At 38.5% G+C, this 72,089-nt stretch overlaps 2 protein-coding genes across 3 annotated transcripts; both read left to right on the forward strand.

Annotated features, from left to right (window-relative positions):
* Positions 1–570: 570 nt before the first annotated feature.
* On the forward strand, positions 571–31,088 carry mroh1 (maestro heat-like repeat family member 1). Of its 2 annotated transcripts, XM_056762271.1 has the most exons (43): positions 571–804; positions 1,262–1,356; positions 2,201–2,346; positions 3,351–3,482; positions 3,681–3,843; positions 4,200–4,298; positions 4,402–4,553; positions 5,690–5,830; positions 6,045–6,137; positions 6,707–6,785; positions 8,954–9,067; positions 9,226–9,299; positions 10,081–10,203; positions 10,751–10,858; positions 12,520–12,664; positions 13,155–13,198; positions 14,687–14,828; positions 15,375–15,427; positions 15,592–15,699; positions 16,291–16,410; positions 16,695–16,817; positions 17,518–17,664; positions 18,586–18,612; positions 19,310–19,432; positions 20,104–20,183; positions 20,326–20,464; positions 20,720–20,815; positions 20,898–21,002; positions 22,097–22,232; positions 22,860–22,972; positions 23,102–23,254; positions 23,860–24,014; positions 24,100–24,265; positions 24,774–24,979; positions 26,336–26,473; positions 26,911–27,025; positions 27,841–27,987; positions 28,380–28,568; positions 28,711–28,860; positions 29,177–29,311; positions 29,494–29,596; positions 30,488–30,553; positions 30,803–31,088. In XM_056762271.1, exons 2-43 carry the CDS (start codon positions 1,326–1,328, stop codon positions 30,877–30,879), a joined length of 4,956 nt encoding a protein of 1,651 aa, XP_056618249.1. In that variant the 5' UTR covers positions 571–804; positions 1,262–1,325; the 3' UTR covers positions 30,880–31,088. The 2 variants fall into 2 exon arrangements, with proteins under 2 accessions (XP_056618249.1, XP_056618250.1); XM_056762272.1 differs by lacking the exon at positions 18,586–18,612.
* Positions 31,089–60,273: 29,185 nt separating this feature from the next.
* On the forward strand, positions 60,274–63,723 carry scrt1b (scratch family zinc finger 1b). Its single transcript, XM_056762686.1, has 2 exons — positions 60,274–60,765; positions 61,525–63,723. Exons 1-2 carry the CDS (start codon positions 60,651–60,653, stop codon positions 62,247–62,249), a joined length of 840 nt encoding a protein of 279 aa, XP_056618664.1. The 5' UTR covers positions 60,274–60,650; the 3' UTR covers positions 62,250–63,723.
* The last annotated feature ends 8,366 nt before the right edge of the window (positions 63,724–72,089 follow it).

The following is a 72,089-nucleotide window of genomic DNA, read 5'->3' on the forward strand; positions in this document are numbered from 1 at the left end:
ACAGCAGTGCCTGAACAGCAGGTCCCACAAATCATGTACAGTCATTTCAAAATGGTATTTGAATATTAGCACCAGAAAAAAACAGTATTAAACAAACAATAATTAGCTAATTGTTTTAACACGAGGAGAATAGCAATACAAAATTCAGCAATAACAGCCATAAGCAATGGATTGAAGTATTTTAGGTTTGCATTGACATTTGAGGTTTCCAGTGCATGACGCACAGAGTTCATCAGCTCCATCTAGTGCATTTTGTGCTGCAGTATTTCATTATTGGGAATTCTTTAGCAAACCCACTTATGCAGTAAGATCTTGCTCAGTTAGCAATATCTCTTCCGTTGTATGTATGTCAGTAACGTGTATAAAATGTATTCTCTTGTTTTAAAAAGAAAAAAATATTTAAGTGTATTTTTACTAGTTAAACAGTTAAAAAAAATAAAGAAAATTATTAACGAAACAATCAAATTTCCTCTGACAAATTAATAATTAAAAATAGGTCGATTTACTGATTGTCTTCTTCGTTGGCGTTTGGACTGCGCGCGGCCCCGCCCACTCCGCTGAGTCGCTCCTCAGCAGCACGTGATGAGGCGTGTTTACCTACGATACAATGTAGCGCCCATGAAAGTGAGATCATCAACCCGTGTTAACCAACCTCAGATAAATAAAACAACACACCGTCGCGTACAGGGTTACAACCACTAACTGGACACCGGGGTCTTCGTATACTACTAATAACTGCTCTATGCGTCTGGGAAAAGGGGATGTGAGTGTGTAGCCTTCGGGTGAAAGAGCAACGCGGTAAAGGTAATACACGACTGTCATAACGTAATCAATACTGACATGTTTACGTTGTCTAAACATGATAAACGTTTGTATTCGGGTTGCACTTCTAGCTTACGGTTCAAACCTGTAGTTAATGAAAAGAATGTGATGCAAAAGCTGTCACAGTACTTTATTATTATGTCGTTGGGCTTTGAGGAAGTTGACATCGACAGTGAAAACCCGACTTTGGAAGTGGCCCACAATGTTGAACAAACGTGTTCATACGCTCACAAAGCGTCCCGTTTCACACAGGTCTGTGTTTTCAAGACGTCTTATCCAAACCGCGGTTTGGCGGTGTCTTCAAATGAGACGATTATTTCGCACTGGACAGAATGTTTGGGAACCCCGAGATGCAGAATATGACGTTGAAACTGCTGTCTAGCTAGGCAAGCTCGCTAGATGTCGACACACCATTGATGTTGTTGGTTTGTGTCTGCAGAGTGAGCTCATTCGAGGGACAGTGGACACCCAGATGCATTCCTAAATCTGCTGCTGGCCTCGGTATGGGCTTTATAGAGGAGACCGATGTAGAGCGTGAGTAACAGTCTAGTTCATTCTCCTCTCCATCTGCTCCATATCATGGGGTCTAATGTTTGTCCGCACATGCACTACACACCTGTACACATTATCATGTGACATGAAAATCAAGAGTATATGATACGCTATTTGACATTTAGATTTTTATCTCCGATTTTTTTATTTAATAAAGAAACACTCTTTCAGCTTTGTTGTAGGGCTTTTCGGCTGCAATCCAGAACAGGCCCGCCACACAGTGATATGGGTCGATTGATAGAAGTACACATAGTGTAGCTTTATTAATGTATGTTGTTGACCCCAGAGGGCACATTTTAAAACAGGAGCACCTAGCATTTGCTTTTCATTTTGAACCACTCTTGAAAGAGTCATTGGCTTCTATGCTTTTAGTGTCTTGTGTTAACTCTTTAGGTAGGATTTGGGTCAATGAGAATGTATAGGTTGGTTGATGAGAATAATCCAATCAGATAAGCCTATAAAATGACCAGATCATCTGACGTCTGTTTTCGGATTTTCTGCATTGCAGCTCTTTTCATGCCTTGTGGTCTCTATGTATTGTAAAACGGAGCAGGAATGAGTCATGTCTCAGTCTGCTGGTCATGATGTTGCAGTGTTAATCTCAGATCAAGTTAATTACAGTAATTCCAATGATTGATTGATCAGATGCTCATTTGAAGGGGTGACGGAATATGTGTTTGGTGTCTGAAATGCCCCCATTGTAAGAAAATATGGAGTCACTAAAAGCATTGGGTCAGGTTTTTCAGTAAAACATGTGTTGTGTAGGAGAATTTCCTTATATAAAAAATTATCATCAAATTATATGTGTATGTTTTTGTCCAATCAGAGGTGACCCTGGCTCTTTTGGATGCTGCAAATGACAAGGATCCGGTGGTGCAGGAGCAGGTCAGGAAGTCGATCTTGACGCTAGGGAACCAACAGCCTGATAAGGTCCTGTCCATGTGCCAGGACTACCTGATCAAACATCCCAAGGTCAGCCAAAAATCAGATTAGAACATCTGAACTAGTTTTGAGGACATTTTCCATGAAATTATCGGTTTGACACAAATAATTGATGTATGACATAGAATCTCTACTTATTTAATGGAGTTCATGTCAAGGCTAATTGCTTGTTACTGAGCCTCGTCTCTGTGGGTTTGTTTCAGTTGTTTGTTGTTTCCTATGAGAAGTTTGTAATGCTGTTTTCATAGACTATACATATCGTTGTCACTTTACTGTGGAAATAGATCATTTCGGACTACCGCATGCTTTATAACAAAAGGGAAAAGGTAGTTTACCAATACTACATGGTAGCATAGTATTTAGTGCCTTTTTACAAAACAGTTTCTGAAATACTGTGTAATGCGATATAATATCAAGGACATAAAGTATTATATTATATATAATGTCTGATGTAGGTCAGTCAACATACAATTTTGTTGATCTAAAGTTGGTTGACATGTTTAACAGGGTTCCTGTTAGGTAATTTGGTATATTGCAAATAGCACTGGTTGTGCAAAGTTACAAGTTCTGTGTGACACTAGCATATTTAAGGCATGTCAATGGATTGTGAGTTTATGCTCAAGACAAGTTGCATTTTATTCACCACGATTATGGTGTTACCATATGGTTACATAATTCATAGACACATAACAATGTGAGTATATACTGTACGTTACAAACCCTAGGGGAACGATGAATATTATAATGTATGCCTTTTTGGGCTCTGATTTGGCTTGTCTTTTTTAAATCTGATTTGTTTGTAAGATTGTAAAAACTATATGTTGTGAGTGCCGGGGGCCAGTGTAAGAGTTTCACATTAGATAACGGAACTGTCACTTGCATTATTAAGTGGTTGTTAGACCAATCACTGTGTCCTATTTTGATGATCTTGTATCTGTTTTTATGCTTTGCAAACGTAAGCATTTGATGTGCTCGACATGAACAAGATTTCTTTAAAATTGTGAGAATAACATCTATGTGTTCGTCCCATGTAGCTGGTGGTGGGGCATAGAGTGGTGGTCTTGCAAACCATTGAGTTGGTGGTGAAGAGCAGGATTGATGACATCACTTACCCGAAAATCAAGAATGTCATACAGCTGGCATCAGATGAGATGACAAAATCAAAGGTGATCTTCACTGAGACAGCTTATTCTATTGTCAAAATGTGTCTTTTATCAAAATGCCTTACGGTAAATATATTAGTAATGTGGCTGGTTACTTTTAAACTGGCAAACTATTTATGTCAGAAAGATTTGTATTATCCTATTAATATTTATTATGTAAGATAACTTTTTTTATACGTATAAATATTTTCATCTGCACAGGACGTTGTCCCAGAATGGCAGCAAGCAGCCAGTAATATTTTGGTTGCCGTGGGCAACAAATATATCAATGACATTATGGAGGAGATTCTCAGCAAGTTCCAGCCAGGAGTTTTGCCGCACTTCTTTGTGGTCAAAACACTAGCCAATCTGTCAGACTCGAACGGTGCGTGTCTAACTTTATTTTCCTCATTCAAATCTCCTGATTCTGTTTACAAAGTCTCACAACCCTACACTAAAAACACACAGTTTAAATGAGATGTTTGAAGCTTTAACATCAGATGTCATCAGGTGATGCTCGGTCATGCTTTGTGCATTTGTCATTTGATCATTGTTGTTTCACTTCCTCATTTAAAAGAACCTTGTGTACTTTGTGTATTTTTCTTGTGTATCTTACAGTAAAAACCCTTTTGGTATTGGTAAATAAACAAATAAATTTCATTTTTTTGAAAACACACAGATTAAACTCTGTACCTTTTGTTTACGGTTTCCGACTGTTTGACAGCCTGTTTCTGTTCACAGTGTATGGCATGGTTCCTTTTCTCAATGCTATTATGGGGACCATGTTGCCCATGCTGGGTATGGCCAAACAGGACAACATGAAATGGGTTTTTTCTTCTGGTAAAGTGACTTTATTAGTTTTCTTGTTGTTTTATTGGAATGATATGTTGCGGTCCAAATGAGGTTGACATATAATGGTATCAACAATAATGTTCTTTCTTAGCGCTCTGCCGCTTCAGCGAGAGCATTCTAGAGTATCTGGCAAATTTGGACAAGGCTCCTGACCCTACGGTACGCAAAGACACCTTCTCCAGTGAGATCTACTCAGCCTATGACATCCTGTTCACCAGCTGGATTCAGAGCCGAGAGCCCAAGGTACACTCAATGAGACGGAGCACACATCCAATTACAGCTAACTCACTTTGAGTCTAAAGAGAGTCTGTTATCAGACCAGAAGACATAAACATGTTCCTGCTGAGTTCATTTTAGTTTTCTTGCTGTTTGGAACATTATAAAAAGATTGTGCATTATTTTTCAACCCAAAATAAAAGAAAAACACAGCACATAACGGGGACGAAAATAATGCTTAATGCAAATTAAACAATGCAACAACTATATGTGACAACAAAACCAGTGTTATGGGTCAATTTTTCAAAATTTTGATTTATACAACAAGAATAAAGCCAAATTAATAATATTTCCATTGATAAATGATTTGTTAGGATCGGACTATATTTGGCCGAGATACAATCATTTAAAACTCTTGATTCAGAGATGCAAAAAAACCAAATACTCAAAATATTGCCTGTATAGTTGTCCAAATTAAGTCCTTAGCATAGCATATTACTCACAAAAATAAAGTTTTGATATATTTATGGTAGGAAATTTACCAAAAATCTTCATTGAACATGATATATACTTGGTATCCCAAAATAAGTTGGCATATAAGAAAAATTGATAATTTGGGCCAATTTGGATATCCTGGGTTTAATTATGGCTGGTTTTGTAGTCCAGGTTCACATATAGTCATGCATTTTTAAAGGGATAGTCACCTTAAAAAAAACCTGTTTATGACTCTTTTGTCTGTGGAACAAAAAAGAAAATATTTTGAGAAATGTCTTTATGGTTTTGTGTCCGTACAATGGAAGTCAGTTAGGGCCAATGTGGTTTGCTTGCCAACGTTTTTTCAAGATATATTTTTCAGTGTTAAGAAGATGGAAAGACATACTGGTTTAGGGTGGGTTAATGTTGAAAGAATTTTCATTCTTTGAAACTTGTCATTTTAAGAAAGCAAAATAAATAGGTCAATTAAGATAACAAAAAAAACCAGACAACATGTAAACATGCATTTTATATAGTTAGTTGCATTGAGTTGTCATGCACCTCTGTTGTGTTTTGGTGAAAATTGAATTTAAGTCTTGGAGCCTCTGTGTTAGATTGTTAGTTCCTGTGTTAGGAAGGGATTTGCATATGTTTGTGGTGTGACTGTGCTCATGTGTGCTGTATTGCAGCTGCGTCTCACTGTGGCAGAGGCCGTTGGGTCAATGAGTCACCTGATGGCTCATGATAAACTGGAAGAACAGCTTCCCAAACTTCTTCCTGCTATACTTGGTCTCTACAAAAAGAATCCAGAACACTACATCATTAGCAAGGTAGAATGGTCCTCACTTTTCCATCTAAACTTAAAGTTATAGTCATCATTTACTCACCCTTTTGTCATTTCAAATCTGCGAACTATCACTTTAAAACTGCTCAAAATCTATTCAATACAAATTATATTATAGGTATAACAATTGAAAAGTTTACTTCTGGATTTAAATAAGCAAAAAGAAAAAAATCATTATTGTCTTGTGTTTGTTTGTTTAGAGTCTATGTCAGATTCTGGAGGCCTCTGTGAATATGGGGAGCAGAGTGTTGGAGACTCAGATTGATGGTCTTTTACTCGCTCTGCACCAGCAGGTCTGTCTGTCTGTCTTTCACACATTCTCTCTTTTTTATCTTTCTACTCGTGAGTCATGACAGGTTGTTTTGATGGACTTCCACGTCTCTTTCACAACTTCTTTTTTTACCCTGTTTTCATTACAGTAGAACAGGTCTGAAGTTGTCTAACCACAAACTCACTCAGCGATCAGCCCAGAGCCATTTAATGGTCTTAACAGGAAATCCCGACATGTCTGTTTTCACAGAAGTTGTTTTGGAATTTGTTTCAATTTAATTAGGTCAATATTTTAAATTGGGTTAGAACAGATGTTTTTTTAATTGACTTCAAGCTGTACAGCTTCTGTTTTTTTAATACTCTGTAAAGCCGCGTTTAACCCAGTTATTAAATTCCAATTTGTTGTTCCTTATGCTTGTTATAGCCCATGTTGTTTTGGACAACCGCCAGTCGCTAAAAGAAATGCAGCACTTTTGAAAGCTGTGATTTATTTGAACACCAAGTTGTTGTTTTTTATTGGTAAAATATTTTCCTCAACGTCTCACTGTTTTTGACGATTTACATTTCATTAAATCCTGTTTTTTTCCTGAAGATATGTTCACCTGTGGACTTCAGCAACCCTCCAACTGTGAAAAATCACAATGAGGTCTTACGATGCTTCAGTATCCTTGGTGGGTCTCCTTTACGCTGCATTTTATTGCATTTGAGTTTAAACATTGTATTATTATAGTGGATTTACACAGTTGAACAGAAACATTGTTTTTCTAGCTATATGGACGTTTAAATTTTTGAGCTATTGACAGCTGCACCACATCTTGGCCGTAAACCGGTCAGAAGGCCACATTTCTAGTCAGCTGAGCGCTTTAGCAATATATCCTGATCATGTGCTGATGGCGTCTCAGCTGACATTAGGTTAAAGTGTCACACCAGCAGTCTCCAACAATCAGTGAGATGAAATGGGACATTCATGTGTTTGGTGCTGATTTGAGGTGACGTAGACCAGCTGGATCTTTCTCCACTTATTTCAATGTGTTTCAAGGGGATATAAGGAATGTTGTCAGGACATTTTAAACAATGTGTTGTTCAACTGTGAAAATGTGTTTTGTTTGCTTTTATTCACTGGGGTTTTCAACTGATTTAGTAACGGTTACAGCTATGTGTCTTGGCCAGGGGTCTACGATAGGGGTCTCCTGGGGGTCCATGTCAGTATTGAGGGTTTGCCAATTATAAATTGTTCTCAACTATTTTTGAGTTAAACAAAAATACAAAATAAAAGACAGTTTAACTAAAGTTAAGTTCAGCTATTTAAATCCGTTAAGTAAAATGTTTATAAATTATAAAAAAAGTAAACTAAAGAGTAACACTTAAAATAAATAATAATAAACAATAAAGTTATTTTTGTTACGGTAACATTAAATCAATGTTTACCAATACATATGTAAAATGAAACTTTTCATAAACTTTAACATAAACTTTAGTTAATGCACAATGAACTAACACGAGTGAACATTTATATTTACATTTAGTCATTTAGCAGACGCTTTGATCCAAAGCGACTTTCAGGTGGGGCAAGCAATGGAAGCAAATGGGACAGCATAAGGACAACAAAAAGCATAATTGCAGTCAAAAAAGAAGACTGGTCTCATATAACCTAATACAGTATACAGAGCTAAGTTTTTTTTTTTTGCAAGTAGAGAAGAAATAGAAATCAGAACTGATCAGTCAGGTGTTGACAGACGTTTTTAAAGATGGCTACAGAATCTGCAGATCTTTGTATTAAGTTGCATCAACTAAAATCTGTAAAAATATATTGTTAGTTTATATTAACTAATGTAAAACTGTATAAAGATGTCCGACATATTGTTGCAATGATGTTATTTGGAGCCAAAGTCTGCGCAGTAGTGAGCCTGAGGTGCTCTTTTTTTTTTGTCATACAAAGATATTTTTTTAGGTTGTCATAATTTTTGATCAACCTCTTTATTCTACTTGGTAAATTATTTTAACACAAGTGTAAATTTCAAGGTGTTAAGCCATATTTTTTTGTTTTTGTAAATATCTCCTACCTAGATACTCTCATTGAATCCAGCAACCCAAAATACCTTAAAACTGTGACGTTGTGCTATTACATGATGTTTTGCAAATTTTGTAACTTTACATATTTATATTTCTGTGCCTGTAAACCCCTGGCATTGTGTCCCGCCCATATTCCCAGATGACTCAATCGTAAGCAAAGAAATCATGTTACCACGCCCCTATTTATAACATCTTATAACTAACTAAAACCAATTAGAAAATGACATGGACAATCTTTGGAAAAAATATATATTTTTGACGTGTAATAGAATTTTTTTAGTTAGCCGCGATTGTTTACATGGAGAGGCCAGGGTTTATGACCTATGCTCCAGCCAGCCACCTACCCAATAATGTAATATATTAATAAATGTCAATAATGGTTATTTTAACTTCCAAAACAAACGTGTAGATGCATTATTCTTGTACTGCATTTGTTATTTTGGGATATAAAGAGGACAGTGTAATGCTTTTCTACATCGTTTCTATCCACCAAGGGGTTCTTGGCTTGAAAAAGGTTGAAGACCCCTGGTTTAGCTAATGGACATTTACCAGTGCATCAGCCAAAGAAGAGTTTAAATGGGTTATTACTATATTGGATCATTTACCAGACATTAAAACCAGACACCATTGCCTAACGTATACACATACGTTTCGGTGGTTTGTAAGCTGGCACAGAACATCGTCAAAGTCTGTGACAGTAATGGAAGGTGAACGTGATGAATTGCACTAATTTTCTCTTTTATGTTTTGGCTAATTTCGCCCAAAGCAAACACGTTCCCAGACCGTCTGATGGTGTATGTTCTCCAGAGGCTGGAGAACAGTAATGAGAGGAACAGAATGGGCTCTCTGGCTGTGCTCAGGCACCTCATCAACTCATCCAGTGAGTTTTAGACCTTTAATCAAGTGCTTTATTGCTTCCTCGGTGAACAGGACACTCTTATCCAGATTGTCAGGCTTATTTATGCACAGCTTTCAATGTTTTGCTGACTTGGTCATGTGAAGACCTGAAGGTTTATGGCTGTGCTCCGTCTCTTTAAGCCTCCAGTATGGAAACCAAGAAGCTTCTGATTCTTGCCAGCCTTAGACAACCTCTGGCGGACCACAGCAATAAGGTACAGTTATATGTTTTCCTGTACTGAGTCCAAACATTCAAATACTTTGTATTCTTTCTAGAAATTGTTTATTGCATATTATATCACAGTTTTTTAATTTGTGTGAAAACTTCAATGTCTCACTATTACTTCAATGGCGAGATGCACTCGAGCTGACGTGGACTGACATGAAGTCAGTGCAAAACCCAATGAGCCATGTTATCCAGTACCATCTAAGAAAATTCCAGATGTCTTCTAGTGTGGTTCAATGGAACAAAATACATTTTGTACAAAGTTAACGTCACTTTTTTTCCCTTTCTAAATCATTGTCTATAGTCTTTAAAAGAATCCTCATTTTATTGTGGGCTCAGACTCTTAAAGGGAAAGTTCACCCAAAAATGAAAATTCTGCCATTCTTTCTCACCCTCTTGTCATTTCAAATGTGTATGACTTACTTTATTGTGCAGAACACAAAAGAAGATATTTTGAAGAATGTCGGTAACCGAACAACTGTGGTACCTGTTCACTTTTCAAATAGGTGCAGCCGTTGTTCTGTTACCAACATTCTTTAAAAGATCTTCTCTGTGTTTTGCAGAAGAAAGTAACTCATGCAGGTTTGACATGACAAGAGGGTAAATATATGATGACAGGATATTCATTTTTGGGTGAACTATCACTTTAATATGATTGGCATATAAATCTGTCTTCTACTTTTATGTATGAAACTCATTTGGTGGAGGATAAATTTGCAGGTGTTCTAGTGTTTAGAGAAGAAAGGTAATGCTTGTTCTTACCTGTGCAGGTGAAGAAGAGAGTGGTTCAGGTGATCAGTGCCATGGCTCATCATGGATATCTGGAGCTGGATGGAGGAGACATCCTTGTTCGGTTCATCGTCCAGCACTGTGCTCTACCAGACACTAACAATGTATGAACATCTGCAACCAAAGAACACATTTCATTTTCATACTGCAAACTAAAAAAATAATCACATTAATTATTTTAGCGTGGCTGTCAAATCCAGAATAAGGGTTTGTGTTTACATAATATTCGTCTGTGTTCTGTGGATATTCATTTTGTATTTATAAAAACGTACACATACATGCATATATTTTAGAATAAATAATATCAGTAAATATAAGAATTACAATTTTTCTAAATATGCATATGTGTGTGTGTTTAAAAATACAAAATTAATATGCACAGGAAACAGACATTTATTATGTAAACACAAACTTTTATTATGGATGCGATTAATCGCTTGACAGCCTTATATGCAATTCAATAAAAAAACTCATAAAACCTTTAATGCACTGTAATATTGAATTATTCCTATTATACTTTACATTAGTATCCACATAAATTCGTTATAATTTAGTTCATAGTATGTATAAACATTTATATCTCAGATCAGACCTCAGTTTTTAGATATAGTTAAACTCACATAGTGATAAATTGTGTTGATGTTTATATAGCGTGGTCCGAGACCCCCAGATCCAGAGGATGTGACCAATGAGGATCTGCGGAGCATGTGCGACAATACACTGCATCTTTTCACTACTACAGTGGGCCGCCTGACTGACGTGAGTACACAGAGCAAGTACACACAAGCATACGCCCTCTTCAAACAAGCCAAGGAAAGTTTCCTTCACATTTGAAGTCAGACATTTGTACTGTTTTTTTTTTTTCCCGATCTAATGTTATTCAAGAGCAACGGAATTCTTATGGCAGATTTAGGACAACGTTATGATTGACTGATATTGTATGTCATTTGTCTGTTTCATATTTCAAAAAGTGAACTTGATAAATGTCCAGCTGTCACATAATATCTCAGCTGTCATTTTTGATGCAGTACAGAGAGCTTCTACTACATTAAGAAAGGCGATGTTTCATCTCGCACTCGAAAGCAACACCTATTTATTTCATCATTTTTTGTTGCACATAGCTTCGTGGAGTCGGCAGAAACATTTTAACGTACAATATAAACCTATTTGGAAAGAAAGTCTTTCTAAATATAGACGTTTATGAAGCAACTTTTTCAAATGGAGACGTGAAAAAAAAAAACTCTGTTCGGCTTGATGGTTGTGAAGATCCATACAAAGCAACAAATAACATTCAGAAGATGTGACTGCATCCGGATGATTTGAAGGGACAATCCACCCCCTAAAAAGTTATTTCATCATTTATTCACCGTCTTGCCATTTTAAACGTACTTTCTTCTGCAGAACACAACGAATATTTTAAAGAACGTTGGTAAGCACACAATATTGAACTCTTTTGACTTACATTGTTAGACATTTCTCAAAATATCTTCTTTCGTGTTACACAGAAGAAAGAGTCAAAGGTTTCTAACATATGTTTATGGTGAATAAATGATGATAGAATATTTTTTTGTAGGTGAACTGTCCCTTTACGGACTTAATAACCACACTTTGTCTATACATACTTTAACACAAAAGCACCTGCCAAATCCATGATGAAATTTAACACACAACCATAGAAATTCAGTTTTTGATCCTATCACAATTCTTGATGCTGGACATGTCACTCAGGCTTGTCACAGCTTTGCCACAACTACAAGGTATCTTAACTTTAGAGCATGGGCTTTAGAGTCATATAACACAATACACCATCTTCACAGCCGAAGTCAGCAGTCCCATATATGCCCCACAGCTTGTAAGAGAGAGTATCAGGAGAGACATTAGATCTTTCTTTCCTCTGGGCTTCCCAACATCAACAGCAGGGAGTTGACATGAATCTTTCCTCAGACAGACAGAGGAAGACAGTTTATGTGCCGATGAGACGGTCTCCGTTCTCCTCCACATAACAACCAGGAAAGTGTCAAAAGAGGGTTACATCTAGACCAGCTTATTTTTAGATTTTTTGTGTGGTCTTGTTTTTTAATGTTTTGGTGATGTTGATTAATTTGAGTAGACTGTGGGTCACATTTACATTTTTGCATGATGTTGTACATTTTCATAGTAAATGGCCTGTTGTTCATCTTTTGGTTTACATTTACAGTAGATGAAATTCAAAAATTGTGCACATTTCAAAGATTATAAAGCTGACACATCTGACCCCACTCTCCCTCATACGTCATACTCGTATAATCTCCAAAGAAAGCGCTATGTGATACACTATATACAACATTTTCTCAATGCTTTCTGATCTCTCGCATCTCTTTGATTTGCCGTTAGTACTGTTGTGCTTTCACAAAGCATTGAGTTTGTTTTTCTTTGTGTAGGTTCTGTGGCCGATGCTGCTTTACTACCTCGCCCCAAACCTATATGCCAACGCCACAACCCCCCTTTGCAAGAGTTTAATCCTGCTGGCCAGTAAAAAACGAGCAGCACAGGAACCCAGCTTCATCATTGACTTCAGCGCACAAGGTGTGGACACACACACACACACACACACACACAGAGGGTTGATCATGATGTCATGGATGAGTCCAGTCATAGACTCTCCGTCATTGTAGACGAGCGTTTCCACCGTCTGACCCCGAGACCCTGGAATCACGTCGTGTTGTCTTCTCGGCACTGCGGCAAAGCGAGTAGCCATTAAACGCTTTTTCCAGCTTCGGCTCTAAACTCAATTTCACTCACAGACGTTTTGTTTTCAGTGAGGGTTGTTTGCTCAGCCAGTATCTGGTTCTAATTAGTCAAATGAAAAGTTGTATTTATCAACTGAATTAAGTTTGCGGGGCAGAGGGTAATTGTTTCTTACGCTGACAATGATTAAATTGAACTCCAGTAGGACAAATAAGTCCCGGGCTCCGTGATTATTTATTCCTTAATTGTAATGCTTTTGGATCATGTGCTGTACTAATGGGTTACCCTGCTCTGCCCTCTCTTTGTGTCTCTCTCTCTCTCTCTGCAGGGTCCAGCCTTCCCTCACAGTATATTCTGATGATTAGACTCATGGTAAGAGTTGAATTTAAAGTGATTTGAACTGAATAAATCCGTAAACATGTTTTTTTATATTAGTTAACAGTAGTAACACTTGAAATGGCTTAACGTAGAATTGATTCCCAGCTAACAAAGTTCATTTGTTTGCTTATAGACACTGTATGCAAGTAACCATATAATAGTTTGGCCTTATTTTTATTTACAAAATATACTACAGGAAGTAGCCACCATTGATTTCAGCAATGGTGTTTTAGAAATGGTTTAATGGCCTTCTGTATAATTATTTCTTTGACTCTTTTAGGTAAGCACCGTTACCATTTTTGAATGACCAAATACGAGTACCGATATTTTTTTCTGGTACTCGCAGATACCGATATCTGAACCGATGCCTGTACCTTTTCACAACACAGTGAGAACAATAAAAATAGATTAACTTCTTAATTACAAACAACTCGACCTTAAACACATTATGAAAAATTCACGATTTCATGTGCTTTTCACAAACTTTCAAAGCAAATTTCACAACACATTTCTGTCAGTTATGTCACATGAGGTTTCGGTCTTTGGTATCGGTGCATTTTTACAAGTAAATGAGCTAAGTATAGGGGATCGTTATCGGTGCATCCCTGTCTCTTTATTAGATTATAACCAGAATACAGCAAAACTGTAAAAAAACAGCTTTCATAGGATAAACTGGCATAATAAACTTCTGACTGTGTGTTCAGACCGCCGCTGTCTAGAGTGTCAAAAATCCACTGTGCCAACAACCTTAGATTCGTGAACGCTCTTGACGTAGACCAAAGTTTACTGGGCTGCGTTCTCTGGAATCCTCTCAAACGGTGGACTTCCGGTTCCGATTGGTTGCCGCTGAACCGCGTCATAGCTCATTACCATAAAGTTGACCTGATTTCAACTCTCCTTGACGCCAACAACGGCCAAGACGCGCCACTGCTCACTGCTGGCTCACATTGAAAATGAATGACGCCTTTGACGGCAGCGGTCTGAACGCACAGTGATTCTAATCGAATGACTTTAGTAAAGTCTTGCTATAAAAGAGTTCAAGATGTCCTTAGTGCTAAGATCAAAATAAATTTTGACTCAATAAGTAATTTTTTTCTGATAAATAAATGTTTATTTTGAAGACGATAAACTATGTAGGATTTCTATTAAACAAAATGCACAATCCTGAAGCAATAATACACAATGAATGGAGAAGGGATGCCCCTTTATAGAACATAAAATAGTTATTTTCTATTCAATTTCATGTGTTCATTTATGAGGAATATGTAGCGTTATGGATGTGAAAATCCTGAAAATGGCACTTACCTGACTATGAATAAACATGCACTAAAAATAAAACAAAAGATTTAAAGATTTGAAGAGAGATCTCACATGGGTATTTGAACCACCAAATGTTAAAATCTGTGCTGTTACCGTAGTAATGTGGTATGGTTGACATTGAAACATTTACATGTTTTCTAACCGTTGTGCCGTGTTTCTCAGGTTAACGCCGCATTTCCGTTTCGATGTCGTGGGCACGGCGCTCCCTCCCTGAGTCTGCTTAATGCAATCAGTCCTAACATTCACCCCAAAACGGAAGCGTTTTGGGAAGACCAGATTCCAAAGCTGCTCAATTACCTTGAAGGTCTGTTACAATGTTCCCAACAGTGTATAGTTTCCTTTATATTCATTTTGAAAAAAAGTTGTTTTAAAACAATCCATTCGGTCATATGTTCAAGTTCAGATTTATCATTCATCATTTTTCATTCATAAAGAGCCCAACAAGGATGTTGTCTGAACTGAGTCCTATTGTAATAAACTATAATGGCTTAAAGTTTTTCCTGTGAGCGTCTCTTTAGCAGTTCTTGTTTCTAGATAAGAAGTTTAAAAGTTCTTCATTTATCTGCCAGGTTGAGGTTTCAGATAAGCTCAAGTTTCCTCTGAAACCGCGACCACCTTTCTTTGGAGATTTCTCAAGTCTACCAGATGTTTCCAAATTGCAAGCCAAAATCATATTTTAGTTTATGAAATCTTGTTTTGTATTCTAAACTTTTCCAATTTAGTTACACGGTGTAGATTTAAACAGTTATATTGGATATCTCATTACCTTTGCTCGCTGTTTTCAAGTGTGTGGTGAATAAAATTGTCTCTGAATAAGTCTTGTGTACTTTTCCTCTTTTCCTCTTACCAGAGTCAACGAAAGAATCATTGGACCAAAAGAATTGGGAGGAGAGTTTACTTCAGGTCAGTATGCATGTGTGTGTGAAGAGATCACGATTTGGTCAAGGAGTCATTAAGAATAAAGTGAATGTGAACATTTTCACAATTAGAAATTAGGACGAGGCAAGATGTGTTATCAAAGTTGTTAACGGTGATTAACCAGCCGCTGCTTTGTGATTGTGATGAAGCTCCTGTCTAAAACTGTGGCAGTCATTGATGACAGCAGGTGGACCAATCAGCTCGCAGTGGAGACCACACGATACCTCCCGACTTATAACAACTCACTGGAGGAGAAGGTCTGATTGTGCCCCTTCATGTTATGTTTTTCTCTCCTTATGTTATTAGTATTCTCTTTACAATATTATTTAGTTGATATTGTTTATAGAAGTGTTTCCATCCATCCATCCATTTTCTACCGCTTATAGAAGTGTTTTATTACTACATTTTTAAAGGTCCAGTGTGTCATTTTTTTGGAGAATCTATAAATGCAATATAATGTTCATAACTATGTCTTCAGAGGTGTATAAAGACCTTACACAACAAAGCGTTGTTTTTATGACCTTAGAATGAGCTATTTCTATCTACATACACTAACAAATTATTCCCATTGCATGGAATTCGCCATTTTGTTTCTACAGTAGCCCTACATGGACAACTTGCTCTATAGAGCGCATGTCGTAAATACCTAATATCCTTCGACAAAGAAGCAAAACGTGACATCTTAGTCCTGTGTCAGGCACTGTAGTGCTTCGAGGGGCGTTGTGATCCTTTGGTTGCCATTCACGAGCTCACCGCTAGATGGCGCTAAATTTAATCACTGGACCTTTACATCTTTGGAGTCGACAGAATGGAGAATCAGATTCATCCTGTGAACTTTTTGTGTTTAGAGTTTTTTGTATAGGTGTGTTGGCGTGATTCTTCAGCAGTGCTGTAATAAAGAATTGGTCAGGAAACAGCTACAAGAAATCCTGATCAGCGCTCGGCACAATGATGCGGTTGAAAGAACGGTTCGTTTGTCTTTTTGTCTAAAACACATAGTTGATATATTGGTAGCTGTCTTAACAACTGCTTGACTATAAATAAGGTCTCTATAGTAAGAATACACCCCTAAAAACTTTCTAACTGATAATTGAAAAGTAAACAAAGATTTAAAAAACATGTATTACATGGATGCTAGATTTAATGGTAGACTGGAATTTAGCATAGTGTTTGGAAATGAGAAGCGTCAGTAGTCATTTAAAGGCCTCTAATTGACAATGATGGCAGTAACAGACAGTAATTGGTTTTACAGGGTGTTGCCATGGCAATCGGTCTGTGCGCCAGCAACCATCTTGAAGGCACTCTTGAAAAACTGCAGGAGTTTGGGAGATCCGATGCTTTCAGGAAAGCTTCAGGGATATTTGGTCTTCTCAAAGTAGGTCGAGTTTGGTCGTGCTCGCACAGAGCAGATCCAAAATGTCTATTTTTGCTTTCCTGTAGCTCAACTCATACAGTAACAATCCTTTTGCAGATCCTTTTGTCAGGGAGCAACTTAAAGTGTATTAAAGGGATAGTTGACCCAAAAAGAAACATTTTGTCACCATTTACCCACTGTAGAGTTGTTACAAATCTATATAAAGTTCTTTGTTCTGATGAACACAGAGAAAGATTTTTGGAAGAATGCTTTTAACCAAACCGTTCTTGGCCACTATTGACTGTCATAGTAGGAAAAATGCTAGTGGTAGTCAAAAGTGCCCTAGAACTGTTTGCTGTCCTACATCACAACAGAACAAAGACATTTATAAAGCAAATTTCCTACAATGGTAGTCAATGGTGGCCAAGAACTGTTTGGTTACAAAAGCATTCTTCCAAATATCTTTCTGTGTGGGGTTCATCAGAACACAGAAATTCATACAGATTTGGAACAACTCAATGGTGAACAAATGAAGACTGTGAACTGTTCCTTTAAACATATTTGTTTGTTCGTTTTCGAGTCAATTACATTATTTAAAATAATGAAGGTTGCTTTAACAATCAATTTAAGCAAAATAAGTTGTTGTGACTCCAGTTACCAATTTTATATCGCGTTTTATATTAAATTTGTTTGTATGTGCCGTTTTCTGCTTGTTTTCCAGGATAAAAATGATGTTGATGTGGAGAAAATGAAAAGCACACTGATTTTATGTTATGGATATGTAGCGTTACACGCACCAGAAGATAAGCTCCTCACTCGCGTTGATTGTGACATTCTCCATAACATCTCCAAGCACTTCAACACAAAGGTAAACCCTTGATGTTGTATTCAGATATAACTTTCTTGACATTGATCAGAAAAGTTAGAAGCTATTCAAATGTTTGCCAGTGTTATGCCAGGCAGGGAGATTTGATCAGAGAGGTGCTTCTTTTTGTGGTTGTAAAACTACAGCCATAAAACTTTTCTGGTTATAGCTGGGTTTGGAAGAAATCAAATGGGGTTGTTTTTAAATAAATTACATTTATGTAATAGGGAAACATGTTTTGATCTGTCACTACGCAAAGCAATAATAGCATTGTTTAATTGGTAATGATGGGGGTGTTGACATTTTTATGCCTTTGCAATTCTGTCGTGTTAGGTGTTCTGTTAACCGATTATTGTTAATTGATAATTTCAGATACATTAATCATTTCTTTGGTTTGTGATGAATTCGAAACGTGGCTGGAATGTGTACCTTGCTAAATAAGTCCTCTGAATGTCCTGGTACATTGTGGATCAGAAGTCAGAGTTTTTTTGACAAGGATCATTAACTTTCTGCATATGCTGATTCACATTTTGTATTCAAATCAAAATACAATTTTGCTGTTTCAAAGTTATTTCATTCTGGGTCAAAATGTTGTGCTAGGCCTACAGCAGACGTCTTACATCAGTGTGTTCTGACCATGTACATGTTCCAGTAATCCAACTCTCTACTCAAACATTATATTTTATCACATAAAATACACCTAGCATCTGGTAATTTACCGGTAATGTTACAACTTCTCATATCAGAAAATTGCCAGTACCGTTTTATGAGCGTTTTTGAAAAGGTTGTGTTCCCATGTGATGTAATTTACCAGTACAGACTGTATGTGTGAAAAAAGGCTAATGTTTGTGATTATTGTTTATTATAATGATAACCTTTTATGTTTGTGAATTAAACTGGACCATTACTTTTATTGTTGTACAGGTTCTGGGAATAAAAGTAGAGACCAAGGTACCGTGAAGGGAAGCCATCATAAGGACCTTCTCTGACCTTTAAACTTTACCTCACTTCTTTCTCTTGCAATCCGAACCTTTATTGTTTACTCCTTTGATCTTCTCAGAATCCCATATAATACTCTTAGACCAATCTATCTTTGTGATAATAAGATTTTATCATAAGTAAGTTTATGTACTGTGTTCAACTGAGTATATGTGGAGAGCAATTTAATATTATACAGGTATGTAGGACAATGAACTTATTTGGTTCACTTTTAAAGACCGGCTCCTGAGAAGATCAAAGATTGTCACTAACCTGATCAGTTTTGTCTTACTAAAGCAGCACAGTCTTATTCTCATATTCTTGGTTTCCTGGCTTTTCTGGATTTTAGGTGGCTTGATTCATCAATTCTGATTTACCTCCGCAGGTTCCTTCAACCTGCTTTTCACTGATTCACATTGACATGGTTGTGATTTTATAGTCTCTTAAAGCACAATGTTAAAGGTACTGTGTTAATGTTAAGATGTTTAACACACGATTTTGTAATAAGCATGTTGGGTAGGAAAGCACATGCCGGTCAGATTGTAATGCTGACAGAGGTAGGCTTGCTTATACTGGGGTTGCTGTGTTTGATTTGATGTGCTTGTGGTGTATGTCATTAGCATCATGGTTTAGTTGTGTGTCAATTGTTTGTTCTGTTTTCACTTCATAGGATCTGACTATGAAGCTCAGTCTCATTCACAGCGTTGGACTCATTGCCAAAGCCATAAGCTCTTCTGTCCGAAAACAGGGCTTCCAGTTCTCCCGGAAACAGGAGCTGATGGGTGTTATGATGGTAGGAAGTTTGATTAGAATGTCGCTGATGTTTTACATGTTATACTTTATACTGCTCTTTTCTTGTAGTTTAGTAGAAAGTAGTTTTAAGTAGGTGAAATGTCTGTCTTTTCCAAATAAATAAATAATACTTGAGTCAAATAAAATGAATGTGAGCTGAATTGCATGTCTTTCTTTTGTGATGCAAATGTAAATGTATTTTTAACGTGGTTAAAATCTATGATGGCAAATCTGGGATTAAAGATGTGATGCAAAGTTTAGGATATAAAAACATGAAGGCAAATAAATGTGATGTAATGTGAAGAAGAAATCAATTCTGGGTCGCTGATGAATTAAACTAATGTGTGACGTTGATCATGTTAACTCATTTGTACTAAAGGTCAGATTTCTTTGCTTCATTGAAGCACTTTAGATGTTCTGTAAACCTTTTCACGTCGTGCTGGGATTACATGGATCATCAGGTTTTGGAGAAGCCTGAATAAATTTGAGTCCAAGGAAAAGGACAACATAGATATTCATTTTTTATTACAATGAACATTATGCAAAACAGTTTTCGCTGCTGATCTCAGACTTGTGGACCACACTGTTCCATTAAGACTTGTGAATACGTAGAAATGCATTGAATCACACAGTAAATAAACTTCTATATTTCTGTCTCTTGTTTTACTGCAGGATTTCATCAAAGCCGAACCGGCAGATGTCATACGGACTCCTGTTCGCCATCTAGTTTTGACCACATGTGCCAACCTCATGTATCCTATCTGTTATTTTATCTCATTACTCATTAATGGAAATACATTTCACAAAAACACGAATGAAAATATATCAGGTTTGTTATTTAGTGAAGTGATTCAACAGAAAAGTCTTTTGAATACACTTAACCTAAACCATCAGAAATTTAGACCCTCCTTTAACAGAAAATGAAAACTTTGACTTGTTGAAAACGTGTTTGAACGGTGTTTATGGGCTTCCTACTGCAGACACACCAGATAAAGCTAAAGATGAAGAAGCCCTTGATCCACAACAGAAAGTGGTCAGTAAAAACGTGTTCACATCCATGCAGGTGTCTTTGTTATACAGTAGTTGCTTTTAAGATGGAGTGTCATTTCATTTCTGTGCCACACTAGTAACTTTGTTGGATTTTTTTTCAGTTAACCTGCTATAGGAGAACATTTTCAAATTTAACACTTCAGCTTATGTGATGTTTAAGTGATGACTTTTTTTATAGAGACTCATCCATATCTAAGATCTCAAACATTTACGTTGTGAGATATTCTGTTTCTCTCAGGTCTTGTATACAGACACCTTTAACGCTCTTCATGAATTGCTGAGAAATGTATTACGTAGAGATATGAGTCCCGATGGTCTTCAGTCCTTGTTCAAGGTAAAGAAGAAACTTCGATGTTACTGGTCTTAAAAGTCTCTTTATCTGAAATCTATTCATCGAGTGCTTTTACATCTTCAAGCATTTAGAGAGCTGGTTGAGCTCAGGGCAGGACCACGAGAGGGAGAGGGCAGTAAAGACCACCTCAGAGTTACTCAAGTTTTACTTGGACAATCTCAATGTGAAGGTAAAGAACCTTGTCTTTTCACTTTAGTCATTGACTTAGTAATTCATTAATAAGAATCAAATTTTATCTGTAATGTTAAGTTTCAGACACAAAAATACTGTAAGAACTGGCATAACATCAGTTTTGGCAATCATAGGAAATGTGTTTTCAACATAGTAAATGTATAGTAAAACAAGATAAATGGTTTATGTCTTATTGTGCATTCCAATTCATTTCAATCAAACTGCAGTTGGTTTTGTTTTGATTAAAGCAATGATAACAAAACAAATACAGCTGACTAACACAATAAAACACAATAAAAACATGATAACATAATAAAAAACATGATTTTTGAATTTAGTTATCTCATTTTCGAACCAAACTTTAAAGTTAACCCGATACTTTTTTTTCAGTTTAATGCATTCAGAATATTTAACGCTATTAACGCAGCATCCGTTTATTTGTCATCCTGTCATATAGCGTTACATTATATAATCACGCTCTTATTAAGGCAAGAGTTGTAGTCAAAGAACCAAAAAAAAGGAAATCAATGTGTTTTGTAGCTTTAATTCTGTATGTAGTTAAGAATTTAGGATTAAAGACTGCAAAGTTTTTAAGTACTTCATTCAATTTCTGTATATTTCCTACCCACACATAAAAACATTTATGTTATGTGTGTTGAATAACACAGATAAAATATGTGATTACTCAGATAATTTTTTAATAGATTGACCGCACTAATACATTTGATAAAATCGCGTAAAAACACATGGGCTTCTAAAATGCCGTCTGAAGTAATATAGTCCCAGTAATAGTCTTTGAATGGCTCTGTTAAGGACCTTGACAAATCTCTCGCTTCCTTAAATGTCCTCTGGGTGTTTGATAACTGTGGATACAAACATTTACTTTAAACACCTATTAGTTTGATTCCGCCCAAGCTGAAACTTTAAGTGGGACCATTTGTTTTCTTTTTCCTGAAAACCTCTTTGGTTTCCTTCAGGCATTGAGTAATGAGACGTGTGCTTGAAAAAGTATGTGGGTAAAATCTTATTAGACCTCCTTCTCACTGTTGATTTTCTATCTCTCTCACACTCACTCTTCCTCTGTGTCAATAGAACTTAGTCACGTTCCATAATTTGGGCGCTCTTTTGGGACGTTTGGCCCCAAGGTGCACAGACCCAAATCCTGAAGTGCGGCGGGCAGCCATAGACTGTGTCTATAGTCTACTCTACATTCAACTGCGTTATGAAGGTACTGTCCTGTAAAAGCACAACCTGTCCCAGGTGGGCTTAAAGTTTATACATTCCAGATTGAAAAGTGCAAAGAGTGCACATTATTACTGTACTGTGAGGCTATACTACAGAAAGTTGCATATTTACAGTGTTGTTATGCATAGATGTAGAGATACTAAACCAAGAGATTATTTCCAAAATGAGATGTCTCTGTTTTAAAAAGAAATTGTTTTTTTTGTAGAATTCAAATTTATATCAATCAAACTGCAGTTGGTTTGTTAAATAAATAATACATATTAATAAATAAATAGTTAATAAATAAAGCTAACAAACACAATAAAATAACTAAAACAAGATAACATAATAAAAAACATGATTTTTTAAAGATTTTAAAACTGAGGTTTTTTTCTCCATCGATATCAATAGCCGATATCTGCCGATACTGAAGATTAAATGATTATTTTCGTAACATTCTGAATGTTTTTAATTTATATATTGACTTATCATATTGAAAGTCAAACTAGTGATGCTAACCATTTTCTGAAATTGCTTTATTCGACCGATACCGATTATTGGCTAATATATCGGTGCATTTCTACATGAACGCAATAATAAGATGCGGTTTCTTTTTCTCTGCTTCCAACAGGCTTCTCATTGGATTACAAGGACGATTCAGTCGAGAACTTGTTAGATATCCGCGAGAAACTAAACAATCCTGACCATTCAGTCTTGTACAAAACATGCTCTGAGCTGACCAAGGTAAAATATACTGTAATGTTCTCCTAAGGCCTGAATGCACCTTACGCTTTGAAGAAACTAAAACATTATAAAACATTAAATAGCTGATTGTACCGATCTTACATGTCTCTCGTGTATCTCATGTGTTAGATCATCGGTAAGCGTCTTCCCCAGCCGCAGTTGAGCACCCTGCTGTTCATGTTGTTCGATGGTTTGGTGGATTCTCAGTCCAACTGCTCAAGAGCTTCCAGCGTGATCCTCAACACCCTACTGAAGAACAGAGGTGCTGGACTGCAGGATCTGGTACTTTAGACCTTATCATGTTATGGGGAATAAAAATTAATTGCAACATCAGCAGATGTTGATAGACGAAGAGACCTACATGCACCAATAACATGGTGATGATGTTTAAAGGATACTTCACACAAAAATACAATTCTGTCTTTATTTATTCACCATCAAGTTCAAATCTGTATAAATGTCTGAACACAGGAAAGATATTTGGAAAAATGCTTATAAAACAGATCTCAACCCCCATTGACTACCATAGTAGGAAAAAATACAATGGTAGACAAAAGTGTCCCAGAACTGTTTGCTGTCCTACATTCTTCAAATGTTTCTTTTGTGTTCAAAACAACAAAAAATAACTGAGTAATTTTTTCTACTAAGGGAGTCAACGGGGGTCGAGATTGGTTTGGTTATAAGCATTCTTCCAAAAATCTTTCTCTGTGTTCATCAGAACAAATAAATGTTTACATATTTGGAACAACTCGAAGGTGAGTAAAAGATGACAGGTTTTGGGTGAACTATCCCTTTAATAGATTCTATGGTCTTTTTTAGATTGAATAAAAGCATCTGCAAAATACATAATTTTCAATTTTTTCTAAAATCTGCGCTTTTTTTGTCAGGTGCCAGAGATGTTAGAAGTGTTACACAACCGGCTTCAGGTGATCACTGAGGAGCAGGTGAAGGTGGCCGTCGGTCAGTCTATCCTCATCCTCGCCACACAGCATCTGCAAACTCTTGTAAACACGCTTGTCGCCTACCCACTGCCTTACGACAGGTGATTATGTGCCCGCCGCTCATGGATTCTCTTGCACTTCATTTCGGCATGTTTTTTATTTATATTCATGTGTGTGTCTGTCCAGTTGGTGTTGTGAGATGTGGGTGGCTCTTGGAGCAGACAGCACTTTGGCCCTGCAAATCATGGAGATAATTGTTGAGAAGCTGAACATTATGGTACCCTATGTGGACAAGAAGGAGTCCATGCTAAGGCCCGGCTTGACCAAAGTTGCCACAAGTCACCCGCTGGCTGTGAGTCTGAATACGTTTGTATTAGCTGTGGTTCAATAAAATGCTTTCTATCTTGTTTTAATACATTTAGAGAATAGCATCATTGTGCTGTAAAAACCAAAAAAGGAATTAGGACACAACTGATGTTTATGTTAAACAGCGACGTGTTTATTATTCAGGACCAATGAGATTTCACTAAAGGCAAGACTCCCTGTCACGATGCACCAAAAATAGAAAGCATGTGTTTGCCACGATATCTTGACACTGTTGAGAGTCACAGCTGGTAAGAACAAAAGCTCATTAGCATGTTGGAGATGTGATTTATCACCGCGGATGCTTCATTGTGTCATGCAAAAGCAAACCACCGTGCCAAAGTCCACCAGGATCCAATGACAAATAAAAATGCCAGTTAAAAAAGAATGAGTTACCACACCGTTTTTAGAAATCGGGACATTCAATCACACTGTAAGAATTTTTGTATTGTAGTTAGCGATTCTGTATTTTTTATGCGTGTGTATTCTGATAACAGATGACATGTGCTCTCCGTGAGATGATGCTGAATGGTCAGTCGGCAGACGCAGTGGCCGCTTTCTTTCCGAAGCTCTTCAGCGCTCTGCTTGTTCGTCTGGCATCCAGCGTGGGCGTTCAGCTGCCCAAAGACCTCAACAGCAACAGCATCATCTCCGACCGCAAAACCACCAGCAAAAACCAAATGGCTAACTTTGATGTTTGCGGGTGAGTGCCAACGTGATGTCATCACACTGATTCAAATTGCAATTTTGTAACATTATCTTTGCTAAGGTTCCACTGCATTCCATCATTTTAGGACTTAAAACTCATCTTTACACATTAAAATAGCACATGTAAGAAAAATTGTGTGATCATTATTTCTTTATGCCTTAAAGTTGCTTGAATGTAACTCTAAATCCCCTTGCTTCATTTAGTATACACAGATTCATGAATATGCAAATTAGTCCCGCCTCCATTCAATCTCGTGAGCTCGGACCATTGATCATAGGTACATAGATGCCTCATTCGACGTGTGAGCAGCGTGTGCTCGTGTTGCAGAAGCAGAGCTGGAACAGCAGCGATCTTTTCAGTGCCGAGTCTTTGCGCTATCCCCTGAAATATCTATGGTTTAAATCTGTTCACGTGATTGGTTACAGAGCTTTTTGCTCACCGGGAGATTTGATATTATTTATTAGAATGATCTTGCTTGGTCTATGAACACCATGCACTGTGCTGTGTTTTACCTTTCTGTGTTTTTCTGTTTTTCTTATTTGCTCCTGTGAAGCTGATTTTGACCAATGCACATTGTGAAAAAAGCGCTATATAAATAAATTTGAATAGCAAATTTTATTTAATTATGACAAGGCACATTTTCTACTTGATTTTCAATACAGGGGACTTCAAAAGAGTAATCTTGTATAAATTATTTGTGAAGCGAAGACAAAAGATTGGAAGCTGAAATCAGACGAACACATTGACAAATAGCATTTTCAAGCATCATTTTTTTTATATAACCTCTGAGTCAATATTTACCAACTGGAAATCATTTTCAGGGCATTTTTTCTTAATGAGAGCACATTTTTTCTAAACATTTAACAAAACAGTGTTGTCTGTTCATGTTGAATACGGTAGTAGCTGTAAATAATGCATGAGGTCTGCTAGAATACATTTGAAATAATTGGCCAGACACTTTTTAGATTACAGTTTTCTGCTGTCTGTGCGTTGCAAGGTCACACGAGTGGAGTCTATGTTGTATTTTCAGTCATTTTAAAACAAATTCAAAGTCATCCTAAAGTCGTCCTTGTTGAGAAACACCGATAGATGATTGATAACAATACTGAAATATTCACTGTGGTGAATTCTTAGGTTTTTACGTTTTTGACACTTTCGATGACATTTCGCCATTAATCGTTCTCTTGGCACTCTGATAACAGATCTGCTGCCCACAAAGAGTGTTTCAAATCCATCTATTTTGGTGAGGATGCTGAATTAGTAGAGAACTGCACATGTAGACAGGCAGACAGCTCTGGTTTTGGAACGGAGCTAATAAGACATCTGTGTTTTCTTCTCCGTGGCGTTCAGAGTGGCGGTAGAGGCCCTGCGGATCCTGTTGGCTCGTGCTCAGCTGGACGCTGTCATGAAACCATTAGATCAGGAGGGAGCCTGGGTCAAAATGAAGGACCCACAGCAGCACACGACAGGTGTCACGCTGCTCGCCAGGTACACCACCCGTCCTAACATAACTCCACTCAGACAAACCAAACATCTTTCATTATGTTAGTATTCACTGCTATGATGGGAGACGGAGAAAAGTGTTCCTTGTGACAGGAGATGGGTTTGACAGTAGAATTGTCCTTGAAGAGACATGAAGTGTGTAATTACAATATGTTGAAAGGAGAGGTGATACTTAACTAAGGGGGTTCTCCATTTATTCCACCAATAGTTTTGAAAATGTATGAAAACTTTCCACTCGGTGTGAAGCAATGAAACATATGCAGGAATGAATGACCTTATGAAAAATATTTTAAACAATACAATGAAATAAACCAACATCAAGCTATAAAAGAAATGGAAAATTAAACCACAATTAAAATCGCTCCTTCTCAATGCTACATAAAGTGCGTGTTTTGATGGTTCTTGTTTGTTCTTTGTATCAGAGCAATGGCAAAGCATGCTGGTCCACGACTTCCTGCCATTGTGGAGAGTCTCTGTCCTTCTCTCAATAATATCTATGAGTGCCAGAGGATAACAGTCACAGCTTTCTTCTCTGAGGTACGACACAAGTCTTACACAAGCGTTGTCACAGCCGGTAGTCCTCTTTCTTCGTTTCTTTCGATTTTCTTTTTTTGCTTTATTTTTAACATGGACTTTAGGTGTTCATGTTAGCTAGTGTAGTGGATGGCAGAAGATGTGAAAAGTTATGGTCTGAAACATTCACATTTGTGTAACTGGGTGTGGATTGTTGAGCTGACAACGAAATTCATGCCTTTGGACGGATGATCCATTTTTTTACATGTTCTCATTTCCCAGTTTTATTTTGTCAAAATGTTTTTTTATGCAAAAAGGAGCGAGCAACAATTACAAACAATTTTTGTAAGATGGCAACATTTAATGCAATATACAGAAAAGCAATATGTGACCCTGGACAGCAAAACCAGTCTTATGGGTCAATTTTTCGAATTTAATATTTTTACTGAATAAATAAGATTTCTATTGATGTATGAGTTGTTAGAATAGGACAATATCTGGCTAAGATACGACCGTTAAAAACTCAGGAATTTGAGAGTTCAAAAAATCAAAATATTGAGAAAATTGCCTTTGAAGTTGTTAACCGGGGGCACTGTGGCAGGCCATCCACTCACAAAAATAAAGTTTTTATATATTTAAGGTTGAAAATTGACAAAATATCTCCATGGAACATCATTTTTACTAAATATCCTAAAAGAAAAACACAAAAAAAAACGATAATTTTGACCCATAAAATGTATTTTTGTCTTTGACTAAAGACAAAATGTTCCCGTGCTACTTAAGACTGGTTTTGTGATCCAGGGTCACATATGAGTTCTCTTAATGTTGATTTCTCTCAGCTGTTGAATCACCACGTTGCAACGGAACTGATGATTTTGGACATGTTAATGAACAACATGATGGAGAGAATAACCGACCCGTGCAGTACTGTCCGTATGCTGGCGGTCCGAGGCCTGGGGAACATCGCCGTGGGTTCACCCGAGAAGGTACAGACATTCTCGCTTGACTTTATCAAAATCAAACATTTCTCTATAAAGAAAAAAATGTTTATTCTTTGCTTCTTAGTTTTCTGGTTTATTTATTACGTCCCATGTGCAACAAGTTTTCTGATGCACTGAATCATTCCCCCCTGACATCCATTCTCAGATGTTACCCAGCAACTGCTGCTTAAAAGTTAGCCAATGTTGTTTGCCTAAAGGAGGAACTCAAAGACTTTCTAATTTGCTTATTCTGCTCGGTTATTATTCTGTTCTCCATATTTCGATGCCTCCTCTCTACAAGCGAATGAAGATGTACGTCATTACTTACAAAAGCAGTCCTTTATGTAATTACACGTTGTTATGCAGTGATCTCTCTGCTTTTGTTTATTCTCGGTCAGGTGAATAAATATGCCAAGGAGCTTTTAGCAGCCATGAGTTCAGGTATGGAGGAGAATGACGATCCAGGAAAACAAATCACACTGGAGGCCATGTCGGGCATGTCCAAGATACTGCTTTACCTGGACCCGAAAAATGTCCACTTGCTTGTGGTTTACATCTTCATGAAAATCAAACCGTTTTTGGAGAATGTGAGTGTGGAGACGCTGAATTACGAAGATGTTGTAGTTACGCTATTGTGATCTCAGTTTGGTTACTGATGACACTTTTTTTCTAATATTGTCGTTGCGGTTTTGTCATGTGACTTATGTGTGCTTATCTGTGTACTGTCAGGAGAACGATGAGATCCGATGTGCTTCCATTGTGCTCCTGGGGAACCTGTCGAAATTCGGCATGGGTGAGCCTGTCTTTAAGGACCAGATCCACAATGTTCTGGTCAGCCTGCTGTTGCATCTCAGTGATCCGAACCCTCATGTGGTGAAGGTTAGTGTTTATTCCACACGCTCCTACAGAGATTGCTTGTGTGTTACTTACTCCCATATTCATTTGAACCCTGGCTGTAAAGATAAAAAGACAATGAACCGCTGCTAAAGATAGTTGCAAAAGTGATGCAAAAAGCATATCATTGTTACAGATCTCTTGTTTTGTTTGTTTTTAATAATCTTCTCATTTTCTTATTGTGTTCCCATTACATTCCTATCTAATCTTGTGCAATATGAGAATATTTACTGCTGAAATAAGAAAAAATAAAGTGTGCTTGTATTTGCATGTGCGTTTGTGCGTCCCTCTGTTCCCTTAGGCCTGTAAGTATGCCATGCGCGTGTGCGCTCCGGTCGTGGGTTCAGAACAGATCTCCACCATGTTCCTGAATCATCTCCATGAGGACAAGGGTCTGCATTACGGAGAGTTCATCAATGACCTTACCAAATACCTGGTACGCAAGAGTCAAAGCTTTATTATAATAACTGCACAGTGCCTTATCATTCAGGACAACTCTGCATGCTTATGAGTTATTTATATACCATTATTATTAGAGATTTTATTTTATACATATACTGTTTTCTTTTTACTGCCTTTAGATGGAATTAAAAAAGTATACTATTTGTTTTCCTAAAGATCCAGGATTTTCCGAGCATGCTGAACTTCTACCACATCACAGTGATTCAGTTTTTCAAGAGTAACTGGTCAGAGATCAGAGCAAGTGCTGCCATGTTCATCGGTAACCATGTTTTCTTAGTTTGATGTTATTGTAATTTTTTGTTTTTATATTAATAATCGGACTCGATTAAACACAAATAATCGATCACAAAATAAATGTTTGCATATTTCTATGAATATATATAAATATACATAAATATGTGTATATATAACAAAGATTTTCATGAATATATATCAAATAAAATGACTTGTGTAAATATAAATTACAAATATTTCTTAAATATGTGACACTGGACAACAAAACCAGTCCTAAGAGGCAATTTTTCGAAATTGAGGTTTTACATCATCTGAAATTGGAATCGAAAAGCTTTCCATTGATGTATTTTTGTTAGGATTTAGGCGAGAAATACATATTTTGAAAATCTGGAATCCGAGGGTGCAAAAAAATCTAAATATTAAAAAAATCGCCTTTTAAGTTTTCCAAATGAAGTCCTAACCATAGCCTAATACTCACAAAGATAAAGTTTTTCTATATTTACGGTTGGAAATTTACATCACATTATGGAACAGGATTTTTACTTAATATCTTAATGATTTTGGGCATAAAAGAACAAAAAAGCAGGAGCAACCCATCATTTTGACCCATGCAATGAGTTTTTGGCTTTTACTAAAATCATTCCCGTGCTACTCAAGACTGGTTTTGTGGTCCAGGGTCTCATACATACATGTATGTTTGTGTATTTATATATACATATAAAATACACATAAACACAAACATTTCTTTTGGAATTGATTAATCACATATAAAATCGATTTGACAGCCCTAATGAATAATAAGAAAATTGATTGTTTAATTATTTTTAGATGAGTTATTTTAGAATGCATGCCAAAAATCCTTTTATTTTCAATTCAACCTGTAGCATCTTTTAACAGCGTTTTTTTTTATTTGTAGGGTTTTTGCTTGGGAACCTACCGGAGGAGCACTTCTCTCACATGAATATGGGATCAGTCACTAAGGGTGGGTACAGTGAAATCTGCAGCCTAGTGATATCTCACAGGGGAAAAAACATCTTTGTTATTGTCCAAAATTTGCTGTTTTAAAGTAGATTTGTTCTAACATTATAATAGAGATTTTGTCTGGTGAGATGTATTGGTGGTCTGTATTTTTTCTTTTATCACAAGATGCTCTTGTTTGCAGTCAGTTTTATTTGATTAATAGACAAACTAAACTCTTTCTCCCTCTTTCATCTCTGTGTCTCTTTCTCAGGTCTTGTAATGTTACTGCAGGATCCAGACCCCCTGGTACGAGTTAAAGCCGCTGAGGCCATGGGTCATTTCCACTGATGTCATTTCGTTCTACAATCACCAGATTAGTCTATGAATTTTAATGTTGTAGCATTTGACTATGGAGATACACTTGAGTTATTGTTCTATAATAAACCTTTAACGGTTTTTATTGTCGACCAAAGACTGTGCATTAGTTCTGTAAGAATTCTGTAAGAAAAGAGAAGACAGTAGAATACACATATTAAACTTAAAGCACTTTTAAGTAATGTCAGATATGTGGTGTGTGGTTTGTACCGTGGTTTATTTGACCACCGCTGGGTTTAAATGCGTTGTAGGACACTACATAGCAAAATAAATATGTCTGATAAAAGTAGAAATCTTTTATTATTTTTCTGCATTGATTTTGGTGGGAAAATCTTGATTTGAACATGGTAAAATGTGTTAAATTAATCTTAATATTGGTTATAGAATCATAATACAGTTATTAAGCCAATCGTTTTGAAACAAGCACACTTGGGAGTAGTTTTGCAGTGACCTCATGTCTATGAAGTACAAACCTGGCAGCGCTTTAAATAAAAATGAGATTTACAGAATAGTCTGGTACATACAGTAAATACTTGATATTTCTGATATTAAAAGCTTGCTTTGCTATTCATGTAGCGTGCACATTAACACTTTAATTCATTTAAAATGTGTGGTATGAATCAATATACTTTAAACCAAATCGACACTGTTAGGATCTTGAAGGTTAAGATTTTAATCCTATAAAGATGCTTTGAGGAGGCAGTTGAGTCATATTGACCATCATAAACTTTAAGCAATAAATCAGCCTAATAGGGAAGTGTATTAGCATAAGCCCTAAGTAACTTACTGCAACTGAAACCTTGTCTTGTCCCTGTTGTCTAAGATCAAAAATGAGATTTATGAAAGCAGTTGTGCTCTTTGCTGATGCAATATTCAATTATATTTCATGCACTACAGCTGACAGTGAATAAAAGCGTGCTTCCTAATGGTATAGATGAAGATTATAAATCAAATAGTGCCAAAAAAAACGATAAACGATACAACAACAGTACTGATCACTGGTACAGACTATCACAGACAGTCTTTCTGTTCCATAAGAAACATAATTTACTTGCTTTTTTCCCCCTGTACAATCTTTCCCAATTGTGTTATTCTCTCTTTGAATTGATTGATTTTTCTTACAGGTATTTTTCTTGTTTTTTCTTAAACAGACATGTACTTGCTATTTGTACTGAAAGCATAAGTAACAAATTCATTTGTTGTACATTAAATGGTACAATTTATTGTCCACTACAGCCGTTTAAATATCCTTTATTGAGTTTATAGTTAAATTGTTTGTGTATCGGTGTGATTTTCAACCCCATTATGGCCAACCTTGTTCCATTTTGTTCTAATCAGTATCTACAACAGTGTGGGATAAAAGAATATTAAATGTAAATATGTAGTATTATATATATATATATATATATATATATATATATATATATATATATATGTATAAATGGTCTGTTTTGTGCAACATTGTGAATTTTTTTTGGCACAATAAGGAAGAAGTTCTGGTTGTAGAGATAGAGAAACACTCAAAAAAAATTTTTTTCTCAGGGTGTTGAATATGTATAAGCACAAGTCAACTGGAAAGCACTTACTATAGACATAGACCTTTTATGTAATGGAAATGCTTTATCCAGAGTTTAGCAATTAGAGGTGGTTATTCCGTTCATTCAGAAACCCTGAGCTGTAACGACATTGGAATTCATTTCTGGCGAACAGTCGGAGTGACTGATAGATTGTTTTTCCATCTTGGATGAATTTCTGAGCATCAAGCTGCCACAGCAGGTTTCACAGGTCTGCTGTCGAGCATGCTGTTACATTTACATCTTCCCATTGGTTTGTTGATTTGTTGATCTTTTAATGTCTGTTGTTTGCTTTTGTTTTCTATCATGCAATAGAGCTGATGTTCGGATAATGGAGTTGAGAATATGTACGACTGAATCATTAAAGTTATTATAACATGACAAATGGAACCGTCATGTTGATATAATCGGAAATAATGCTGGAAAAAAGAAATTTTGCCACGAACACACTAATGATAATGAGAAATTGCAAATCGTGCAATCGTGCTATGTGTTTCTCTCACATCCAGCTTGTTGTCTGCTTGCTTTTATTTGTGATAAAACTGTGTGTTTTTGTATTAAAAATAAAAAAGACAGAAATTCTATGACATCAAACCTTCCCAATTGTTTATACTTTGTAGCGTCCGTCCTATAATCTAATAAGGATCCAATGAAGCATTCCAATCATAAGATATCACCTTTGACTTTAAATATGCCGTGTTATCACCTTTACTCCTGTGTTCCCCTCAGTGACGCTGTAAGTGTCAGGACTGAATGATAAGCACCATAGTTCTCTCACTATTAAATCCAAGCCAATCGTCCCTTTTTAACATCTTCTTGCATGTCAATACCATCTCTCCTCCTGTGGGTTTGTTTAAGACTCAACGCGCTGTTGGTTTTCCAGAGAACGGCCAATGAGGTCATATGGTGATTTGGGTAATTTTCAATCTCTGTTGACCCTCTTTACATAATGACATTGAAGATAAAGCAATCACTGCATTAATGCAGCTGTGAAGATTTGATGTGAAGCTGTGTGTGTGTGTTATATATGCAGCGAGGAGACGAATCTGTGGTTATGCTTCGAATTTATCAGCTTGACGTTTGGTCATCATGGAAATGCGATTACATAACTGCATTTGCAATGTGTGCGGTATGAGATATGAAGGAATCATCTCTCCAACCTGCCATTCACACACAAACGTTAGTTGAGTTCAACAGGTTTGAACTGAGAAAGATAATGCAAATTCTAATGCACTCCATAGCAAACACCTTATGAACCGTTGGCTTTTTATCATTAAAACCATTACACAATTCCTTTATGTAGGGGTTAGTTCTTAGTCCAGTTTGATGATGTTCTGTTGGTCCCCATCCAACAAACATTCTACCAATATACCCGAACACATTACCAGTTGAGACCGTTGTAGTGAAACCCGTACAAATCCCATTAGAAATGATGTTTTCTATTGTCTATTGGTGTATGGGGAACATGAATTGATTTTTAAAGGAATATCTTTGTAATCATTCAACTCTGCTTTTTGGAATTATACATTTGTGTAAAAAAATGCAGAAATATGGAAACACAGCTTAAGACATTCTACTATGAAAATGCCTTTATACTTATAAATTTGATCTATTCTTCGGTAAGCTACCTCAACTTTATTTTTCTGTTGCTTTGTATTGCTGTTTTCGAGCTAGCCACAAGAGAGCGCCATACCGTATGTTAAAGAACCCCCTTGACACTGATGCTCAAGCATTAGAAGCTGCCTAACATCATAAATGACCGGACTAAAGTGAACGAGATTGCTCATCCAGCAATAGTTCTGCTGGACCAAAAGGCCAGAGCTACCTTGATTGGATGCTGATTTTCAAAATCACATTAAATTTGCCAGCAAATAGAGAGGCTTTTTAATCCTTAATGAAGGCGTTTGAAAGATTAGAGGTGGGACTACATTAGACCGTGGGTACGGTGTGTGTGTGTGTACCTGAGGGTAATTTTCTCTGTTGGATGCTTTGGCCGTCCTTCTCCCTAATCAAACTGATCTTGCCTTTCAGCTCACGTCTATCGACTCTCTCCGGCTCCTCTGCTGTCTGAGCTGCGAGATTACACTTCATTTGTTTGCAGGTTGATAACGTTTTCATTGCGCACATCTCTCAAATGTAAAAACGGGCGGAAAACTGGCCTTAGTGTGTGTGTGTGTGTGTGTGTGATGGAGAGGTGGACACCGGTCCATCGCTCTGAATGTGCTCGAAAGTCCCTGCCAAGCTGACAAATATTCTGGTTTAGGAGCATGAGGTAGCGAATAACTCCCGTCTGAAGTTGGTTCAGTTCTTTTCATCATGATAGCAAGTTTTATGACAGGGCCTTCTGCATTAAAAACAAGCTGAAACATCAAAAAACTCCTCGAGGCTTCATTTAAATCTGCGCGAACAGCCAAGTTCTGATGTTCCTCTGATATAATCAGCTCACGCTGTCCTGTATTTCTGGGCTTCACCTGCGGAACTTCGCTTTAGGCCATTGATGTATGTTATATTAAATAATATCATTTATATATGGCTCCGAGCTCTCGAGCGCGTATTATTCTGGTCTTATAAATAATACACTTTCTTACTCATAAGAAATTTCTTTCTACCCACAGAGCAAGAAAGCAAAGGTACACGCTGTTTATTTACTTTATCGATTTATTGACTCCGTTTTCATAACAGTTTCCCAAAAGTTATTTCTGTCTGTATTATTTTACAGAACCTAGATTTGTTGTTCCATACAGACGCTCGGATTCTGCAGCGTAATGATGTACATTACGGATAGGAAAGTTTCTATCGCCCGCACGATCCATCCTTCTCTCTCTCTCTCTCTATCCCTCACCCTTTCTCTGAAATTACACTCATTCATTCCCCTGTGTCTGCGCAGAAGAGAGAGACAGAGAGCGCGTATCTGCAGTTGACCTGGCTCTCGGAGAACATATGGATCTAATCTCCGACTCGATTGCTTGGCTCACATGTGATAGTGCCCATCAATTCATACCCTGTGATGCAACGGGAGAAAATCTGTCGAGAGTTCTGAGGGTATTATATTTCAGTACGCCGACAGTGGGCCTGGCAAAATAGATTGTGGCCTTGTGGAACGTTTTCATTATGTGGTGCTGCGTTAGTTATTCACTTTCCCTGGAACTTTGCCGACCAAAAAAATCTATAATAATAATAATAATGCACAATGCTTATTATTTTGTTAAAGCGATAACCCCTGGAAAGCAGTGTTTGATTTATTCGAAGCAGTTTTGTATTTTAATATTGGACATTATTTAGTTAACAATGTCTTGTTTTTAATAAGGCTCAGGCACTGTTAATAGAGTCATAATTAACTAGAAATCACCCAGTTCTTTAAACTAATTAAACAAGGTTTGATCCATTTTATCAAAAGGACTCTTAAATTGTTTTCGGTGGTTGAAGAGGACAAACGTCCTTCAGGGAGAGAGGAGAATTATTTTGTCAAGAGGACGTTCAGAGAATTACTCTGCCTCTCCAAATTAAATGTCTGGTTGATCCGCTCAGAATCAATTTAAAGTGTCGTTTTGTTAGAGGACGAGCTACCTTTGCGTGTTAATAACTGTCAATTAATGAATTCAACTCTCAGATGGTTAAACTCATCACAGTTCCGCGGCGTTGTATAATATTAATGCTAATGATGTCAAGATCTTCTGATGTCTGTGCTTCAGACATGTGAAAATGACTCATAAAGGTTCAGAAATGTGTGTCTAAGGAAAGCCGGTTTGGAGATTAGAGGTGATAACTGTATGCGGCTGTGATGTCACTATGTTATAACTGTTTTTTTTAACTTTGACCCGGGATCACACAGATCAGTTTGACTTTCTTCGGGGTGGGCATGCTGAATCAAGTAGCAATCCAGACAGAGATTAGCAAGGATTTCCATACTAGCTGAGGTCGGAGAGACTATGTGCACAAATAGTTTACCCCCAAAATGTTGTTTTCATCATTTATTCACCCTCATGTCATGCCTAACCATTATGACTTATCTGCAGAACACAAAATAAAAGATTTTGAAGAATGTTGGTCTCCAAACAACATTGGACCACATTGACTTCGACTGCATGGACACAAAACCATTTCTCAAAATATCTTCTTTTGTGTGTTTCACAGAAGAAAGAGTCATATACACGTTTTAAATGAAAGGAGGGTAAATAAATCATGACAGAATTTCAATTTTTGAGTGAACTATGCCTATAAGGTTGCCGTTCTTCTATTTAGTTTAAACAAGCCTCCTTAAATCTTAACAAGGATCCTTATAAAATCTGGCTTATTGCACAGATATTAGGACTGTTTTTGTGATTTTACCATACTGTATGTTTGCATCGTGGCAGTTCTAAGGTGAGTGGATATCCCAGAGACCTACACATTTGTGTTGGAATACAGTGGCGTTGCAAGTCAGGTCCAGGCCCATATGCGAAAACTTTTAACGGGCCACCTCCATTACTGGACATCCGTCGTTTACTCAGGTTTGTTATTTAAATGAACATGCGTGTCAATCACGCTCGAATAGTAACGGCAGACCCCAAGTGGGCACAAACTCTCAATCGCCAGAAAGGGAAATGACATCGGAGCCAATAGCTCTGTGGCTAGTGCGCCATCATATAGTGCTAGTATACTTGCGGCCTGACCCGAGCTTGATTCCCATCTCAAGTGTCTTTTGCCGGTCCCTTTCCCCTGTCTCTAACCAAAAAAGAAAGGGAAAAAGTGACGCAGCCAGCGTTTTGCACGTGTTTTGCACGCAACATGTGATCGGCCTCAATATTTCTATGATAAAACCGTTATCAGACATTAAACTGGGGATGCACGATAAATTATTGGCCATATCGGTAATAATAAAATAGACAGTATTTAGTAATATAAAATATTTAGTAAAATAAAATAAAATATTTATGAATGTGTAAATTATAGGAAGAAAAGCATATAGTTTGAATCAGACTGCTGTCTGAATGCTTTCTGTCTTGAGACCTGTTAGACATGTGGCTATTGAAAAAAAAATCTGGAAGAACATCTATACTTTGTTTGTTAAATATACCAGAAAAGTTTGAAGGTTAAAAAATCGTTAACTAGTGTATCGTAGGCTTGGTTCATGATTTTCAGGGGGAAAAAGAGAACTAACGGTGAATGTATTCAATTAAAAACAGTTTAGCTACATACATCGCGCTGGCTCTTTCACAGTTAAAGCGGACCTTAACCTCAGCTTCTGTCACTAGCAAGTCCCGCCTTCTTTCATTTGTTTGGGCACCTCAATTAGATTGATGTCGAGGAGCTCATATAAACTTCATTCCGTTTCGACACTGCAAGGTAAACAAGTAATGTTGTACATTATACATTAATAATAAGAGTGTAAATGATTGGATGTATTAAAGTTATTAAATAAATGACAACTAATTGGGACAATAAAGACCTCTCCACTACCTCACCATACACTTTATTATTAAACACCTGTTAGCCATTTTCAAATATGTTTTTTATTTCAGTTAAAGAACAAAAAGGCCAATTAACATTTACCCATGGGTAGACGTGCAAAAGACGCAAAATGTAGACGGCCCTTAAGTGATTCGTGCTCAGCATGGTAATAAAACATTAGGGGCTTTACTGAAAACTTTCAGGGCTTCAGCCCCCTTTGCCCACCACCTAAACAACACAGACGGCATTTGCATATAGTATAATTACTTACCCAACAATATAAACAGCACAATATCACACATTCTTTCAAATCCCAACATTCATTCAAACTGAATACCTTTCTGAGTGACTTTGTAGGGTCTTGTCAATGTAAGGATGTTAGAAATGGTCTAATGTATCCTCGTTAGGTTGTTGGGGCGACGGCTGAGTGATGCTGTGTCTCGCAAACGATCCCACATACACATTTGGTTCCTTGTTAGTCCGAAGACCGAACAAGACAGAGAAGTGTGAGAGTAATAAAGAGTAAGAAAAGGACAGGTATATACAAGAAAGAATGAAGTTGCAGCGTGCAGGTCAGACTGATGCTTGCGGCCTTCCGTGTCCTGAGTTGGCTGCTTATTAGTACGGCAGAGCCTTGGTCTTCCTACGCTTTCCCTCTCCTCCACCTCCGCTGGACCTGCATGCTCCTGAATGGCCAGGGGTCACTCCCAGCCAATTTAGAGTGATGCACATCTATTCTGTCAGCCGCCAGCTTCCACACTGAAAATAATTACCCAGCGAGCATCTGCCGTCCCAGAGAGACAAACGATAGAGTCTGACACGAGCAGGACGGAGAAATTCCACATTCTGTTTCTCTTTGCCTCTCTAAATGGTGGAGCAGGCCCGGAGGAAGCTAAAGGGAGAAAAAACACCTGGTGAAATTATCCCTCAGTGATCGGTGCATATGCTTAATAACTGCGCTCTGTAGTTAATTGGAATAATTGCCCGGAATGCTCTCTGATAAAATGAGTTCAGGAGGCCCTGAGGAGAAAGATGGGGAAAAGACGCAAATACGTTACGTGGTTGTGTCGACTCACGCTTAGACCGAAGAGACACTACTCAGTCAAAGAAGGTTAAGCTGAGTTCCTGAAGAAAATGCAATTTTAACAAAGAAAGTGATTACATTAATAGTAATATTAACCGTTTTGTCACATGCACAATTTAGAGATTCTAAATTAGTCATTTTACCGCTATTTTAAGATCACTGCTTGAACGCCAACAACAGCATGATGGCAAGGCTTGAGCATCAGTACACTGGCCAATCATCTTCTTCTTTAGAGTTTTTGGCGGTTGGCAAACCGTCAACTGGCCAATCAGAACTTAGATGCGAAATAAAATACTGCACGAATAACCAATCGTCATGCACCTTTCAAGCCAATTAGCTTCCAGAATCTCCATTGTGCATCATCAAACCCATCACAATTGGTTAAGTGGCAGGTTTGTTTTTAAAGATCGCTAAAGTATCGAAGAAAGTTAAATTATTTAGCAAAACTAGTGACAATTAAGAGCCATGTATACTTTTTTATGACGTAAAATAATTTGCACTTGAGTGGATTTACTGACGCTGCGCTCAGGTGCACGCTTCTGAAAAAGGACCGCGAGATGCGACGCATCTGGCAGATATCCGCATAGCGATTGTACATACATGAAAAAAACATTAAAACATTTTATCGGCTAAATGAATGAATGGGTACTGCATGACAGCATTTCTGACAGACTCGACTACGAAGTAGATTGCTGTGGACTTGGCACTAACGTTACACTAGACAGGGCCTGATGGGTGAATGTACAGGATGGCGTCCAAGTGCACACACTAACACCTAATTTAAAACTGTTACTTTAGACAACTGTTACTGTTTTAAACGCCTTATTTTATCATGTAAATAACTCTCAATTTTGTGAGTTCAATTCAAATTTATTTGTATAGGTTTTAAGGATTAATTTGGTCTAAAGGATTAACTAAAAATAATGTGTTCACACATCATATGTCACTTCTGTAAGTAAATATGTTTTACACTTTACCATTTCTCATGGTTTTCATAGTTTCATGTGCTTTTCATCTCCAGGTTTCCTTTTCAGATTATCCGTCTTATAACCAAGCCATCGTTCGTGCATTACTCGCTTTGGTCTGTGGCTGAGACCAACCATCATCCATGATGATCCACTGATCTTACAGACAGATGTAAGCCGACTGTGTCATTCTAATGCAGACCTTTCCTTTATACTCTTGAGATTTTCTGCTCTTTCTCTGCATGGTAAGCTTCAGCAAAGGCCAATGCCACAATATATTGTAGCTATGTTTTATTTCTGTCATTAGTTCCCATAATATCACGTTCATATCCAGGCACTAGCAAGTGCCTAAATGTGCTAAACGCAGAGACACTGTTGATTTAATTACCTGTGACATGATTGAGAGGGTTCACATTATATCAACAACATTACTATTTAATACGCCGTTCGGTCCTGTTTGTTTTTCAGGCTGTTTGTCTTTGTTGTCGATATTGAAAAAAAATGCAGTTGTGGGGTATGCTACATCTAAAATCGTGAAAAAATATAACATACATGAAATAATATAATTGTTCAATCTAGGTTTATGTTTGAAATTATAGGTTGTGCCGTTTGCTCTCCATTTCAGAAGACCTTAAGAAGTGGCTCCTGGTAAGCGTATATAGTAAGCAGTCGATGCTTAGTGATTTTTACAGTGCATTCTGGGAATGTCTAGGGAGTCGCCGTTTCAGTGCGTTGGCATAATTTTGACAATAGGCCTTGGAATTTGCTGACTTATTGGGCTTGATATTGCCAGTGTAGAAGACTGCAGTTGATCTACTGTCCCACCTATTTATTTATATATAAAACTTGATTTTCTCTTTGACTTGATTACAGTAAACTATACTGTCTGTACTTTCAGGCAAGAACGTGGGATATCAAAGTTGTGCTGTTAAGAAAAAGAGAGACATAAAAATAGCAGAACGGGTCCAGATGTTGTGCTTGTGGACAGCTTATTAACAGACCTAAGCGCGTGATGCTGCGCCTCAGGCGCTAAAACATCCCAGAGCTCTAAAATAATGTCCACAACAGAGACTAATTATAAAAAACGCACATTTCCACACTTTTCATCACACAGAGAGAAAGACAGAGAGAAGTTAAACTAGCTGACTTCAGTAGTTTGTATTTGATCAAGTCTTGAAACACAACACTTATACTGGCATCAATCGGTGGGCTGGAAATCCAAGTTTTAGACATCAAACTTGTTTTCTTTTGTAGTGTTCTTGACTCCAAAACTCCTTGCATTTAAGTCTTAAGATTTTTACAGATCTTTTTTGCATTTTTGTGTATACAGGGGCGTGATACACATTTTACTGGAAAGGATTCAAAGCAAATGATTTGTGGAAAGTGCAATACGATTGACTAAATATAAACATGAAAATCTGTGTTGTCTGCCAGTGTTATAGACCCTTTTAAAGTTTTTCAATATGTGCTTCTGAAAATACAGGAATTGGAGAGTGAAGAGATTACAAAATTAATGACCCATCCATAAACACACAAAAGCCAATGTATGTCCTGTTTCTTTTTCGCTTCTTATGTATTCAGCCGCTCTGTAACTCTATTACCCCTACATGTGTTTTGCGTGTTGTATTATTAAACACTTACTGACTTTGTTCTGCTTTACTGTACATTATTCAGGTGCAGCTTATCCTTGTAGGCCAGAGCGCACGTGTGTCACAACATCCGACATATGTATGCGTGCTCGCACGCTGTGACAAACTGCGTGTAGCACATATGCGGAGGGCATGTTAGCTTCTCTTTCTCGCGTACCGGGCTACGCGCCTCAACGGGAGTTTTCAGTCCTAGTCTGTTTGTCAGTTGAATATGTTTATTTCAGGGCTATTTTAATTATAGCTCATTGGAGTGTGTCACTTCACTTGTGGAGTGTGCGTGTGCGAGTGTTTGCGTTTGTGCTTGCTGGGTGTAACTCCCAGGTCTTTATGTGAGAGAACCACTCGTTCATCACTGTCTCAGGGGACAAAGGAAACCTGTAGCGCATGCTAAGTGCTCCAGCCCTCCGCATGGCTGTATGAATACATTAGGGTACACACACACAGCTTAGCACATGGCTGCCAGAATATATTAGGCTCCACACACACATATTGCCCACTGATAATGAGCACCAAATTCAAGGCGCTTAGTCGGATCAGCTCTTTGGAAAATCAGTATTGAGTGGACTGATAAGACACTTGTCTTGTACAGTAAACACCTTCTTGGTGTGTTTGCATGCTTGTTTATTATTCAATTGGATCGTGCTTGCTTATGCTCTCCTGGAATGTTCTGCCTGTCTCACACGCACACACATGCATACACAATTTTTGGACCATGTATTTTGTCTGCCTTCTAGTGTAGTGAGCTTGTTTTGGTTGGTCACACATAAAAACACAATTTGTCATTGCAGCTACTGTACACTCACCTAAAGGATTATTAGGAACACCTGTTCACACTTTAGGCCCCTTAGTGCCAATTGGGCATCGTTTATATGCCACGGCCTACCTGAGCATTGTTTCTGACCATGTCCATCCCTTTATTACCACCATGTACCCATCCTCTGATGGATACTTCCAGCAGGATAATGCATCATGTCACAAAGCTCGAATCATTTCAAATTGGTTTCTTGAACATGACAATGAGTTCACTGTACTAAAATGGCCCCCACAGTCACCAGATCTCAACCCAATAGAGCATCTTTGGGATGTGGTGGAACGGGAGCTTCGTGCATCCCACAAATCTCCATCAACTGCAAGATGCTTTCCTATCAATATAGTGGTGAACAGTCATGGGCACTACGTGTGTATGTGTGTGTGTTTTAGGTTGCACTTTAAACAGGTCTAGCTGGTGGCGGAGCTCTTATCAGACCATGTCAGACCTCTGGGGCTGCCAGTTTGTTTCGTAGCGATAGCAACTAAATTAAATCTTGATCCTCCACCAACTTTTTCCGGTATGGTGCGCATAATTGTCCCAGTTATTGCCTGTAAACTGTAGCCTAATAGTTCCTCCAACATCCAGACGCTCAGTCGGGGCAACTCGTGGCTACCTTATGTTTTGTTTTTGCTTTGTTTGTGTTGACCGCAAACGGCATGTTAGAAGTGAAGTGATGTGTTCTTAAAGCCTATTGCCGCCTGCTTTTTTTTGTCTGCGATGGTCCAGTCTGCTTTCAAACCTGCCAGGGTCTTTTGTCATCGATCATATATAAGCCCCCCCTCCCCTACTCCCACCATCCTTTGCTCTTCACTCCTTTGTTGCGCTAGCACAACATTAAGATGGTGAATAGGCACTTCAGGGTTATTTGGGAGCTTTTCAGGAAAGTGTAAGCAGAGGGGAGAAGAAATAATGAGGTGCGGTGGCAAAAAAAGAAAACAGACTAAATGAAAAGATAAGGGACACGGTTATTATTGTGAAAAGTGGCAAAGTCAGCACAGTTTCTTCAGGGTTCAGAATAAATATGAAATTACGGTATTATAAAATTATTAGTACCAGGCATCTCATGCACCAACTAGTTAGGAATTATTTTTATCGCTACTTTTTATTTGTTTCCCCCCGAAAGGATTTTTTAAGAAATCAATTGAAAGAGCATGCTGTGAATGCTGTGAATTTCAAAGAGTTGCAAGTGCTGAATTATTTGTGGAAAAAAACTCAAACATTAGGAATTTATGCATCCCAAAATAGTCATGCATATTCATGAGGCCCGTCTGCATAATATTTGGGAGGGGGAGGGGCAGACACAATGGTGGGTACAAAGCAAATCTGGTGTCTGATATCAGTTCTGACATCTGTTCTTTGAAATTCTTGGTCACTTTTCAATATTCCTAATAAAAAGTTCAATTTGGGAATCAGGCCAATTCTAAGTTGTACATATATTGAAAGCTCCCTAAAACCTCTAGCCCATGTAGAAGGAGATAAGCAAGCAAATATCTGTCAACAGCAGCAGGTAGTCTGTATCAAGGACAGCAGACGACACAAACAACCCTAACACACACACATAGCCTGAGAAAATTGTAACTTTATTCTGCAGAACAGTCTGTATATTTGAATGCAAGAGTGGGTTTATCTGTGGCGTAAAGTTACGCTTCGAAACCCAAGTGTTTGTCTATAATAAAAGCTCCCGAAGGAATATCTTGTGTTTGTAAATGCAGCGCTCCAAGTTTTGCACAGAGATCTGTAAGATGGATTTTGCACAATGGTTTTCAGAAACGGCTATTTTTAAGGACTCTATTACAATAGCTTTTGGCTTTTTAAAGTATCGTCTTTTCCTCCTTTTTCCTTCTTTCGCAACCGGTTTAGGGTTCAGCATGATGCTCTGCTTAAAATTAACTCTCTTAGAGAAAAATAGTAGCGGCGGATAATATGAGATGAGCTCTGCTGAAGGCAATCCATTATTTGATGATTTTGGCATCCTTTTTCTCTTTATTAAATCAGAAGAAAATGCCCTCCCCTGGGAAGTTTTGGGCTTCTGACCAACGGCTGAAATCAATCCCGCGACCGAAACGGTGCGATGATATTGGACTCCCCGCAAGGAGCAGGTTGGTCTATTGAGACGTGGGTGAGATGCAGCTCTACTCTCATCTTCTCCTCCTTTCTTTCCCCATTACACATCTCCTTTATCCTGGCAAGTTGTCAAGCAACCGTGAGGCGGGCAGAAAAATGGGATGAAGGATGGAAGGAGAGGCGATGGGGGAGAAAAGAGACAGGCAGATAAAGAGCAATCTCCTTGGCTGCTTTTGAGAGTGTAGGTACACTCCAGATGGTGACCCAGAACTTGATGGGCTTCACTGCGGAAATAACCCTCTCTGGCTCATCGAGAGTCTCAGAAAATCACTCATGGTCCAATGAAAACGCAGAGACAAAGCGACCATCGTCACAACAGGGACACCTTTAGAAAAAAGAAGCCAAGTTGCAACACCTACTGGATGAGCAAGTTAGAACTACTTAGAACGTCTTACAATGGGCTTTAGGTAGCACGATTCTTGCAAATGCAATGAGGATTACTATTTTAATTATAGCTTTGTGAGTCATATTTGACAGTTGCTTGTGAAATGTGTGCACGAAGCAACCACCCAACCTGCAAAATGTGTCATCTGTGAGAAGGTTTAACAAATTGTAAACACATACCCTGCTGTTACCTGACTAATGCATGAAACCTCCAGCTCTTAAGTTAACAAATGAGAACATTAAACGTCAAAAATGTTCATTTCGCAGTGCACCCCGCCTTACCCCGGATGCAATAATATCTTTCCTAACTTCAGACCAACTTAAATGTGCTTAGAAGCACATAGTCCCCAAACAGCTTCCAAATATAAACAACAAAGCTTTCAGTTTTTGTTTGCATATTGTGAAATAATGCTCATATTAGCACTAAACTGAAATTAAATCAGTATTTTACTCGGTTTAAAATGTTTGCTTGCAAGTAAAGTAATTGTTTGCACTTGCAGCTTGTATATTGTAAACATTGCCAGACGTTTACGAATGTTATTATTCCTACTTTAAGATGAGCTCTTGACAACAGACAAACAAGGTTGTCATTTGTAGACATAAATATAGATGTATAGATAGAATATGAAATAAGGTTCATACTAAAAAATAAACAGGCGAGCAATATGGCAAGATGGTCAAGAAATCATTTGTTTGTCAAATAAAATTACATTTGAATCTAACGCATTCGCAATAACTCTCCACAGTCACATTTAGAAATAACGGAGCACCATAATTGACTCTAACCCCGAGTATTTCATCCTGCAAACTGAATTTGTAGATGGATAACTGTGCTATTGTGGGAAAGAAAGGGCTTTGAAGCAGATCTAACAGAGCATGTCTGTTGTCAATGCAGTTTCCTACTTGCACAATATCATACATTATATGACATATGTAGGTTATGATGATACTATACAGATGGAAGGTCAAACAGACTGACTCTCTAAAGTGTCTTCTATGGAAATAATGTATAATTATACTGAAGACTATGTGAACTGGTTGGTTTGTACCTCATTGTAAAATTTAACATCTTTTAATTTCAAATCCTAGAATAAATCTACACTGAATTTTCTGTTTAATATAAAAAATCCCTGTTTTAAATAGTTTAGGCAGTTCTACATTTGCAAGAAATTTGTTATAAACAATTTCAAAGTAAGAACAAAACAAACTTTTCTGCGCATGTACACTTTTGTGGCCCGAACTTAACTTGCGGTACACATCCACAAATAATAGTCTTTTGATAACAAGCATAGGACATTTCTAAAAGTATGTCTAGCCAGTATTACTTTGGAATACAAGTAGAAGAACCGTTACTTGGCTAAACTTAAAGGCAGGGTGTCCGATTTCTGAATTACTCTTGTTTAGACGGGCCGAGTACCAAAACAACCTTGTAGCCAATCAGCAGTAAGGTGCACAGTGCAAAGGACGGACATTATTCGAGTCGAGGTACACGACCCATTCAACAAATTGTTTATTAAATAAAAGTAATATACAATAAATTCAAAACATTGTTTATTCACTACAATGATTGTTATACAATAAAATATAAAAAATATGATTGAATATTAACATAAATAAAATAAAATATAAATAGTTAAATTATTAGCCACTAGCTAGACAAAACCGAAGTTAACTTCCAGAGAGGTGCGTGCCTCCAATGAAATCATCTATAGCACACAAATGTCCAGTTTCCCTTGGACATACATCATGTTAACGATCATAAAAGCAATTCATGTCTAAGCATGTTAAGCAGCCCACACAAACAGTTTGTCCTTCTTCTTCCTCTAAAAGTCATTGGGATATTAAGGTGGATGCCTATGCTGCTATGGATGAAAACATAATGGAGAATTTGATGGTTATGCATAATATTTAATAATTGACAGTATCATACCTGTCATACTATCAAATGCATCAAATCTGCTTTAAAGTTTTGCTGACTAAAATGCCCCTTCCCCCAGCCTCCTTGAGATATCCAGGTTTAAATAATCTAGTCTTAATCCGCATCACCTCACTAAGCTTTGCGTAATCAAGTGAAATCTGCACGCTGCGACCCCGTCACCCCCGCCGGATGTACGTTGCATTAAAATGTGTAAGGCCGCTCAGATCTTCAAGATATCCGCGAATGCATCGGTGTGACTGGAATCCTGATAATTACCTTCTGCCTCACCCATCAAGACACCTGTAGTCAATGCAAAACCCATTCTTATTTTGTACTTGATCGGATGATTTTGGCTGCATATGAATTGCACTTTTAAGGGACTGAATGTAGTTATTTTTCTGCGCTTTTGGTGATTTGCAGATACTATATGCAAGCGTTTATAAATGCTGTACGTGTGACGTGTGTTATTTGAACCCTTACATGACAATCATTTAAAGGACCAGTGTGTAATATTTAGCAGGTTCTGTTGACAGGAATGCAATATAAGAAACATAACTATGTCTTCAGAGGTGTATAAAGACCTTACATTGTGAAGCGTTATGTTTTTATTACCTTAGAATGAGCTATTTCTATCTATGTAGCGGGGGTCCCCTTGGATGGTATTCGAGATGTTGTTTCTACAGTAGCCCTAATAGGACAAACTGCTCTACACACCGCGTTTCATAAATACGTTATCTCCTTCTGCAAAGAAGCGTAAACGTGACATCTTAGCCCCGTGTTAGCCACTATATTGCTTTGAAAGGGAAGGGCGGGGTGAGCTGATTGTTGCAGTTCGCAACCTCACCGCTAGATGGCGCTACACTTCATACACTGGACCTTTAACAACAGATAACAACTTTCTTATAGCATTTACACTTCAATTGAAAAGAGTCATGTGGTTTAGTTTTCTACCTTTTTATTGCTTTTTAAGCTAACATCTGACGGCTCCTCATGTCCCCATTTCTTTATGGGATAAATAAGTGTCAACTTGTTGTACACTTTAGAATCTTAGCAGGAGCACTATGTCATCTGGGTAACGTTTTCCTACTGTATCGTCTCATTCGACACACTATTGTTTTCATAAAGTGTAGCACTGATGTACAATTACAGATGCTGCTTTTTAACACTCTGTGGCACTTTCTTGAAAAGGCGAAGCTGATTTCACAATGAATACATATACAAAGTCTTTAAAGCTTATTTATGCCCATAGTCTAATACATTTTTATTTGAAAAATGCTTTTTTCAAATCACCCACCTGCCATTTGAAATGTTCCACCTGTTGGTAGAAAATAAACAGATTAATTGAGACGTATAGTGGAGTGTTTGTACTGAGAGAAAACTACGCTGGTAGTTCCTCAAAGCAGAGTGGTGCTTCACAGTGGGTCTTTCTTTAGCATATTAAGAATGAGAGGAAAGACAGCAGGAATCCATTGAATCAAGTTAAAATAAACAGGGACTACTTGAGTGCTGTCTGTTCAATGAAGCCACCGAGGTAAAGATGTGTCCTGTATAGAATCACAGGGAGATTACAATAAAATTCTCAGTGTGTAGAATAAGAGGACATGACAGAGAGAAACAAAAGTGCGTGAGAGAACCTGTTCGCCTCTCGGCAGAATCCTTATTATTGTGGCATCATCTGAAATGACATGTTTCAGTTGATTCGGCCTTGACTTGTTGAGGTTACTTGCAACAATTGATTTTTTCAGTTTGCTTGAACTATTTTTATGCTTTTATTATTTTTCTGAAATTAGTCGTTCTTCAGCTGTTCTCGTAAAGTTGCAACCGACTGTCCTTTATTTGCTTCACGTTTTGGTAATAGATCTTCAAAGTCTTTAGTCCTTCCAGCTGATCCTTATCACCAGAGCTTCTGCTCTCTCCACGAATCCATTTAAAAATCATTAGGGTCCTCCTCGGCAGAGTTCTTCTGACACTTATGTTAATCGGCGCTGTTAATGTAACCCTATTTAGAAGCAGAGATGACACAGGAGGCCTACAGCCACCGACGGTGACGTCTCATTGACTTTTGCAGGCTTTTGATCTTCTTCTTCTGTTTTATTCTACCTGTCTATGGCACACAAACATCTTTGGGTTGATCTGCACTTTTTGTGTCTTTGTTTTATTCTGTCTATGGCACACAAACATCATTGGGTTGATCTGCACTTTTTGTGTCACGGAAAACGGTTTTAGTGCATCAGGGCATTATGGGTGTCAGCAGAGACTTTAAAGTGCGAAGATGGGCAACTTGTATTACAATGAATAGGAGAAATAGACTATAGACAAGTGCCAGCCAAATTTTTTTTTGGGTGTGATTTCATCTTATGAAACAAAGCTTAAGATTTCATTTGCGTCAGCATTATTTCTGTTTTGAAATACGCCATTAAAATGTAAGTAGTTTTTGAGATTTTGGTCTTCCCCTGTTTAAATTGATAGGAGCTATATTTGCATGATTGAAAAAGAGCTACCCTGAGGCTCTCCGAAGATGACTACTGAGTGGACCGACTTTGCTTTCCGTCGATGTGTGTTAGCTTTGAGGGCATCAGCATGTTAATTTATTCCTAAATGTTCACTTTAGATATACACATTGAATATCTAGAGTCCTTGTCTACTTGCAAAAGAGGCCAAAAATATTGATGACTCATCTTGCACAGTTGTACAGTCAGAGGCTCTCTAGTCTGAGAAGGTCCCGTTACTAGCAAGTGCCATATTTTTAAACAGCCAATTGGATGTTTTAATAAAAGGGACGAGCCCGTTTGAAACATCTCTAAACTCAAACCTCTGGTTTCAATAGGAAATGTAAGAAAATCACACTGTGATTTCATTGGGGGCTTTAATGTCTTTGTCTCAGGTTTTATTGCAGTGTTTGAGAAGGTATCATTGGGTTATGAAATTCATTTCACATGTCCATTTGTTATAATTACTTAACGTCTGTCAAAGCTCCAAAGTGATCCTGCTTTATTGAACAGCGCACAGTGAATGGAACAAACAGCTCTGTGTGTGTTTCACCGTGTACCATCTGGAATAAAGGTGCGTGCAAGCATATTGGGAAGCAGTTTGATAGCCACGCCAGAAGATTCATATGATCTTTCAAAAGCCCATTTAATCATTCGCTCTGCTGATAAGGGCCAACTTTTACACGGCGTAATGACACGCCGCACATCTAATTATAACACACTTTCTCAAACCTTATCAAGGTTAAATGGGTTTATAAGATGTACACAGATGTTTATAATTTTGATTAATTGCCTGAACTAATTCATATTCAATCTGCTTTCAAATCTCCTACGTTCTAAAAAGGGGTTTCACTGATGAGAAAAAGACAATATCCAGACTGGGAGATGCAGAATGACGCCGAGCGTTGGAAAGAAACGCGAGGCGAAGATGTGGCAGCGTTGAGCTAGTCACAGCATTTAATTAGCAGTCCAATGTTTTTCTGTTCATTATCTTGACTGATTTTGCCATTCCAGATTCACAGTGTGCACGTAAACAGCATTCTGAACAGCGCCGCTGTTTGTTCATCATAGTCCTCCTTTAATCAAGCCAATCATTTATCAAGCGGATCACAGAGCGATAAACTCAGCATGCTGTCCCAGTCCAAATGTTAAATGTTTATGACGGCGAGGGCAGTGGCTTGCCACCGCACAACAATCTCACAGTCTGAAAGTGGGGCATACTTTGTTCCCTCAAAATAACAAGCCGGTTTTCCTGGTTCGGAATGGCTTGGCACGCGTGTATGTATACGTGTTTGTCACAGTGTGTTGCCGATTTGCATAAGCGCTATTTGGGGGGGGCTAGTTTTACTTGAGTTCCACATGTTTCGTGCACTTTGGGATCTAATTCTAATCGAACATTTTTCTGCAATATTTCCCATTTATTTTGACTTGTCGAATACCTTACTGTTACTACATCTGAACCTTCATTGTGTTGATTTTTATCCTTAGGTGTGAAATCTTAGCGCCATCTAAGCAGTACATCGCCGCTGTCCTTCCAAAACCTTGGATATCAAAATTGGCTGTTTTTCAGGAAATGGAAAAAAAATGTTTTTAATATGTTTTTTTAAATTGGTTATATAGTTGCAAAACCCAGAGACAAACATACACGGTGACAAATAAAAAATAAAAAACGTTTAATATGGAGATATGAGGTTTCAGAAGGACAGCAGCGATATGACTTCCTGTCTTCAGCTTAACACAAAACAGTAATTTTATATTAAAGAGTACATAACATGAGATCATGAAAATAACATTTCATGCATTGGGTAATGTTGCTGTGTTTGAAAGTAAGCAGTCTGCCAAGTTGTAAATCCGAAGGTGAATGAATAACAAAGTTATTGGTTTGAAAAAAAGAGTCAACTCTGAATCACGCAAATGAGTCATTCTTAGTCCGAATCGCTGCGGATTTTGCACTACATATAGTCCAAGCCTATGTTTTCCTAGGACTGCCTGCGAAAGCTTCACTCTTCTCCCCCAAACACTGTAGCTCGTGAGCCACATTCGCGGAAGACCAATCAGAGCAGTCTAGACCATCTGACCAATCACATCAGACTAGGGTAGCGGAAAGGAGGAGATAAAACACATTAATCGTGGTACGAATCAGTCAGAAATTAAGGTAAGAATAACTGCCAATTATTACGAAATAATAGTGTTTTTTCACCTTCTGTGTACATAAACTTGTCCTTGAACACTCCATAAGCCTCCATAAAGTTATGTTATCGTTAATAACAGCTGTAATCTTTTTAAATACGATCCGAAATGTTATCATTAAAGTAATCCAAACCATAAAGATACAAATTACATAATCAATTCCTTAAATTATAACCAATTTTCTGTCACTAAAGTATTATTTTGCCTTAGAAGAAGAGGGGGTGTCTTATATTTGTTTATTTTGGAGTTTTATCATTTACTCACCCCCAAAACCCTTTTCTTGCTTCTGTAGAACACAAAAAGATATTTTGAAGAACAATGGTAACAAAACAACTCTGACATCGACTTCAATTGAGTGTACACAAACTTCGCTTTGGATAAAAGCGTCTGCTAAATGACTAAATGTAAATGTAAACCACTGAGACATTAAAAAATATCTTCTTTTGCACGGAAGAAAGAGTCACACATTCATTTTTATTTTTGGTTGAACTATCACTTTCACAGAGCCTTAAGCCCAACTTGCCTTTAGACATTCCCCCTCCAGAGCATCCCGGAGTTAAACCCCTCGCTCAAATGCACAATGGTTATAGCTCATGGTTTGACCTTTTCTTTTTATCTTTTCAGATACCAGGCCAGACCTTACACCACCACACCAACTGAGTTGGACAGATTCAATGTTGATTTGTAGTACTATGTTGAACAGATTTTGACATTGTTAAATATGTTTTAGACGTTTAAAAATAGATGTTTCGCAGTGTTGTATAGCTGAAGTTAACTAGTTTGAAATATGGGTAACACCATGCCCATTGTGTGGCCGTAGTGACAGAGTTGCTCAGAGCTGGGATTGATTTTAGATCCGTCACAATCAAACCTCCGCTGTTAACGCCAAGGTCTTATGAGTCTTTGCCTGTAATCCCTACACACGGACATACCGAGCTCTGCGGCACCTGCAGCTGAACTCTGGGGTTTGTCTTTACTGCCCATGAAGTGTTCATCTTGTGATAACCTTGATGTGATGATTCTCTCCCTCGAGATAAACATCACAAAGCCAGTCCACACCAATAAGGCATCAAGTCTGTCCTGCTATCAATCTCAGAGTGGGGTTATCTGTGGAGGAGAGCTCAGCTGCCTCATTCTTCTCCATCTGATGTCTAGCTCACTGCACTTATAGTCTATATCACCCACTTAGTGGATAATGAGATTTTTGCTTTTGTTTTTATCTCTCTCTCTCTCAGCTAGGGAGAATCGTAGCGAGAAATAGGAGGAAAGTATAGGTGTGCTAGGATTTGGATTCTTTAATCTTTCTGGTACTGTATGTGCCAATTTTAGCAATGAGGAAATGTTTGGGATTATGTTGGCCATAGAAATGTTTTAAAAGGACAGTTCACCCCCTCAAAAACAATCTGTCACCATTTACTTGCCTGTATAAATGTGTTTGTTCTGATGAACACAAAGAAAGATATTTGGAAGAATTTTAGCAATTTTTTGGTCCGTTGAACACAAAATTTGATATTTTGAAGAATTTTGGAAAGCAAACAATTCTGGGGCACCTTTGAGTACCATTTCAATTTTTCCTACTATGGTAGTCAGTGATGTCCCAGAACTGAAAATTGTTAACATTCTTCCAAATATCTTTCTTTGTGTTTAACAGAACAAATACATTTATACGGGGGAACGCAGGAGTTCGGACCAGTAAGATCTCACAGACTTGTTGAGTTATGATGTTTCATCATTGTATTGGCAAAGCCATAAACATAAGCGAGGTTATCGGGTTGGCTCAAACCCTTTTCCCCAATTCATTTTAAGTGTTTTTTATTCTGTTTGTTTGTCATTATTCTAAAGCCCATTGCACATTAAAAAATAAATACGACCTTGCGTTGTGTCAATCACATTTACACACTGCCTTCGATATTTTCGTCCGTCATAAAAAAATTCGGACAGGGTTACATTTTCTGCGTTTTTCGCATCTGTAGCAAGCTTTTTGAGAGGCCTTTTTTATCAATTCATAGACACCTTAAAAAAGTGTGCCAAATACGAAAAAACGCATACGAAAATGTCAGCCTGTATGTGCAAGACCTTAACACTTTGAGCAGACTTAACTAATCTTTTTAGTGGCAGATTTACTTAACAGTTTCAAGTTTTTGCTTTTACTCCCTGCCCACCCTGAATCCTATTTTAATCAATAAAGCGCTGCTAAATGCAATAAAATAGTGCTTCTTTGTTATCCTTCTCAGCCCAAACACGCCTCCTGTCTATGTAAATTGCGCCTTATTGGCGAAATTCAGTGCTATTTGCCTGCGGCAATTAACATTGTGCTATAATATAATCAAGCGGTAATGACTGCAGTAATTCATCAAACGATGGTGAAGAACATTATAACCGGGCAAATATCCAGACTCGTGGTGTGAATGAGCAAATTTTCTGCATTTTAACTAATCGATTCCGGTGTCCCAGTGATGGAACAATGTGCAGTCGGTTTAAAGTATAGCAGGTCACAGTAGTCTTCTCCTTTCTCCACAATCTAAGGTCTCAATCTGTGTTAATTGTATTATGCGATCAGAAGATGCTTTTATACAAAGCGACCCACCACGCTTCAAAGTTATATTGGTATTTAGCAAACCAGTTAAGCTACAGGAACTCACAAGAATTTAGAAAGTCTGCGGGGGCCATTCATTCTTAGGGAATTCTCTCTTTACTATTCTATGTTAGAGAAAAGACAAAGTGTCTCACACAGGGCATCTGTGTCATCATGCACGACGAGTTCATGACTTCTGTATCTAACGTGTATTGTAGAGCATCTATGCTGCCTCAGGGTCTGCCCGTGTGCTGCAGTAAATAGAGTCAGATGAACTAATTATCTCTTCCAGATTTCAAGCAAAAAACAAAGCTGTTTCCAGACTCCAGCACAGACTTTATAGCCATGTAAGATTGTGTAGTGCACAATTCTTAGATTGCAGGAAACTATATATCTATCTTTCTCTACACTACACTTAGAAATAGCTTTCTTCCCCAATGGCTGATTATCTAACATCGGTGAGCGCAGGACGGTGTTGATTTTGTCGGGTGAGAAAGGGTCTTGCACTCAGGGGAATGGGTTGAGAATAAACATGCTAATCAGATTAATTCATCTGACCTCACGCTCATTGTGTGCAAGGTTAGAGTTCCCAGCCAAGTCGTGTCTATTTTCAAATGCCTCTTGTTCCCTCCCTTCTACTTTCCTCTGTCTCTTTTCTTCTCATCATGATCTGTTAATTATATGGCCATTGTCTGGTGTATGTCGGTACATCGTGTTCAGCCATTCACAGTGGCCGGCACGGTTCATTCATACAAGGAAACAATGGCGGGGTGCAAGTATAATCAGCTTTCTGCACTGCCGAGCTTTGATGGGTCAAATGCAGAGGGTGACGGGGGCATGGCCAAGTCATATTAGCGTAGCTCATCAGTAGGCATGAGGTGTTTGATCTTAAAGTCAACATGAAATTAAAACTTGACCCTATTCACTTTCTTAATACATTTTTGTGAAGTATTTATGGACGCGCATATTTTGATGTATGTTTTTTGTCTTCGTAATCTGAATGTAAAAGCAGGCTCTTTCTCTTAAATAACTTTTAGCGTTTATAGCTTTTTCTAACTGATGTCACTTAGGTTGCAAGACGCTATAGGATTATGGTAACCTACGACCAAAAAGCTATATAGGCATTCAGGTGCGGCAGGTTCGGAACGCCCATTTCTCATGATCCAGTCAATACCCGATGGATAAAGTCAAGTCTCGCCCCGCATTTTTCTATCTCATTGAATTTCAGTTTTGCCTAGATAAATCTCATCGCAGCAATAAATGGGTTGCTAACAGGGATTCTCTGTGACTTTAAAGCGCTCACTTAGCTCCGCTGGAGATCTGAAACTTACATTGACTTGCAATGCTCATTATCATGCCTGAAGTGCGGCATATCTGCCATGTTTTATAGCGTTAGTTAAACATTTCTCTTTTGTTATACAGCACTTACACTAAAACCCACAGACGCCTGTGCCTCATGTTTTTTGCATTGTGATTTTACTGAAGTGGTTCAGTAAAATCTCCCATGTCTTATGGTTAAAAACCTCTCTCTATCTCTCTCGCACCCACACATTCTCACAAACACACTCGCAATGCAGTACAATGACAAGCCTCTCCATTATGAAACTATCTCCAGCCAAAGTGTCCAATTATCGGACCTACTCAGCTGAGTCTTCACACATGGTAGGGCGCACACCGAGGCCGGATGGCACAAGATTTTCTCTCTCTCTCTTTTCCCCGTTCTTTTCACAAGTCGGGTACACGGCGCGAAAAGGAACGCGAAGAAAGAGTCAGAGAGCGAGAGAAAGCAGGAGACGGAGGAGAGAATGGGCGAAAATCAAACACCATTTGCATAATGTGGCTTTTGTCCCCATTTTCATTCTCTTTAACTATCACATCTAATTAGAGCTCCAAACTGCCAGCCGGAGATAGGGCCGCGTGCGTGTGTTTGGGTCTGTTTTCATGATTGTGTGAGATAAAGAGGCTTTGCTAAGTCCCAGGCTGGTTTATTCTTCTCCCAAGAGACTGCTTATGACAAATAAGATTAATGTAGTCCCGCTGTTACCGTACCGCAGTCCAGCCAGCGATCGGTTGACTTTTTCAGCCAGCAGCTGAAGTACACGCTGGTCAGCGCACAGTTGAGCAGTTGGCCATTTGGACCTCAATGGAGACCCGCCAAACTGGGGGTCAGACGTCAGGTCACGGTTATCCGTAAACTGCGTTTTAATTGGAGTAGGGAACCCTTCCAGTAGATCGATATAGAAATGTGAAATGACACTCTATAATTCTTGCAGGGATCCTCTTTGCGAAGGTTTGTTCTTGTCATGTCAAATGGTAGCCAAGAATCACGTGCCATGGGAAAAGCGTTGTGGGGGCCCCCTCTGGTTTGTTTTTGTTTTAATGAAATATAATTCTGGACCCATCTGCTTGTCACCGACGTTGCCAGGTAGGCTACGCTGCTATTTCCAAAAACTGGAAATCTGACAATCGGCACAGATATCTAGGAACATATTTGGGAAAGTTTCTTCAGAATTAAGTTTAGTTTGCGTGATGAATGCCTTTGTTAGTAGTACACTGGACGCCTGTATGTTTAGTGTAGCCATCCAATATTTTTCAAATAGCAGTATTTTGGTTTGTCTTGGGTTGTTTGGTTGACAGCTTGATGGAACAGACGGTATTCAGCCATTTAATTCAGTGGGGCAACCGCCAATCAGAGGACTTACAAAGAATCAGTTGCTTTCAAGATCAACCGATTACCTCAAATTCAATTTAGGATCACTTTTTTTTAGATGATGCCCTTTGGTGTTGAAGTCATAATAGGACGTTGATCCCAAGTGAGTTTCTTTTGACAGCAAAGCCATGAAAGCCTCCAGTCAAAGCTGTTTTTGCCCCTCGCACTGACCAGAGAAGACGTCTGTGAGGCTGACCCGGAGGGAGATGAATGTGGAGGTAGATTGATAACGCAGTGCATGCTATTGTACGTGTGTGTCTGTGTTTATCCGGGTGGTCGTGCACGTGTGTTTCAGAGCAGGCTATAATACCATATCGGAACAAGGGCTAATATCTCTCTCCCTCGGCTCTATGCCTTACTGTTCAGAAGGATGTAACCTCTGATCGTTTCTGACACACCATTGTTTGACTGTTGGCAGAATGAAATGATATCTCACTCTCCTCCCTGGTCCTTTGCTCTCCAAAACGAAATTCCCGGTCTCCAGTATGTTACCCTTTTACAGAGAGGCTTGTCAAGTATAGAAATGCAATTTCACTGATTCAAGGCAATTACCTTGGAACCTCGTTCCTCATCAGGGTGAAGAAACTACAAAGGCACAGATGGAGGCTGATTCTTGTAAAGGAAAGAGCTTGAGGCGAAGAGCCGCAGCAGCCCCGGTGACACTGCGTGGTGATGACTTAAATCGCTCAAGCGCTCGAGACAAAGAGGAGGAGAGAATCCTAATTACCCACCATCACTTGCATCATCCTCAATTTGCTGTGAATGTGTGTGGTGCGGGGTGGAGAGGGGATTCTTATTGCATAAAAGAGACGGGGGCTAGTTGTCACAAAGGAAGTTGTCATATGGTTTTACAGTGTATTTCAGTCACAGTTTTGGAATGAAGTTTCAGTCTTCCAAATAAATATTCAAATGTATTTTTGCTACTTATTTAACAAGTGAACAGAATTATTTTCATGCAAAGGTCACCAACTTATAGTGAAGGTAATGTACTGAATACTGTGTTTTTAGGACAGGGGTATGTTTCATTATTGTTCGGTTTTATCTGTCATCCATTTTTATTAATTAAAAACATTCGTGGACAGAATGGTGCTATTTCATGAATTGTAGGGGGTTTCATAATTGGTGTACTGTTTTTCTGCAATGCCTATAAATGGGTGCTTAATGAAAGGTTTCATTGTGACACTCGAAGCTTAAGCTGCTGCATGAAGTCAACGTGGGTTCAGTAAACCATAACTTTTTTTCTTGAACAATAACACTGGGAATAGCTTTTATAATAGCTTCAAACTGCTTTTTTATAGCTGATACTTGAGGCAACGTGTCTATACAGAAATTGGCTTTAATAAACCTACCCCACGACATATTCCAGGATAAAGCCCTTGTCTCCACTACTATAAGATTTACATTGTAATGAAAAGTAAACTGTCATTTTGGTCAACAAACTTTGGTGTGGTTTTGGATTTTGTTTCTCAATAGAGTACCTGTATTTTAGTCAAAGTCAACCGAACAGAGAGGACTAGAAAAAAGTATGTTTTAAATCCTAGCCCAGCATTTCTGGTCTGGTGAGAACTGTACTCAGCAATATTTAGTGTTATTATTACAGCAGCGGGCTGAAGGACAATATCCAGCAGTCTCCTTCACTTTTGCACTACGTCGTTGCCGCTCGTGTGTGTGTGACCTTATCTCTTTCCTTTTTTAGCCGTGATGCTTTATGTGTTTATTAGGAAACTACTTTAATGAGTACACTTTATTTAAATGAAGTATAAATGCGTATGACCTGTTAGTGACCTTGTCTTAGTCCTGTGTTTTCTAATGCACATTACACCTCATTATTTAAATGTTATATGTGTTCCAAGCAGTGTTGGGTAAGTTACTCTGAAAAAGTAATTAATTACTAGTTACTAATTACATATTCAATAGTGTAATTAGATGACTGTACAAATTACTCTCACCAAAATGTATTTAATTACTTATTACTAATTACTTACTGTATCCTATATCCACCTTGACTATAAGTGATTCAAGGATAGACATGAAACGGCTCTTTTAATTCAATCAAATAAATAATATTAAACTACATAAAGTAGTATTTATTAACTGACCAAAGTATTACAAATGTGAGAATTACAAATTAAAGCACAGATTTAAATGTTAGACTTTGTATTTTGATGTCAATTCCACTATTGCACACGCATATATTACACAAAGTATTTAGTTTAATTACATCAAAATTAACTGTAATTACATTACATAAAATATAAGAGTAATCCCGTACTTTACTTTTTTAAGGGAAAAGTAATTAAATTACAGTAACTAATTACTTAGTAACTAGTTACACCCAACACTGGTTCCAAGTGACTTAACTAGCTGTATTTAGGATCCTGTATTATTTAAGAGTGGCAGCACTTGTTATGTGATCTCTGATCCAAGAGTTCTTCAGTGGCAACCCAACTGCTTTGAGAGCAAAATTTTATCAAATACTCTTTGCGAAACATCTGTTTTGTGTCTTTTCATGAGAGTTCACACTGCATCCTTCCTTCAGTCTCTTTCCCTCCCCATCTCTCTGTTAGTGGTTATGAGTCCCCCCCAGATCTCCGGCTTGTTCCCACCAGGCTCCATCTGCTCGTGGAGGGGGACGCAGCAGCTGCAAAGCCTGGATCTTTCGCTCCTCTATGCTCGCTTGCCTGCCACTGCACGTGAACACCAGCTGTAAACTGGCCTCTTTTGGCCTTGACTGCCTATAGCGCTGCTGCTGAAATCGCAGAGATTAGACAGGTGATTAGTTAGTGATAGCAAGCGAGTGAATGGGATTTAAAGTATTACTGGATAAACAGTCTTGAAAATGTGGATGCTTTAGACTCTTTATGTCTGAAGAAGTGTAAGCGTAGATTATTACTCTGTCTATAGGCTAGTGGTTGAGTCAGTACTTCTGCTTATAGACTCTGCTTTCCTTAGTGAAAACTTTAAGGATACCCTTTCACTTTTTTATCTACGGATATGTTAAAATTTAATGTCAAGAGGTTTAACATAAAATAGATTTCTACTTGTATTTTGTAAAAAGGGAAAAAGGAGGACTAGACCAAGTTTAAGGAGTGACGTTTATTTTTAAGAAAGAATCCAACATTTGAACGCTTTTATATTTTCTGAAGCATAGATCCAAACTAATCTATTGGATCAATTTTGCTTTACCCGTTTTTAAACAAAGAAATCTACATAAGTGTGAATGAAACTTATATTTCCGTAAGACGTCTTCTTATATCGGAGAACATGGCGGACCGCCCTCAACCAAAAAAATGAGACGGAGAGACGAATATCAGCATCAATAAATCATGCTCGTTCAACCTCGTTCCCGGGAGATTTCCGATGGATTAAATTAAGCACTTCCATCTCCATCTCCCACCTGATCGCCGCGCGTATAAATCCCACCAGCTGATCAACAGTGCTCAGACATTCAACCCGCGCCAGAAGAGAAGGGAGTGGATACCTCTCTCCATAGCCGCACTTTAACAGTTCCACCGGAAACGTGCTCGCTTTTAAAGGTGCTCTTTTTTTGGAGTGTTTCCATTGGCGAGACGGCATCGGGTCTTTTGACACGGGGACTCAGGGAGGAAGGATCTGTCGCTGTCGGGAGCTATCCAGTGCTGAAGTTGCATTTCGTCTGTGCGGAAGGGCTCGCGCATATCGGAAAGGGCGCATCGCTATACGGAGGTTCCGCGTCTTTTTCCTCGCTCAGGTGTTTGAGTTTCAGCCCAGCTGCACCACAAGGCTGTCGAAATCTTATATTCTGCGGTGGATGAAGAGAGGATAACGTCCCGGGCGAGGGTTTGTGCGCTGCGCTCTAAACATGCCAAGGTCTTTTTTGGTGAAAAAGGTGAAGCTTGATGATTTCTCATCCACTGAACTTGAGAGCGCGTACTGCAGGTCCAGGACCGATCTAAGCTTTCGGATACACGACAAAGGTAAATGCAAAAGTGTTCAAATGAATGTAAAGATGCGCTTTATATATGTATAGCGCTGTTTATGTGCACTTGATCGTGTTTTTCATCATGGAAACGCAAGCTTAACTAGTTGCATTCCCGCACTAAAATCCCCATGCATGATATGAATGGTTCTGCAACATTGACATGCATGCTTTATGAGACTGATTACAAGGTTTAACTTCCCAGCAACTTGGTCACACGCATTGACCTAGTGCGTGCGCTGCGCTTGTCTGCGAGATGCGCTTAGGTGTTTGTTTATTCTGCAAATCAAAGAAACGCTTAGGGCAGCTTGACTGCATACTGTGCTTATGGTAGTGCATTTAGAACGGGGCAATTAATCTCCCACTGGCAAAAAGTGCTATCTCTGCTCATACTGTAAATCCAGAGTAAATATGGTATCCTTTACTGGTCCAAGGCTTTACCCTAAAATAACTCACGAATAATGTGAATAGCCTAAACTGTGCTTCGCAAGTATAGTGAAGTCGACTCGTTCGATATTTTCCTTGAAATTTCCTTCCGTGGAGGTCTAATTATAATCAAGGACAAGTGCTGATACTGTAATGAATATTGTAATGAATCTCTAATAAAATTGGCACAGTCTATCGGATTTGCCAGTTGCCAAGGTGGAGATAAATTGAGCGGAAAAGTGCCCGTTGCATCTATGAACCACACTGTCCTCACTCGATTCCCCTGCGAATATGAATAATTGAATAAAAGCTCTTGTTCTCTCCACGCTAGGGTACATCAGCGACTACATCACCCCGGTCGTTTACGATGGAGAAAGTGACGGTGGCATTAAAGTACCATCTCCAGGACCAATTTATGACAGCAATCACAGTGACTATGGGGCACCCGACTCGGACCAGCCTGACAGCCCGCAGTCAGAGATCACGTCGGGGTACATTAACGGTGACAACGCCGTGAGCGAAGGTTATACGGTGGATGCGTTCTATATCACGGACGGCCGGTCACGCAGGAAAGTGATCAGCGGCTCGCGGACCATCCAGCGGCACACGTGCAACGAATGTGGAAAAACCTACGCAACGTCTTCAAATCTGAGCAGGCACAAACAGACGCACCGGAGCCTGGACAGCAAGATGGCCAAAAAGTGCCCGACATGCGGGAAAGTGTACGTGTCCATGCCAGCCATGGCCATGCACCTGCTTACCCATGACCTCAAGCACAAGTGCGACATATGTGGCAAAGCGTTCAGCAGACCTTGGCTGCTGCAGGGTCACATGCGCTCTCACACGGGTGAGAAGCCATTTGGATGTGCACACTGTGGAAAAGCGTTTGCCGACCGCTCCAACCTGCGTGCGCACATGCAGACGCACTCGGCGTTCAAGCATTACAAATGCAAGCGATGCAACAAAACTTTCGCGCTCAAGTCCTACCTGAACAAGCACTACGAGTCCGCGTGCTTCAAAGGCGCGTTCTCGCCACTCGGGTCTGTTGAAGCATGACTTCCGGTCTCCGAATGCTTATAGACACATTCACCCCATCACATTTTAGGATGATTACGCTATTTTACCCAGTATTGTCTCACGATCTAAATGAAATCCAGTAATAGCACAATTTTATCTATTTTTCGCAAGTTGACCTTAAAGGAATATGGAAGCGTACGCATGCACTTCATGTCCTGATTTGACGTTCAGACAGTTCAGCGCGGCGCTGCGCAGCTCTTGACTATTGCGTGCGGCGTCCAGTGAAGATTTGAGTGACACCATGTTCCTCATTAAAATAAAACTCTTTTGTATTGTCAGTGGATATTATCATACTGCTGCAAGTGGCCCAAACGTATTCGCAATCGAGGTAAACATTTTGATTTATTTATTGTCTTATTTATTTTTGTTTATTTTGTTTTATGTATGTCACCAAGGATGTATAAGTCTATATGATGCGCTGCAAGTGTTATTTTACGATTCGTTTGCATTTCTTTTTCTTCCTTTAAAGCTTTATCTTTTATGTTGTTGTTAACATGCCAAAGCATTTATATACATGCTGAACAAAATTGTGTTTGTTTGTTGTATTTCGTTAATTGGTTTTATTTATTTATGTTAATTTATTTTTGTAAACCTACTTAATGCATGCAAAATGAAAAAAGAAATCTATGCCAGTACCACGAAGCTTATTATTTTGCCAAAATGTAGAGATAGTTTCAGGGGGCAATATTTCTAGGGGTTCTCATAAAAATATAAAAAGCAATAATCATAATGCATGGTATTTTTGAAAGTAATAAAGTATTACATATAGCAGTTTTTTTCTAAATCAGGTACGTTTTGATCCAGTACTCTTAATAATCACTTAAAATACCACATCAGGGAAAATGCCAATGTAGTGTTTAGTAAATCAAAAGACGAAAATCCATAAATCTCAGCCATCTTCCTTTGCTCTCTGCTTATGCACTGCCTGCCTCAATTTTACGTAGATTTAGGACGTAGGCCCAAAAGTGCTGTAACTCCACTCTAAGCAATTCAGAACCGTTCTGAAGTGTGGAACACCCTGTCTGAAAATCTAATGGCTTTTCGGAGGTTAACTCAAAGGGACATGCAAGGACACGCAAGGACAGGAAGGTGTACCATCTGCATAGCTTGTGTCTAATGCTCTCGCACATTGCATTCCCGACTTTTTCTCCCGTTTGGGTGTTCCCACGATTTGTACTGAAAGCACTTCATCGTAGAAATTCTTAAAGTAGCACAAAAACCTAGATTCAGGTAGATGTTACCTAGCTCAATCTTCCTTTTTTATATCTTGAAAGAGGGGTGTCTAAACGGCTCAGTTTGTGAGATGATCTTCATGTAGATACTAATTTGAAGAGGAAACGCCTTTTTACTGTAGATGAATTCACTGAACCTCTGTTAAAGAAGAAAACAATGTCCTGCGACTTTTTGAGCCAATGTTTAACTGATGTAAGCACAAGACACAAGGCATTTTAAGCACTTCATAATAAAGGCAAAGTAAACAAACTCAGTCTGTTACTCATTTGTCCCTGATTATTGCCGTTCCTCTGTGAAATTAGTCTATTAAAGAGGCCAATTAATCTTGTTGAATGAAAATCAATGCACACACACTGACAAAGCGACCCAGCCAAGAGATGGGACAGGGGTGAGACCTGTTAAGATTTTGTGCTTTGTTGGTTTAAACATTGCACTGCTGTAAACTCAAATCAACAGGTTTCATGCCGAAGACCTGCATTGTGCTTTATCCGTCTCTTTTTGCACTGATTAGTGAATGTATACGGTCCACAGTTACAACAGTCTGTTTGACTACTTAATGCCGATGCAAAGCTTGAGCTGTACTTTTGGCCACACGCAAGATAAACGGTTTACTGCCTGCGTAAGGGTGCAATTTGCTTCCCAAACACACACTAGGAGTGCTGCGTTTACTGCAGTCCGGTCCTCATCCGTATCCGTTCAGAGCACCAAACTCTTCCTCTCAGGTTAATCTAGCTTGTGCAAACGAGGCCACCGGTGTCATCAATTTGCTGGGAATCATTATCCGAGCATTCCGAGCGTCTGCGCTCTGGTCTCCGGAGCTCTCGGTAATTGTGCTAGCAGGATGGGATCAGCAGGAGCCATTATTTAACCGGAGACAGCTGTGCGAGGACCCGCACACGTTGATCTGTTTGCTGTTTCGTCCCTGTCTCTCTGCTTTAAGATCACAGCATCCCTGACGTTTCCCGGGTCTGTTGCACTCTTCAAGTGTCTTCTAGGTTTTCTGATGAAGTATGTAGCGCTCTCTCGCCACAGCTACTGTGGTCAAGTCAAGTAGGTTGACTTTTGAAACTCAGGCCAAGCTGGGTCCCAGAGTAAACATTTTCAGAGGGGATTATCGGATTGGTTAAATCGGAGAAATTGCTTATTAGTGTCACCACCTGTTTTCTTTCTGGAAAGCATCCAGAATCAATATCCTTTAGGTAACAAACGCCAGTGGCTGAAACTGCGCCCGTTTCATCAGGGGAATTAGACCAGAGGCTATTAAAGCAAAAGCCTTTTGTTTGAAACGCATAGAAAGGGTTAAGGGAAAAGTAATTCTCACAAATAATATGTTTTTGTACTGTTGGCCTTACAGTTCTTTGAAATCACCTGTTGTGACTATGTTACACTTGTACCGTATTGAGACAGCATTTTAACATCACTCTTGTGCCTTTCAAACACGTTTTATATTCCTTTACCCAACTGAACGTCAAATGTTAAAAATGAAAAATTTCTCATGTTTGAAATCTTTGGTATTTGTTATTGGGGGTTTGTAAAATGTCTAAGGTGCTCTTTTCCAGAAATGAAAGTGGATTTTGATTTTGACTGTCAACCTCCAGAAATGACAAAAGCTTCATGAAGGTGGTCCGTACTGGTCTTAACCCCCTGATTATGATACCTTTCTGGGAATGAAATACTACAGCGTCCCAAATGGCGCTCTTATGCACTATCTGCGCCATTTTGTAGTATAAATAGTGGGAATAGTGTTTTCACATTGAAAATCCTCAAAAAATAAGTGCACTTTATTCCCGGAAGATGCTCTTCTTCAACCGAAAATATGAAGTGTGGAACTGTGGACACTTCACGCACTCGACAAACACAGTTTCGCTTACGTACGGAAGGGAAGCGGGGCTATCAGATGTGGCTTGAGCAAAACTCTCCTGCAGAGTTACAATGCTTCAATCTGATGATGACTAATGCTGGGCAAAACAGATGAAAACTACATTCATTGTACATTATACAAATAGATTTTTATTCACACGTATTGTGGGATTGACATCATTTGCGCTCGTTTGGGAAACCGATATACTTCGGGTTAGTATAAAATGTTTAAGTATTCCGTTTGAGATGATGCTACCCTTCTAAAATTCATACAGTATATGGTTGAGTGTATAGTGCAAAGTTTAAATGCATAGGATGTCATTTGGGACACAGCCTGAAATGTGATATTCCTTATTCAACCAGAGCTCACAAATATCATTCATTCTTACGCAAATGTTCAGAACCTGCAGCCACAGGAAGTGCAACAAGTTTTGAGTTATTTCAAATGCCAATGGCTCATCCATAGAGAGAGCTATTGCAGGACTTTTGAGCATTGAAGCTATGAGTCATATAGATGTGTGTTATGGTACATTATCTTTTATCGTTTTCGTATTATATTCTTGTGGCGGATGTCATATTCTCAAAAGTATGTATTTAATAGAACATGATTATATGTTATATCTCAACTGAGCTGAGAAAGACGAGAACAAAGTTTTGGTGATGTAAAGGTCATGATGTTTCTATCTTTAGACTACAGATATTCAGCTGTCCTCTAAATGTATTTTCTTATTATACAGGTTCTTTAAATGTAGATTTCATCTTTCTGTCACTTATTGTTTTATTCACCACATGAATCTGCTTTTGATAACCAAAGTATGAAATGTCTTGAGAATTATTTTTCTATATAGAGAAGCCTGTGTCTTTTCTTTTTAGTTAATCTATATGTGTGATATTTTTTATGACACCTATAACACAAACCACTGGTTATCCTTCTGGTGCTCTTATCATCGTCAGATTACTTGCTTCCCAGGCTTTGTGTAGATGTCCATTCTGGTGTAGGTGGAGGTCTTGAAAAGCTCTATCTGTAGGCTAACTTCGCTCAGACACACTTCAGTAGCTACAAGTATCAGCCAGGCTCTCAGAGAGAGAGAGAGAACTGAGTTTTTTTAAAGCTGTTGCATATAGCCACTTGACAGAGTGTCACGTGTGATAAGGATAGACGTTTTGATAAAAGAACATCTATATCTTTTGTATTTTATATATACTGTATACTCGCAGGGTCATGTTTATCACAAGAATAAGAGGCATTTATTACTATAATGCATCATGCCATTATATACCGTTGAGTCACACACTAAAGATCTACTGTAGGATATATCTCAAGGCTCAAACATTAAAAATTCACCTCAACAGTTTATTATCTCCCATATACTGTAGATGCTTTAAACGTTAAAAGCAACAATTGTCATGCATGTTTGCAGAGAAGATTCCAGTACTTATTCACATAAGATTCAAGATGTGTCTGAGCAGACAGTGGCGGGTTCAAATAATTTATAAAGTGTAGTAGTCATTCATAATGTGTATCTATAAGGTGCCTATTTTGAGATGGAAGAGTTCTTGTTGCATGCTTTCACTCTGTGGCAAGGCAAATAATTCCCAACGCTTTCAGGACTCTGGAAGGAGAAGGGTAGGATGGAGAGATGGTGGGAGGGATGGAGAAAGAATGCGAGCGAGGGAGAGAAAATAGAGGAAGGAGGGAGGGAAGTTGACCCAGTTTGCATGACATGCAGCTGAGAAAGCGTGTTCTTGCCTGAACAGTCAGTACATTTTTAATGGCTCCTTTTGAATATCTGTATGAGGGAGATGGTTCAGTTCCTTAATTGTGCCCGGCCGAGGCCTTTGCCCATTAGTGTGTATAGGCAAGTGCTTGTGTGCAATCGTTGTCTAATGTTCAGCTTGAAGGAGCATTTCTGAAGAGCCATAATGTTCTGATTATTACAGCATTGTGGGCCTTCCTTCTGCTCTGTGCCTGTTGCAGTAATGTTAGCAGTTAGTGGAACAAAGCAACGAGGGGTCTTAAAGGGACAGTTCACCTAAACATAACATTTTTGCCTTTATTGACTAACCCTCCAACTCTGTTTGTTCCAACTCTGTATAAATGTCTTTGTTCCGATAAACACATAGAAAGATATTTGGAAGAATGCTTGTTATCAAACAGTCCTCTTTTGTGTTAAACAGAACAAGAAATGTACAAAGCAATTTTTTTCTACTATGGTAGTCAATGGTGGCCAAGAACTGGTTACAAGCTTTCTTCTAAATATCTTTCTCCGTGTTCATCAGAACAAAGAAATTCATCCAGATTTGGAACGACTTGAGGGTGAGTAAATAAAGACAGAACTCTCATTTTTGGGTGAACTGTTCCCTTAACTTGGGTACCCAAATTGAAAGCAGTTATTATTTATATTAAATGATACCCTTTTGAGCCCAATTTTAAGACTTGTTGACACCATTTATAGATATTCAAGAAGTTAAATACTAATGAGTAGGAATGAGTTTTAACATGCGACAAGTTTCTTAGTACTGTGAGCACCTTACAAAATTCTGGTTGGTGTGAGTGGTTTCTATGTCTGGTGTGCGAACAGCGTACCGCAGCCTCTAAGTGTTGAACCTGCGCGCGAACAGGCCCCATTCGTACGTTTTTGTTTCGACCTTCCATTTAACGTGGCTGAGGAATTAACACATTATGCATATTCACCAGGAGAGAGGGCGGAGCAATGCCCCACAACAGCCTTTGATGTGTGTGAGTCAGTGGCTACGAGGGGCAGAGATGCTGCATTAGAGAGGCTTTCGAATGACTAAGACCTATTTATTCTGCTCAGCTAGAGGAACGTGTGTCTCCTCTCACCGCAGGTCCATTTTTACACAGACTCTCCACATTTTAAATGGAGCACATTCCTGCGCGTGGGACCTGGAACCTAGAAGTGCTTCCAATGTGTGTCTGTTATGTCCACTATGGTTATTCATGCGCTGAGGTTTGGGGGCTGAGATTTCGCTTGAAAATACATATTCATCCGGTCTTTTGAATTTAAGGAATGAATTAATCTTTTGATTTTTATGATTAAAGTAAGGTAAACCTTACTGAAAGGGATAGTTCATACAAAATAAAAATTCTGTCATAATTTATTCACCCTCATGTCATTTAAAGCCTTTTTTCTGATGAACACTTTTGAGAAATATCTCTGTGGTTTTATGTCCATACAATGGAAGTCAATGGGGACCAATCGTTGTTGGGTACCGACATTCTTCAAAATATCTTCTTTTGTGTTCCGCAGAGAAAAGAAAGTCATACAGGTTTGGAGCAACATGAGGGTGAGTAAACGATGGAAGAATTTTCATTTAAGGGTGAACTTTCGCTTTATTCGCCAGGTACCTTGGAAAACATGGCAGCATGTTGATTTACCGGCTAAACCTGTGCCTAACCAGTTTTGGTCAGCGTAGAGCATCCATTGAACATGGCTTAAACGTTATTGAAGGGCTTTTCCTTTGTCAATTCTGCTATCTCAAGTCGTCGTAGTTCTGCGTGAAACGATCAAGATTTGGCTGTAGACAGAAATGTGACTAAATCCGTGTGTTAGAGGTAGCCAGGGGCTGTTTGAGACACTCAGTGTGCTAGTATAAACTTACAGCGTGTGTCCTCTGAGAGATAACGGCAGTCTTTGTGTGTGTGTGTGTGTGTGTGTGTGTGTTTGAGAGAGAGAGAGAGAGGGGAGAGAGAGAGCACCAGGCATTTGAATGGAACAGATTTGGATGCTCTGGTGTCTCCATGTGCCTGTGGCTCTATTGTTTGGAGCTTCGATCTTCCATCTCGTACTCTTTATCTTGTTCTTTTTCTCCTCTCCCTCTCTCCCTGTCTCATTTTTCCCCCATCAGCAATTGGATTTGGACTCGAGCCTTTAAACCAAACACCCTGACCAATGTCCTAAAGGAGAGCTCAGCTCTTGTTACATGATACTTTTTAATCACTGATATAGGATCAGCCTACTCGACAACAGACTGAGCTCTAGTCTTCAGAATATGTGTATCATTTTAACTGGTGCGGGTGAGTATAAACCCTATAAAATTGTGACTATATAATAATGGAGATGAATAATACAGTGTGTCCATAAAAACCCAACATGTTGCATATCCATCTTAAAAGACCAGCATAAATTCTTTGGTGGTCCAGACTGGTTTATGATTGTTAGTTATGGTCCAGCTGGTGGACCAGCATCTCTTACTGTGAATATTAAGGCCCATGAATGATGAATGATCGTATAAGCTTTCGTGTGCGTTGCGCTAGCAATGCCAAGGTCATGGGTTCGATCCCAGGGATTGCTCATACTTTAATTTTTTTTATAGTACAATGCAATGTAAGTCGCTTTGGATAAAAGGGTCTGCGAAATGCGTAAATATAATGTAAATGCATAGAAACAGCAGGCTTCAACACTGCTGTTTCGAAACACATCAAAACAATGTAGTTACTGTAGGAAACATTTTGTAGAGACACAACATGACTATGGCCGTAATGCGATTATATTCTTCAACAAATACTTCACACCTTGTACCGGGCAAGAGTTGCGAAAATGATTTCATCCTCAACACCACAATCTATTTCCCTCATACACTCTCTTCCTCTCGCTCTCTTTCGTCTCTCTAGCTCGTTCTCTCTCTCCAGGGCATTTTCTCACCCAAGATTAGACTACCTGCCTTCATCATTACACAGACATTAAATATAGCACAATAACCTCAAGACGAAGAGCAGAGAGAGAGGTTATAAATTACACCCTTCTTTACAGACATGCGGTGGGAGAGAGAGAGGACACTGCAGGAATCATTTGAAGCTGATGTGTTCTGTTCTTTCTTTTTGAGGTAGGCAGTAAAAGAGCCTATGAGAATGTAAACTGACTCCTGAAGACAGTGTGCTGGTAAACTTGGCGCTTTCTGTTCTTCGCATTACTTCGCCTCCTTGCTCCAGGTTGCGTTTTAAATTCACCATTTCTCCCACCTGAGTCTCTCAGTGCTTATTGTTACTGTGTGGTCTCAATGCTGGATTTGTCTTGACAGCACTTAATCAGTTCAATCTACTCCGGTTTGGTAGAGTTCAGTTCTTTATCATTCAGGTTTGTTCAATTTAGTCATTTTTTGTTCAGTTTTGACTTTTCACAAACATTTTGTTTTCTTCAGTTATGTCTATTTCTTTGAAGAGTTTGGCACTCTTCAATTCAGATAAGCTCTGTCATATTGTATTCGGATGTGATGGAAATGATTAGATATGAATATTAAAAAGATTCGTTATTGCTGTAGAAATGTACTGGCTGAAAATGCAAAGCTCAATATTACTGCCCTAGCGAAGTTTTGAGCACCTGTAGTATCTAAGCACAATTTGATCATAGGCAGGGCTGGACTGGAAAAAAAAATCAGCCCTGGCATTTGTGGCCCACATCTAGAGCCCTGCGCGGGACTGATTTTTAAAAATCCCGCTCCCGATGAATTTCTGACCAATCCGCCCGCTCCCGCGACCCGCACCCACGAACAATTTAGCTTAACAATGTTGAGGTATGCTAATGTTCATAACAACAGACACAGAACATTTGCGCTTAAATAAATGCTCATCTGCTGGTCGATAATGTCCATGTGAGGGCAAATAACTTGACTAATGACGACATGTGACTAATTGCATTTTTTATTAGATAAAAATGTTCACTTCTGAAAGGCTATACAAACAACACCGGAACTCTTAACCTTCAGCTGTGCCTATAACAACACACACAGTTTTCAAACGTAGCAATGTGCGTTGTATGTTAACACTTTTGCACATTTATTGCAACTTACGAATTGTAATTCTTTATCACTTTTGTCAGTAACAATAGAGAAATTTGTCCAAATGTCGGACTTGCCTTGCTTCTGTTTCGTGTAGCAAATCCTCGCTTTAATCTTCCTCTCTCAACTTCGTTTACTCCATCCTTAACGACTGTAATTTGCGGGACCTGCACTATTTCTTTTACCTGCCCAGTCCTGCCCGCGGCAAAGGTAAACCCGCCCGCTCCTGCAAGATTTACGTTGGGTCCCGCCGGAGCCCAAACCCAATGCAGCCCTCTGCCCACATCTGCTCTTCACCATTTCTTTCTGCGGGGGGGTGCGCTTGGTTGGTTCTGTTGACCAAGGGGGGTGAGGGTGCATGGTTAAATCTGTCGATGAGGGGGTTCAGCTGCATGCATAAATGTCTTTTGCATTAGCGTTGCGTGTATAGTATATCAACGCAATCTGATGGGAATTCATACCTATTTTACCAGGTGGCTTATTGGTGTGAATTCCTATTTCCTTCGATCTGATTGACATGTTTTGACTTTTCCCCTCTGACATTAGGTTAAGGGGCGGGGTCAGGGGAGCCATTTATCGTTGATTTGGCACCTCGTGAAACCATCGTTTTTAGCTAAATTAGCCTTTGCGGCCGGGATTTTAGGGTTTGGGGTGAAGTAAGGTGTCAGCCTAAACGTAAAAAATATTTACGACTTGTTTTGATATCAGGTTTTAAATATATAAATACACACGCAGTCTGTGTATTGAAAGTCGTTCTGAGTGACATAAAAAAAACGAAAAATGGGGATATTCCTGTCTATTCCAAGAACTGCCGCGAGACTGGGTTGTAAATTTAGTTCTGTTCAGTAGGTTTATAGTTCAGTTCACCTGTTTTGATTAATTCAGTTCTGGTCAGTTGTTTTTATATAAGTTCACCATGATTCTGTT

Source organism: Triplophysa dalaica, chromosome 12 (assembly GCF_015846415.1).
Source record: "Triplophysa dalaica isolate WHDGS20190420 chromosome 12, ASM1584641v1, whole genome shotgun sequence".
Lineage (NCBI taxonomy): Eukaryota > Metazoa > Chordata > Actinopteri > Cypriniformes > Nemacheilidae > Triplophysa > Triplophysa dalaica.

What these genes read in the sequence shown, in the direction of transcription:
- mroh1 (XM_056762271.1), top strand. Translation starts at nt 1,326, where the DNA reads ATGGGCTTTATAGAGGAGACCGATGTAGAGC. An exon ending in TACCCACTGCCTTACGACAG is followed by an intron (nt 24,015 to 24,099) that starts GTGATTATGTGC and finishes GTGTCTGTCCAG; the next exon opens with TTGGTGTTGTGAGATGTGGG. An exon ending in CCACAAGTCACCCGCTGGCT is followed by an intron (nt 24,266 to 24,773) that starts GTGAGTCTGAAT and finishes TTCTGATAACAG; the next exon opens with ATGACATGTGCTCTCCGTGA.
- scrt1b (XM_056762686.1), top strand. Translation starts at nt 60,651, where the DNA reads ATGCCAAGGTCTTTTTTGGTGAAAAAGGTGAAGCTTGATGATTTCTCA. An exon ending in CTTTCGGATACACGACAAAG is followed by an intron (nt 60,766 to 61,524) that starts GTAAATGCAAAA and finishes TCTCCACGCTAG; the next exon opens with GGTACATCAGCGACTACATC.